Source organism: Dama dama, chromosome 5 (genome assembly GCF_033118175.1).
Source record: "Dama dama isolate Ldn47 chromosome 5, ASM3311817v1, whole genome shotgun sequence".
Taxonomy (NCBI): Eukaryota; Metazoa; Chordata; class Mammalia; order Artiodactyla; family Cervidae; genus Dama; species Dama dama.
This window is the reverse complement of record NC_083685.1, coordinates 8,689,656-8,758,810: the sequence shown is the minus strand read 5'-3', so window position 1 is coordinate 8,758,810 and position 69,155 is coordinate 8,689,656. Positions and strand designations below refer to the sequence as shown.

The 69,155-nt window shown below is 49.0% G+C and overlaps 3 protein-coding genes across 4 annotated transcripts; 1 reads left to right on the top strand and 2 right to left on the bottom strand.

Annotated features, from left to right (window-relative positions):
• Nucleotides 1-12,875: 12,875 nt before the first annotated feature.
• On the bottom strand, nt 12,876-19,312 carry ISCU (iron-sulfur cluster assembly enzyme). Its single transcript, XM_061141683.1, has 5 exons — nt 19,156-19,312; nt 17,524-17,637; nt 16,609-16,719; nt 14,851-14,929; nt 12,876-13,398 (listed from the first exon to the last, which is right to left on the bottom strand). Exons 1-5 carry the CDS (start codon nt 19,267-19,269, stop codon nt 13,316-13,318), a joined length of 501 nt encoding a protein of 166 aa, XP_060997666.1. The 5' UTR covers nt 19,270-19,312; the 3' UTR covers nt 12,876-13,315.
• A 1,332-nt stretch (nt 19,313-20,644) lies between these two features.
• SART3 (spliceosome associated factor 3, U4/U6 recycling protein) lies at nt 20,645-59,637 on the top strand. Of its 2 annotated transcripts, none has more exons than XM_061141682.1 (19): nt 20,645-20,987; nt 29,929-30,055; nt 31,362-31,466; nt 33,035-33,219; nt 34,504-34,555; nt 35,814-35,938; nt 42,695-42,850; nt 43,538-43,676; nt 44,154-44,261; nt 44,953-45,030; nt 45,375-45,433; nt 46,351-46,460; nt 52,486-52,598; nt 53,503-53,579; nt 54,184-54,352; nt 56,144-56,598; nt 57,102-57,254; nt 57,867-58,057; nt 58,688-59,637. In XM_061141682.1, exons 1-19 carry the CDS (start codon nt 20,676-20,678, stop codon nt 58,863-58,865), a joined length of 2,892 nt encoding a protein of 963 aa, XP_060997665.1. In that variant the 5' UTR covers nt 20,645-20,675; the 3' UTR covers nt 58,866-59,637. The 2 variants fall into 2 exon arrangements, with proteins under 2 accessions (XP_060997665.1, XP_060997664.1); XM_061141681.1 differs by having other exon boundaries at nt 34,450-34,555.
• A 1,316-nt stretch (nt 59,638-60,953) lies between these two features.
• Nucleotides 60,954-66,196, bottom strand: FICD (FIC domain protein adenylyltransferase). Its single transcript, XM_061141679.1, has 3 exons — nt 66,115-66,196; nt 64,379-64,737; nt 60,954-63,567 (listed from the first exon to the last, which is right to left on the bottom strand). The coding sequence occupies exons 2-3, from the start codon at nt 64,677-64,679 to the stop codon at nt 62,492-62,494; spliced, it is 1,377 nt and encodes a 458-aa protein (XP_060997662.1). The 5' UTR covers nt 64,680-64,737; nt 66,115-66,196; the 3' UTR covers nt 60,954-62,491.
• Between the last annotated feature and the right edge of the window lie 2,959 nt (nt 66,197-69,155).

Below are 69,155 nucleotides of genomic sequence, written 5' to 3'. Positions count from 1 at the left end.
TGGAGTGCTGCAGTTCACGGGGTCGCGAAGAGTTGGACATAACTGAGCGACCGAACGGAAGCACCAACTGCTCCCGGGCGCACACCCTGCCTGGGGGTGGGGTCTGGGTAGGGGGCGGAGCTTGGCGTCCCTGCACCTCCCACCACCACCTGGGGCCTGTCTCTTCAGGTGTTGCCAAGGGTATTGAAGTGGCCTTCCAGTCCACGTGGCCGGGGAATGACCAAGCTAGTCTGCTGGGCTCCAATCAAGGCTTTGTCCCTGCTCAGGATGCCGCATGCGGTCGACGCCGAGAGTCCACCAGGTCTCTGGGGCCTAGCCCACCGGCCCTGGGCTCTCCGGAGGCGTGAACTTGGAGGTGGGGGGCCCAAGGCAGGCACTGACCCTGGGTCTGAGGCCCCAGAGTGAAGGTCTGGCTCTGCCCCTTTCCTGGTTGCGCCGCCTGAGGGAAGTCACTCGCTCCTTCTGGCCCTCAGCTGCCTCTCCCACAAAGGAAAGAAGGAGGCCTCATCTAGATTTCAGGCAGCTGGTGGGCCTCAAACTGTTCCCGTGTGAGGCAGTGATTGTCAGCAGCTGAGGCAAGGGCTGCAGGAAGCCATTTTCCCTGAAGTAAAAAGAGTCCCTTGATTTTTGGATGAGAAGATCTTGGGAGAACCTGGTGTTTTTTTTACCCCCCTTGAATCCATTGTGGGGAGAGCAACCACCCCCCCACCTTAAGAGACCCATGGAAGAGGTGTCCCAGCTTCTCTGACAGCCTCTCCAGCATCTGAACAAACCCTCTCAGGAAGCCACTTTCCACCTAAGGGAAGTTGAACCGGCTCCGCCTGAGGGCTGGTTTCTCCCAGCCGAGCCCCCAGCACAAGCTCTGGCTGGGAGGACAGGGCCAGCCATGGGCAAGCCAGTTAGAAACTCTTCTGAATTTTTCCCCTGGCCTCTCACGAGATAAGAACATCTCGACTTTGTCCCGATCTGGTCTCCGCACTGTCTGGTTTTGAGTAGACTTCACCAAGAGAGAGAAGGAGGCTTTTGGAAGGTGGTGGGGGCCACATCGACCAAGCTTGTCCATGTGTTTGCCCCTGAGATTCTTTTCCAGAAGGTGCTACAGAAATACCTCTGCATGGGCCCTGAGATGGGCCTGCAAGGATGGTTGATGTTAGTGTTGATGCAAATAAATGAGAAAAGGGGAAATGATTTAAGTGCCCATCGCTGCAGAAGGGTTAAGGAGGTGGCTGTCCTGTCGAGTTCAAGAGGATATTCAGAGAGAATTTGCTTCTTGGAGAAGGGTCTGGACATAAGGACTGTCGTCAACATGTCCCAATTTGTTTTTCACGTGAATGATTTCATGTGAAAGATCACTGCGAAGTCGGTTCCATCAGCTTCATTGAGCTAATGAGGAAAGCACCCATGCTCAGAGAATTGTTGACGGATGTGGTAACCCCAGGGGCAAGGGGACTTGTCACACTGTGGGTGAGCCGGGGAGAGGGCTCAGGTCCTGGGTCTGGTCTGGCAGCTCATTGGTGTCTGTGGTCTGTCTTACGTGAGGGAAAGGGCAGCCCTGGCGTGGTGGATTCACGCCCAGGAGTCACTTGTTGGAAATGTGAGCCCAGACTTCCGCCACCCAGGCTTTGGCACCCCAACAATGGAACCAGTTCAGGGTGCCTCCAGGTCAGGTGCGGGGGCAGAGCGGGCCCTGGGTGAGCTCGCAAGGGGAGACCACAGGTGGCAGAGCTGGAGGGCCCTGTGTCACCAGGCCATCCTGCATGTGGGTGTCTTTGCAGACACCAGGTCCTACTGAAGGGGCCGTGCCAAGGCCAGGGATAGAGGCATCACGTTTTCAGTGGTGCTGCCAGATAACTTTTCCAAAACGCGTCACCAGTTTCCATCACCATCTAGGTCTAAGAGTGGTTCCGTTTCCCCACACCCTTGCCAGCACTGTGAGTTTCCAGTCAAAGAGATGAGGAGTGGTATTTCATTGTTTTCATTTTGGTTCTCTGATTATCTGTGAGAGAGAGGGGCTTTTAACCTCATGGAGTTCCTCTCCTATGAATGACCTGTTTCCAGCCTTAGTTTCCACATGTGTCGTTTGATTAGATACCCACTGGTTTTCAACATTTTTTGAGCCTATAGAATCATTTGTTTGAATAAATTCTTCCTAGGAATCCTAACATAGGTTGAATGAAAGCAAAGCTGCCTCCTGGAGGAGTGGGTGGGAGTCACCTCTTTGCCCCTCTTCCCCCTCTTCAGGGGCCCCTAGGGCTTATAGTTTGCAAACAGTTGGTATAGTCCCATCACTCCAGCTCTAAGTGGGGAAACTGAGACACAAAGTTGCCCAGAAAAGATGGAGGCAGGTCTCCAGGTAGGCTGACTGTCAGTGGTCATTCAAGAAGGATCTCTGGGGAGATGATCCATCCATCAGTGACAGGTTCGTCACTTCCAGTCTGTGCCCTGCACATCACTTGTTTTTCATGTGATAGTGGTGGTGGGGTGGGTGATGGGTGGTGGCGGAGGTGGTGACGTCAGTGTGGAGGTGGTGATGGTGGTGAACATCTTTGCTTTGTTCCTGATCCTTATGGGAGTGCTTCCAGAGTTTTCCTGTGATGTTTGCTGCAGTTTTCTGGTAAATGTCTTTTCTTCAAGTTTTGGAAATTCCTTTCTATTCTTAGATTGCCAAGATTTTTGAGTTGCAGATGGACAGTGAAGTTTATCAAATGCTTTCCAGTATCTACAAAGATGATGTTGTTGTTGAGTCGTTGTGTCCAACTCTTTCTGGAACCCCATGGACTGTAGCCCGCCAGGCTCCTCTGTCCATGGGATTTCCCAGGCAAGAATACTGGAGTGGGTTGCCGTTTCCTTCTCCAGGGGATCCTCCCGACCCAGGGATCGAACCCATATCTCCTGCATTGGCAGGGGGGTTCTTTACCACTGAGCTAGCAGGTGAGATGGTTCTTTTTTTTTCACCGTGGGGCACTGTATGAAGACCTCCCTGGGAAAGTCCAAATGAACTGATTTTGTCTCAAGCACGGAAACTTGCGCGCTCTCTCTCATCCACTTTCTCTGCCCCTTTTTTCTCTTTACCTAAACACAGACACTTTTCTAGGCCCGGGGAGCTGGACGGTAGAGGAGGGCGAGGCATCAGAATAGAAATGATCTCCCGTGCTGGGTCAGCGCTTTCCGCCTGCCTGACTTCTGCTGCCGTTTCCTGTACTAATCCCGGGGGGACCAGCTCCCCCCCATCTGGTTCCAGACATAGCCTGAGACATTCTGAGGTTGCGTTAAAATGCTGGTGGCAGACAGACAGGGGAGGATCTTGAAGCCTGGCACTCCTCCCCAGGATGCCGGAGGAGGGGGGAGGCCGGGCGGGTGTGTGGTGGGGGAGGAATTTGTCTTCAAGAGGGGGGGGGTGGGTTGGCTCGGGTTGTGGGGAGAAGGGCTGGTTGCTAGGCAGAATCGGCAGAGATGAATCATGTCCTGGCGGGAGCTGGTTATGGGCTAAAATGAGAAGTTATCCAAGGATGTGGAATCTTGTTGTTTGAGCTGGAAGGGAGTATGGACTCATCGGGTCCAGTCCCCTCATTTTGCAGACAGAGGAACTGCACATACAGAGAGGGGAAAGGTTTGCCCAGAGAGTAAAGAACGGGTCTCTTGCCTCGTAGCTTTTTCCAGGGATGGTGGCCAAAATAAGCCTTTGGCACCGCCTCCTGTATTGTATGTGGTTACTGTTCTAGGTAACTGAGATTTCATGGTGAATCCTCTGACTCGCTTTCCCCTAGCAAGAGAAATTCAGAATGTTATGCTGTGAGACAAATATATGGACAGTGTGATGCTGGGGTGGATGGGGGAGGCCTGTCTGGGGAGATGGCATTTGAAGTGAGCTGCAGATGCGGGTGGAGAAGCTCCAGGAAGAGGGCTGCAGGCAGTGGGGCCAGTCTGTGCAAAGGTCCTGTAGTGGGGATGAGTTTGGTGAGTTTGAGAGACAGCAGGGAGGCCAGGGGGCTGAGGGAGGAGTAAGGGGGACAGGCAGGGCCTTGGAGACCAGAGAGAGGTTCAGTGGGAAGCTGTTGCCTGCCCTTCATCAGGGGCATGATCCCCGTTTTGACCCCTTCTCCTGCCCCATGTTGCCTACTAAGGGCCTGTCCTGTGCACGAATGAGCACTTAGTAAGCCCCTACTGTGTGCCCAGCTGTCCTGGGCACTTCGTCCATGTGGTCTCATTTCATTGTGTGGCAGTCTCTCCCAGGATGACCATCGGAGGAGGACAGATGGGAGAGGCCCACGCTTGCTCATGGCACTCTCCGCGGGCATCCCTGGCCCAGGCTCCATCCCTCATTGAGAACCTCTGCCTGGTTAGCTCAGCCAGGAAAGGACAAGCCTGCAAGAGCAGCTTGTCCTTTGGTTCAGTTCCTGAAGAAAAAGAGTGGGAAAGGTTGAGAGGCGACTCCAATCCCGGCGGCTGCCCAAGAAGACTTGCCAGGAAGCAGGGCCATGCTGGCCTGAGGCTTTGGGGTTGGAATGGATGAGCACCCACTGGAAGGGAGGTGGTCCCCAGGGGCTCTGCTGTGGTGGGAAAGTGAGCAAGAATCTGGGGCTGGAGGGCAAACGGGACAGTGTGAGAAACTCCCAAAGGGCTCTTTGCCCCAGGATAGTAAGCCCAGCAGATGCCTGGAATTCCACCAGTGATTTACTTGGTGGTGTTATCAAGCCTTCCTTTGGGCTTCTCTTCTTGTAAGATGCAAATCTCCTTTGGAGAAAAGTGAGAAGATGATGTCTCAAACCCAATATTGTGATAAAATTTGGAGATTGTAAGTGATAGGGGCCCAGATGCTGAACAACTCTGAGGGGCCATCAGAGTTTTTTTTTGTTTTTCTCCATGGGGTCAATGGAGACTTTGTTGGGGCTACCCTGCCACCCATCTTCTCCCTCTGCTCAGACCTGCTTTCTTAACCAGCCTTCCACAGGTGTCAATCCCAGGAACACTCCTGGATAAACACCCTGCATGTTAACTCCACCTGAGAGTCAACTCTCTGGGGAATCTGACCTATAATAATGAAGGTAGTGATGATGACGGTTATAAAGTTGATGATGGCAGTGATGATGATGGCAATGTTGATGATGAAGGTGATAATGTTGATACTGATGATAATGACAGTTAAAATGATGGTATTGATGATGGTGGTAACCTTGATACTGATGAGGACACTGATGCTGATGGTGTGATGATGATGTTGATACTGGTGACGACAATGATAATGATGCTGTTGGTGGTGGTGGAAATGTTGATCCTGATGATGATGGTGTCATGTTGATGACTGTGATACTATTGATACTAATGATAGCAATGATAATGATGGTGTTCATGATAATGCTGATACTGATGATGATGACACTGATCATGATAGTACTGATGATGGTGGTAATGTTGATACTGATGATGATGGCATAATGTTGATGGTGGTGATAATGCTGATACTGATGATGATGACACTGATCATGATGGTACTGATGATGGTGGTAACATTGATATGATGATGGTATAATGTTGATGGTGGTGATAATGTTGATACTGCTGATGACAATGATAATGATAGTGTTGATGGTGGTGGTAATGTTGATACTGATGATGACAATGATAATGATAGTGTTGATGGTGGTGGTAATGTTGATACTGCTGATGACAATGATAATGATGGTGTTGATGGTGGTGGTAATGTTGATACTGCTGATGATTGTATAATGATGGTGGTGGTAATGTTGACACTGATGATGATGACAATGATAATGATGGTGTGATGCTGATGATGGTGAAAACATTGATACTGATGGTGGCAGTGATGATGGTTGATGTATCAGTGTGCTCAGGGTGCCATAACAAGATACCACATATGTCATGGCATAGACAATAGAAATTTCTTTTCTCACAGTTCTAGAGGCTGGAAGGTCCAAGATCAAGTTTCCAATAGGGCTCAGTTTCTGTGAGAACTTTCTTTCTGGATATTAGATGGCTACTTTGTCCTCACATGGCCTATCCTCTGAGCATGAGTGAGGAGACCTCTGTTTATAACGTCCCACTCTTATGACCTTTTTTAACCTTAATTACCTCCAAAAGGCTTTATCTTCAAGTATTGTCACAGTGAGGTTAGGATTTCAATATATGAATTTTGGGAGAGGGGGCACAGTATAGTCCATAGCAATGATGATGGTGACAATAATGATGGCAGTGACCATGACATTTGTTGCTACTACTGATGGTGGTGATGTTGTTGTTAATGATAGTGGTGATGGTGGTGATGATAATGACAATAACAACTGTGATAGTATTGAGGATGATCATGGTGATGATGGTGGTGATGATGACGGTGATAACAGGGATTATGATGATGGGGATGGTGATGATGAGGGTGGTGGGGTGATGGCGGGATGATGGGGGGTGATGATGATGGGGTTGATGGGGATTATGATGGTGATGACAGGGGTGATGATAATGGGGATGATGATGGTGGGAGTGATGATGAGGGTAATGGGGATGATGATGAGGGTGATAGGATGATGATGGTGATGATGGGGATGATGGTGGTGATGGTGATAATGGGATGATGATGGGGTGATGATGGGGGTGATGATGATGTGATAACAAGGATGATGGTAGTGGTGATGATTTAAATGATGATGGGGTGATGGTGATGATGGGTGGTGATGATGGGGATGATGGGGATGATGGTGGTGATGGTGATAATGGGATGATGATAGGGGTGATGATGGGGGTGATGATGTGATAACAGGGATGACTTAAATGATGGTGGGGATGATGGGGATGATGATGGTGATAATGGGGACGATGGGATGGTGATGATGGGAATGATGATGGTGATGGGGATGATGATGATGGTAGTGGTGTTGATGGGGGTGATGATGATGATGGTGATTGTGATGATGGCTAACATTTATTGAGTGCTTATTGCATGCCTGGTAATGTGCTTTTTTTTTTTTTTCCACTTGTGATCATTCTTTTAATCCTTACAACAAATCTATCACTTAGGAGCTAGTATTCTGCTGATTTTTCAGAATGGGAAATCAAAGTTCAGAGAGGTTAAGTACTTGCTTAAGGTCACTAGAGGGATCATGACATAGCTGGGATTAGAACACAAGTCCCTAGATCCCCATCCAAGGTTATCCCCTCATATCCTGTGGTCCTGCTCAAAGGGGCTGTGTGTGGTGGAGGGGTGTTTGATGGGGAGGGGGTCCAGTCGACTCCCCCCCTGGGGCTTCCTCTGCTCCAGCAGCCTGAGGCCCCAGTGGTGGGGCAGTGGGATGGAGGCCTCCCGGGACCTCTTTTGCACCAGCAGCTCCAGGGCATTAAGCGTTGTCCTCACCAGGGGAGCCTCCAGGAGTTATTCTGGGATTTGGGCTTCCCTGAGGCGAGGCCACAGGCTGGCGTGCCTAACAGGACATTTCCAAAGATAGCTGGACAGGGAGGGGGCTGGTGGCGTTTGAGGCCGGGCCTTGGGAGTAGCTGTGCCCTGTGGCTGACCAAGTGCAGTGAGTGAGCTTGCCTGCCAAGCCACGTGTGACAGAAGTCACGTCTATGTGTCCCCTGCCCAGGGGCAGGCAGACTACAACTTTGTGTAACTTTGGAGGCTGTGCTGTGAGGGCTCATCCCAAGGCAAAGACACCATAGGTTGGAAGCCTGAAGTTATAGTATTTTATTTTACTTTATTAATTTTTATTTCACATCACTCTAGTTTTTTGCCATGCTGAGTGGCTTGTGGGATCATAATACCCAGACCAGGGATCAAACCTGGGCCCCGGCAGTGAAAGTACCAAGTCCTAACCACTGAATCACAGGGAATTCCTTATAGTATTTTAAAAGTAGTAATAGCAGCATAGTGATAGCAATGGTTGTAATAGTAACTGTTGCTACGAGTCATGGTAATAAGACCGATGTTAACAGTAATAATAACGGCCGTGAGAGAGAATAGGCCAGTCACGGGCTGAGATCTTGGGCTGGAGCCCCACTGTGGCCACTTCCCGGCTCTGTGACCTTGGACACATGCCTTTACCTTTTAGTTTCTTCATCTGTAAAATGGGGGATGATCACAGAATTTTAGGATTTCTGCACAGAGTAAATGAGCTCATCTATATATAACACCCAGCAACTGTGCCGGGTATGTCTCGGGCTGAAGAGCTGTGCGACCGTAACAACGATGAACATTATGTGCCACCTGCTTCACAGGCTTCATCTCATTTAATGGTCACGTCAACCAGACCAGGGAGGTCCTACTCTCATCCCATGTTTCAGATGAATGAATGGAGACTTGGGATGGTTGAGGGCTCTTGTTCAAGGTCACACAGGGCTAGGCAGCATTTGAACCCACTGTTTCTGACTCCAATGCCCTGAGCTCACCCTGCTCTGTCCTGCTGCTGCTCCCTGGGTGGAGATGGTCTTCTCTGGGGAGGTGGCCCCTTGAGGGCTTAGCTGATGTCATCTTGAGGGATGGAGGAAGCAAGCAGAGAGGCCACAAAGCCACCAATGGAGAGGTACTCACATCCATCTCCCTGTTGGGGCCAGAGCTCATCCACAGGGTCCCCCTAACTCTGCCAAGACTCAGTGGGACCCGGAAGTCTTCTGTCCCATCACGAAGATGGACACAGAGCCTGCTTTCTTCATGTCTCAAGTTCAAGGGGCCTTGATCACCTCTCATTTGCTTGGCTTTTTAAGAAGATTCCATGATACAGATATCCAGTTTTGGCAGGACAGTGCTTAATGGGAAGTTGTAAAAGTGCATTTTGATGTGGTCCCAAGTGGCTGGAACCCAGGAATAACATCTAGGAAAGGTTAGACTACAGATGTGGTCATAGCCACAGTGTGGTGCTTTGAAGGGGGTGGGAGGTGGGCAGAGGACCGCAGCTGGAGCTCTAACCTACCACTTCCTCCCTGTGCTATCTGAGGCAAGTCATTTCACCTTTCTGAGCCTCTGTTTCTCCATCTGTCCTTCCTCCATCCACCCATCTATCTATCCACTCACACACCCTCCACCCATCCCCTCCATCTTCCCATCCATCTTCACACATCCTTCCTCCCTCCATTCATTCACTAAATAAGCATTCATGAAGCCCCTAGTAAGACAAGAGCTGGACCAGAGGCTGGGCCCCATAATTGACATTTGTTGTTTAGTTGCTAAGTTGTGTCAGACTCTTTGCAACCCCATGGCCTGTAGCCCACCAGGCTCCTCTGTCCATGGGATTTCCACTGGAGTGGGTTGCCATTTTCTTCTTCAGGGGATCTTCCTGACCCAAGGATTGAACTTGCATCTCCTGCATCTCCCACATTGGCAGGGGGATTCTTTACCACTAAGCCACCAGTTCAGTTGCTCAGTCGTGTCTGACTCTCTGCGACCCCATGAACTGCAGCACGCCAGGCCTCCCTGTTCATCACCAACTGCCAGAGTCTACCCCAACCCATGTCTATCCAGTTGGTGATGCCATCCAACCATCTCATCCTCTGTCATCCCCTTCTCCTCCTGCCCTGAATCTTTCCCAGCATCAGGGTCTTTTCCAATGAGTCAGCTCTTCACATCAGGTGGCCAAAGTATTAGTTTCAGCTTCAACATCAGTCCTTCCAATGAACACCCAGGATTGAACTCCTTTAGGATGGACTGGTTGGATCTCTTTGCAGTCCAAGGGACTCTCAAGAGTCTTCTCCAACACCACAGTTCAAAAGCATCAATTCTTCAGTACTCAGCTTTCTTTATAGTCCAACTCTCACATCTATACATGACTACTGGAAAAACCATAGTCTTGACTAGACAGACCTTTGTTGACAAAGTAATATCTCTGCTTTTTAATATGCTTTCTAGGTTGGTCATAACTTTCCTTCCAAGGAGTAAGCGTCTTTTAATTTCATGGCTGCGTTCACCACCTGCAGTGATTTTGGAGCCCCCCAAAATAAAGTCATCCACTGTTTCCCCATCTATTTCCCATGAAGTGATGGGACCAGATGCCATGATCTTAGTTTTCTGAATGTTGAGCTTTAAGCCAACCTTTTCACTCTCCTCTTTCATTTTTAGGGAAGCCATAATTGATATTACTGTCATCAATAGAAGGCTAAATTTTGAACCATCCTACATAGAATCCTGGGTAGCTGTTAAAGGGGCCAGTCTACAGGAATTGAAATGGAGATATATGGTTAAGAGGAAAATAGAAAGATACAGAAGTATGTGTAGTATGCTACCATTTATGTGGATATGCTTTGGAAATTTCTGGAAGGACAGCTAAGAAACAAATACCAGAGATTGCCTATGAGGAGAGAGACTGGGGAGTTAGTAGGGGTGGTAAGGAAGCTTATATATCGTTGTAGTCCTTTTCAGGCTGTTTGAATTTAGTTAATCATGTTTATTTTTTACACTTTTGTTTATGCTTGGCTGCACTGGGTCTCCTTTGCTGCATGGGCTTTCTCTAGCTGCAGCGAGCTGGGGCTACTCTCCTGTCATGGTGCAGGGGCTTCTCGTTGCAGTGGCTTCTCCTGGAGCGGGGCACAGGCTCTAGAGCGCTCAGGCTCAGTAGTTGTGGCTCGTGGGCTCTAGAGCTCGGGCTTAGTTGCCCCACGGCAGGTAGGATCTTCCCAGACGAGGGATTGAACAGATGTCCCCTGCTTTAGCAGGCGGAATCTTAACCACTGGATTCCCAGGGAAGTCCTGAATTAAAAAAAAAAAAAAAGTATATCACCTATTTAAATATGAAAAAAATTATTTAAAAAAGACTCAAGTTTCTGAGTAATGATACAGAAAGATAAGGTGAGAGCAGAGAACAGAAGCCACCCGTAATACGTACGGGATCAGGGAAGGGCAGGTGCTCTGGGAGCAGAGATGGCACCTAGGTCAGCTTGAGGGGTCAGGAGTGGGGGTCACCTCCTGCTGATGCTCAAGGCACAGGGGAGCCTCCGATGATGTCGAGTTCTGCCAGAAGGAAACAGGGGAGGAGAATCACGGCCTCTGAGGCCATCCAGCCTACGCCCAACCTCGTGGCTTGGGAGTAGCTGACCTCCCGAGCCAGTTTGCTTGTTGAAAACAATGCCCACCGCAGAGGGCTGTCCTGAGGATGGAGGGGATTACAAATGTGAGGGCCTGGCCCGAAGTGGGAGAGCAGGGAGCTTCTGTCACTTATACGCTGGGATCTCCCATGGAGGAGTTTACGTGGAGATGCCAAGATTCATGGGATGTCAAGATCTCTAGACTTGAGTTCACCCACAGGGCCATGGTGCCCCCCTGTGGTTCAGACTAGCTGTGTCTGGGCCAAGGACAGTCTCTCGTGGAAGTTCAAACAAAATGTTCTTCTCTTTCAGCTACATGACCATGTATTTTGGGGCTTGGGCTATTGCCGTGGCTGTTTACGAACAGCTTCTGATGTGTAGAATTTAGGCTCGGCTCTCAAAGGGTGTAACTGGGACAAAAATGTTTCATTTTAAAAAAGTCACAAAGAACAGTGGTGGGGAATTGCAGGGCGGCCACATATAATGAAGAGACAAGCGCAGCCTAGAGGGACCGTGAATTAAACAGTAGAACACGCCACACGGGGCAACATGACATGGTTCCACCCGCCTTCTCTAATTTGAGGCTCTGATGAAGGCCTTGCTCTGTGGCCTTCCCCACAGGGTGCGGGGGAAGGGACTTTGAAGTTCCATGCCCTTCCCCAGAACCCAGAGGAGTTTCGTTTCATTTTTTTTTTTTTTTAAACAAAGGAGGTATATTTAAGAGAAGACACAGCCAGCCTACGCCTGAACGTCAGGACATCTTACTTTTGAAGTTGGAGATCTGAGTCTTAGCTGGCATTTTGAGGTCATGCTTTCACTGGACCACTGGACCTCCCTCAGTGGGGCTTTGAGCTGCTGTGTGACGAGGGCAGCTCAGCATGACCCCCCAACCCCCGCCTGTCTACCCTGGGGGCAGATGGGGTAGGCAGGACAGAGATGAGAGGCCTGTTACTTGTCCGAGTCAGAGGTGGATGTTTTAAAACTTGAGATCACTGTGTACACACAGACAGTTCAGAATGAACTACTTAAGTATCAGAACTGTGCAGGGTGTGGACCAAAGAGGCTTCTTCCTGGTGGCTTGGTTCAGCGCCTCCACACAACGCCACCCAAGAGGTTCTCACGAGTCGGGTATTGGAACAAACTTATGGCTGCTGGTGGTGGGGGGGATGGGGAAGAGGACAGTTAGGGAGCTTGGGATGGACATGCACACATTGCTATATTTAAATGGATAACCAACGAGGGCCTACTGTACGGCACAGGGAACTCTGCTTGATGTTGTGCGGCGGCCTGGACGGGAGAGGGGTGTGAGGGAGTGGACACGTGTATTTGTATGGCTGAGGCCCTCTGCAGTCTACCTGAAGCTATCCCAACACTGTTCATTGGCTATACTCCATTAAAAAGTTAAAAAAAAAAGTTAGATACTGGAACTGCCTGGCCAGACCTAGAGCAGAACCCTGGGCCTAGAAACTGACATTTAAATCTCATCCCTCAGGCCTCTATCTGTATTTGGTCCACAGCTTTAGGGTAGAGTTCAAGCCAGCATTTCTCAGATTTCAGAAACCAGTGAAGTTACAAAAAGAATCTCTTGGAGTCATTTTGAGTTGTCCACCTGTTATTTTTGTAAAGAACAATGAAGAGTGATGGCCATGTCCTTTCCCCCTCCCCCTTGTTTCAGAAGACATTACTGACGTCGGCTTTGTAAAGACCTCCACGCGTGGCCTTTACTACCCAGGTCGCTTGGAGAGGAGCCTCGGTCATCACCCTATTCAGCATCTGCGAACGAACCCTGTGGGGCTGAAGGCAATCCCGTGAAGTGAGGGAGGGACCCAGCGACAAGGCTTACCAGAGACAGACACTGTCTTACAACATCCTTTATTTATTATATAGATGCAAAATCTGCTTTATGTACAATACTTGTACGTTATTTGGTCCTACCAAATAATCTTACCGAGGCATTCTACTGGTAATCTTCCCCCAAAAGATTCAGGTAAAATTAGATATTGTGCACTTCACGACTACCCAAACCTGAGACTTGGCTATTGATTTCAGCTTTGAGGTCACACACAAATCAAGCTAGACACACGCAAGGTTAAGGCGATGAACGTGAGCTGCAAGAAACCACAGGGCTCAGAACTAGGCTGTGTATTTTGCTTGAGTTAGACTCGCAACGTGAGCAGCGAAGGCTGTGCGGATCTCAGAGCGCTTTTATTGTCGTGCGAGGGCTTCTGCACATCTATGTGACTGCGTGGCTGGGGCGCTGGCAGCCTGTGGGGCCTGAGGCCCCATCACCCGGGGCTCACTTCTCGGCCTCTCCTGTTTTGGGTTCTTGCTTCAGTTTGTAATCAGCCAGGGCGGCCTTGATGGCGTCTTCAGCTAGCACTGCAGGTAACGGAACAAAACACAGCCATGAGTTTCTACCTCTCTAGGAGCTGAGGCAGTGGTGCTGGGACGGGCGGGACAGTCACCTCGCCAGGGTGCAGGGCCAGGAGCAAGCTGGCTGCTTCCTCAGCCACTCCCTTGGGGCACCTCTGGGGACAGGCTGGGGGGCACACACCTGGGATTCTGCATTAGCTCCTTAGCCTCTCGCTGGGATAGCGTGAGGGCAGTACACCTAAAGTGTCTGGAGCGCTGGGGGTGGGGTGGGTGGGGAACGACACAACAGATGTTAGTTCTCAGCTGCTCACGTGGAAACTGAGGTAACGCAGTGGATGTTGGTGATGCTGGCTAGCATAACTTGCGTTGCATCAGTGTGGGGGTGGGATGGCATTTGCCGGCTCACTCTAGTGATCCCCAGTTTGGCAGCTTTTGTTTTAGAGTCGGTATTAAAAGAGAGGGTTTGGGGGAAACAAACATTGAGACAGCTGGAGTGAGGGCTGAGAGCACTGGCTAAAGTTCCAGCGCCCATGAAGGCCTGATGGAAAGGCAGGGGTTTCTCTGAAACGACGTGAAAATGTTTACAAGCTACGGCCTTTATTCTCGGGTATTTGAGATTCCAGCTCAAGTGGAAAGAACTCGGGTCTCAGCAGACCTCTGTCCTGGCCCCGGCACTCACGTCTTGCCCTGTGAGTCCTGCCCTGGCACGAGGCCTGGCTCTCTGCTGATTTTTAACTAATTTGGTCAGTAAACCTCCATCACTTAGTTAGGGCTACCATGTCGCATTCCCTCCTTCCCCTAGAAGGGTGAGACTTTAAAAGCTTTAGACTGAACGGGAAAGCCAAGTAAAAGCCTTCGCCATCTGGGCTTTCTCTCAGGACAGTGGAGAGGGGGTACTGCACAGCTGGGCTGAGTCATCCCATACACACAGATGCAGACCCCGAGAGTAGCGGCCTCTGGAAAGGAAGTGACAAACCACACGGCAGATGGGATTATGGTGGAAGCCGCATTTTCTCCTGCACCGGTGCCAACTTCACCACGGTGGGGTGAGAACAGCACCGATTCGGAATCAAAGTCTGGGCTTTAGACTCTGGCCCTTCCACGGAGGAGCTGGGAGGCTGGGTGGATTTAACCGGAGTCTGCATTTCCTCCTCTGTGAGGGGGAGGCAATGACATGACTGGAGGACATTCCCAAGTGTCAGAAGTGAGGCCACGACCAGTTCGGCATGACGCCCAACCCACACCACCTGCCGTGAGACCCTGGGGCCCCGACCTTCTGGAGGCTGTGAAGATAGACTCCCTGAGCTCTAACCCCCAGAGGCTATAAAGGTGGATTCCACGGCCCCAAAGGACTTGCCATTCCCCTGTCCAGATGCATGTGGATGCCATTACAGAGAAGCCCCGTTACCACCGCCACCCCCAGCCCAAGCCTGTTGGCACGCTGGAGGCGACACGTACTGGAGCAGTGCAGCTTCACGGGCGGCAGGCACAGCTCCTTGGCGATGTCTGTGTTTTTGATGGTTAAGGCTTCCTCCACCTGAAAGGCAGACAGGACAGACGGGCAGTTTTAGTGGTGCTCTGAATGGCGGGTCGAAGCGCAAACACTGTTGGCTGGGGTGAGCCTGGCCTGCAGAGACACGGTCACAGCCAGGAGAGCCCAGGGAGTCGCGGAGGGATCTGCCCAAGGCCAGCAACTCGGGCCTTTTTTCTCCCCTTGGACAAAAGGCATGAGGGAGCTTAGTTCCCCAACCAGGGATTGAACCTGCATTCCCTGCAGTGGAAGCACCATCTTAACCACTTGACCACCAGGAAGTTCCCTCGAGCCTGTTTGTCAAAAGGCAGTGATTTCCTGCTCCGGTACTCTGGCCTGGAAAATCCCATGGACTGAGGAGCCTGGTAGGCTGCAGTCCATGGGGTCGCTAGGAGTCGACACGACTGAGCGACTTCACTTTCACTTTTATGCATTGGAGAAGGAAATGACAACCCACTCCAGTGTTCTTGCCTGGAGAATCCCAGGGACGGGGGAGCCTGGTGGGCTGCCGTCTATGGGGTCGCACAGAGTCGGACACGACTGAAGTGACTTAGCAGCAGCAGCAGCAGTGATTTCCTGCGTTGGTTGTGTGACTATGAGCTTCTCTGATGTCCATCGATTCTACGAGCTGGATGGTGTCAGGGAGGTGGGTGAGGCCAGGGCCAGCAGCATAGACAGCTCCTGCGAGGAGACCTTGGGGCTCATCCCCTGAGGACTTTTCGCCTCCAGGAGGACTAAAAGGATGCCTGGAGTTTGTCTCAAGCTGAGGGCAGAGCAGGAGGCAGGCCTTTGTGGAACAGGGCCTGCTGCCTTAAGGAAAGCGTTTTCCCAGCCTGTCTCCCAGTCTCCCAAGTCCGCTAACTCTACTGAATTAAGCTTCAAGTTCTGTTCCTGCAAACTCAGACGGGAGGCTCTCAAGGTCAGAGAAAGGCCCTCTCCCCACTTTCTGAGGTGCCCTGTTTCCTCACGCCCTCTTCCCCTGAGGATCGTTCTGGACAGATCGGCCGGCACAAGCTAGGTCTTTGCTTCCTGGCCCGGAGGCCCTGAGTCACAGGGGGCTGAAGGCATGTGGTCTGGCAGGCGGCTTGGCTGCAGAGCTGTCCGGCACAGGCCTCCCTGACTCAGCTCGCAGAACTCTGGCTGTTGGGGCTGCAAGGATGAACACCTACAGTCTGGCTTTTCTGAGAGGCTTTAATGAGGACGGGACTTTCGAAAGGCTAGTTTGTTATCTCATGAATCCTTGTAAGCCACCTGCAATCCTTCCTGAAACCGGATGGCAAGAAATAAAACAAACCATGGTACACCCTCCCCCGAGCAGACATAGACTTCTAAGAAGTGATAACATCTGTGACCTTGGAGAAAGCCAAAGATTTCTCTCCACTTCTGTTGTGTTCTAGGGTTAGGTGGGGACCTTTTTTTGATTTAGTTAAAACACCACCAAAACCCCCAAGCAAATAAAAATGGTCAACAACAACAGAAAACCCCAAACTAAAAAAACACTTATGATCATCCATAATTCCCAATGTGGAGAAGAATTTGATAAAAATCTGGGTAAGCAAAATTAAAAAGAAAATTCTTGGAATATTTAGAAAAAAAATTATAGTGTGTGTTTGTTTAAACCCTTCCCTTAACCGAGAGCCAGGTGTGTGGGGATGTGATTTAATTCTAGTTTTCAAGAGCCTTACCGTCTTCCCCTTTACCCATTCGGTGGCTAACGAGCTGGAGGCAATGGCAGAACCACAGCCAAATGTTTTAAACCTGGCGTCCACGATCTTCCCCTTTTCATCCACTTGAATCTAGAAAAGGGGCAGGAGTTAGCAGGGTTCTGGTGCTGCCTGCAGAACCTGGCACTAAGGAGGCCCACAGGGCACTTCCTAAGAGTTTTGGTCCTGCTTTCCATACTTAAAAGTTTGGGCATTGATTACTGAGGCCCCTCTGTTTCAAAGAGTTCAGCAATGAAAAGCTGCAAGCAGGAACAACTATACAGAATTATACGGGCCTAGCTGTCAAAGATCAACCAAAAAAGTATGCCTCCTCCCCAATCTCCTCCCACTCCCAAGCCTGATTTTTGGCTTCCCAGCTGCTGGGTCAGTGTGCATCTTTAAACACTGCGAGAGTTGGCAATAAAGGTCACTGGTTAGTGCTTTTTCCTTTGATATCAAACTGCATGTAGTGCGCTCCCTCCTGCCTTCTTTCTGTTTTCCAAGATAGGCATGAAGCCATCTGGCCAGCTTCCCACCATGGTGACAAAGGAGATGTGGAGAAAGCTATGGTTTACCAGAGTGCCAGGCGCTTCCAACGTGGGGGCAGAGAGAATTTGATCTATTGCATTTTCTGTCCCTCTGGGGATTGCTAACTTATAGCAGTGAGTATGAACCTGAGATCCGTTTATTCTGTCAGAAGGGGTCAGCACAGTTTACCAGTAGGACTAGGATTCAGCCCTGACTGGAATCATTTATAACACTGACTTATCCCACCTCACAGGAATCAAGATGGGGACCAGAGGCAATGCTGGACATGTAAATGCTCTGTCAACTACGGAGCACTGTACAATCAAAGGGGTCACCGTTACCACCAGTAAAGATGGAAACCAGGGATACCTGTAATTTCATGACATCACCACACGCTGGAGCCCCCACCAATCCAGTCCCAACATTTTTAGATGTCTTGTCAAGGGACCCCACGTTCCGGGGATTTTCATAATGATCAACAACCTGAAATGAGACAGTGAAGAGAAATCACAGTCACTCTTTTTTGCTGTTGGTCTCCCCGACTTTGATGGCAAGCTCCTTCAAGTCAGCAAGCTGGACCTGGCAGGCCATCACTAAATACCAAATTTCACTTGGGTAGGATTTAAGAGATATGGGGATCCTGGAGAAAAATCAGCAAAATCATGTTTTAATTCTGTGGGGTTTTGAACCACAAATAATTACTTGACCTCTAACCACCCAAGTCACAGAATTGGGCTCAATCAGCACTTTTGTAATTTCGGAAGAAAATCCATTCTCAAAAGAATGATGGCTATTCAAAAACCCCATACGTATGTATGGTCCAGAAAGGGAAGGACTTCCCAGAAGCCTTCAGGAGATTGTTACAGGAGGAACAAGGCCATTTGTGTGCGGTGATCAATACCAACCATGACTGTATTTTGGGGCCCTGAAATCTGCGGTGCCGCAGCGCACCCTGGTGGCGGAAAGGCTGCGAGCGGCAGGTGTACTGTCAACAATAAACAGCCCTGGGTCCGCGGGGAGTGAGGTCTGTGCGCAAAGGCGTGCAAGCCAGACCAGAGTAGACTTCTATTCAAACTGGCACACGCGAGGCTTTAAAAACCTTGCGGTTTGTTTCCCAGTTAGTCGTTAAGTATTCCGAGCTTCCAGTCCCCTTCCCCCGACCTATCCGACCATGGATTTTGACTTCCAAGTCCAAGGATCTGTAAGATAATATCCAATCTGGACTTTCTGCACCGGGGTTGATTTACCGCATTCTTTTTTTAGTTAGCCGGTTCCCGAGTGAGACACGTCTCATGTTTACGGAAGGCCCCGGAAGGTATGGGCTGCCAACTACCTAACCTGTCTCTTAACTCACAGCGTCCCCCCACCCCCAAACCAAACCAAAACAAACACAAAAACGTGACGACTGTTGGTTACATGCCCGTGTCCACTCGGAGGCTCTGAGCTTCTGCAACAGTAACATCACCCCCCAGCGGCCTCCCTGTGCCAAGCGCCCTGCCCAGGACTCCGCAGGCAATGGTCTCGCATACGGGGGCGCTGCCCAGACCCCATCTGACGAGCGCGGGGCAGTGACTTGCCCAAGGTCACTCGGCCAGAGCAGTGGTTTTGGCTGAAGCCGGGGCCCTCGCCGCTGTGTGTCCGGCTGGCCCGGACGGAGCAGGACTCTGCTTCCTGGGCAGTCGAGAGGTTTAAAGAGTGGATGGATGCTTTAGATTTGGGGCAGCGGCCGCTAGGCTAGCGGGAGCTGTCGTTCTTGTTTCAGGCGCGGTTAGTTGCCCCAGCGCAGCGACGGAAAGTCATTCGAGGCGGCATCTTGAGAGGAAGGCCCCTCCATCCGGGGTTGGGGGCGGCCAGGGCCCTGGGCTACAGTCGGGGTTCCAGGGCCGCGCAGAGCCGGGAGGGCCATTAGGCTGGGCCTCCGCTAGGACCCCTAAGTCCTCTCGGTGGTCCTTGCACTCCCTCCCCGCCCCCGCCCGGTGCGGACCCCCTGGCCGCTCTTACCTTCTTGTGATAGAGCCGAGCGGGAGCTGACAGCTCCCGGGCGGGCAGGCGCGGGGCCCGGAGCAACAGGTCCGATGCCGCCCGCCTCAGACGGCCCACTCCAGCTGCCGCCATCTTGCGGGCTTGCGCTTGCGCAGGTGGAGCGCGCGACCGAAGGAAGGGGCGCGTGCGCGTGTCGGCTCCCAGCTGGGAGCGCGCACCCTCTAACGTCCCGGCGACCTTGCGCCTGCGCCCTTCCGCTGCGTTCACGTGTTAGCGTTTTGTTCCCGGGGCGCGGAGCCCAAAGGTGTGAAATCGCTTGAGGGCTGGTCCACCGATCTGGGTTCTGAATCTTGAGAATCCTTGAGCTGGAAATCGGGACCCAGCTTTGCGTTCATAAAGCAGCCCCCCGCCCCCTACCGCGGGAATTCGGCGCAGGGGATCAACCAGCCCACCGTTCTTGGCTCTATTTTGCAGCTTAGGAATTTGAGGATCAGAACGGTTTAGTAACTTGCCCTAGGTTGCCCAGAGGGGCCCAGTTGGGATTCTGACTTGAACAGTCCTTAGTTAGAATCTCGTTTCTGCTCCTTACTGGCTGTGTGCTCCTAGGTGAAAGCGTCTTTGTAAACCTCGATCTTTTTTGTACTAATTCAAGGACAGTTCTTCATCTATTGAGCAAATCTGTGTTGAGTATCTACTTTTTGTCAGGGTGCTTTGGGAAAACAACCAAAAACGACACAATTAAGCTTGCTAATGAGGGAGCAAGGCAATAAATAGACTCACCAAGGCTTTTCTACCTCTGAAGAGAAGCTTAACTAAAGGAAAGAATGCTTTGCTCTGATTTTAAAAAGTGTATATGTTTATGTTTCTATTAAAAAGCAAACTGGCACAGATTAAATCACAAGATATAGCAATGAAGAGATTCTAAGTAAATGTTTATTAATGTAATTTATTGATACTGGTTTGCAGAATATGATCCTATAAAATCAAAACTCCCGTGTATTTAAGTGCTAGGCGCCAGGCATTAGATAAAGGGAAGGAATCTCTGGGAAATGAGTTATTCTCATGAATGGTGCAATCGATCCCTCCCCGAGGACCTAAGACTTTTCTGCGCGTTTGAGGCTCAGTTGCTGGGGAGACAGAATCACGCGCCAGGTCAGACTAGGTGGTAAGGTAGTTATTCCAAGAATCATTTTTGACCTTCTCAAGATGGCGCCAAAACCTTAACTATAACCATCACGCTCACTCCGCGGCTGCCTCTATGGCTTCCACTTCCTGCCTAAGGACCCAACTGCTGTCCGACGTTGTGCCGGAATGCATGCCCTGTTGGTGAGCACTTTTTTTCTGAACAATAACTACTGAAAGTATATAAAATAACATGGATCTCGTGTATTTCGAGATTTCCATGTCATCCGAGGCGCAGAGTTTCTCTTCAGGTGGCAGAAGAGCGGGATTTTGACCAGGCGCGCGCCGCGGGCAGCTCCTACTACTGCGGGTCTTTGGCGGCCAAGTGAGGACCCGGGAGTCTCTGGAAATCCAAGATGGCGACGGCGGCCGCAGCCTCGGCTTCTGAAGCGGAGCCTGAGCCCAAGGCCGGGCCCGAGGCCGAGGGAGAGGAGGATGAGGCCAAGGCGGCTCGGGCGAGGAGGAAGGTGTTATCGCGGGCCGTGGCCGCCGCGACGTACAAGACCACGGGGCCAGAGTGGGACCAGCAGGAGGAAGGCGTGAGTGAGAGCGATGGAGATGAGGAGTACGCCATGGCTTCCTCGGCGGAGAGCTCCCCCGGGGAGTACGAGTGGGGGTACGACGAAGAGGAGAAGAACCAGCTGGAGATAGAGCGGCTAGAGGAGCAGGTGGGCGCGGGGGTGGGCTGCGGCGGCGGGCTCTCTCCCTCGGGTTCCCAGGCCCCGGCCCACCTCCCTGGTCCACGGAGGTAGTAAAAAGCTCCAAGGCCTCCAAACCGCGGATGTCCAGCGCGTCCCAGGTCGTTGGAGCGCTTACTGCTCGGCAGAGGATAACGCTCTCCTATTGAACCCTCGCCAGACCCCGTTTTGTGGGAGGACCCTGAGGCTCCTGGTGGAGGGAGTTCTCTTGCTCACCATTACACTTCCTGCAAGTGGCGAGTCAGGCTTTGAACTTTGAATCAACTCCTCAACTCCCGCGCTTAGCCATACCGCTCAACTGTGTCCAGGCCTAGAAATAAGATTCGTTTCCTCCAAGAAGAGTTATTTGCCTGTAGGAATGACGAAGATAAGGAGCTCTGGCGTGGTAGGGAAAATAGTGACCGTGACGGTGATAATAGAAACGGAATGGCGTCTGGAGGCTAAGGCCCCAGTTCTAGCTCTTCCATACCTGTGTGCGCTCAGGCCAGTATTTTAACGTCTCTCATCCTCGACTCTATAAACTGGAACAAATGGTTCCCGCCCAGAGAATTGTAACGGTAATCAGAGCTCGGGGCCTGGCAATAGTAGCTATGTGATTTCTAACCTGTAACCTTAGGAGGTACAGGTGGTGGTGTCTCCTATGTCATCCAGGATCCCAGCAGGAAATAGGCAGCACATTCAAGTTAGGAGAGTTTGGAGTAAAGGCCCATAAAGAGACTGGGCCTCCCAGCTGGCTCAGTGGTGAAGAATCTGCCTGCCAATGTAGGAGACATGGATTCGATCTTTGGGTTGGGAGGATCCCCTGGAGAAGGAAATGGCAACCCACTCCAGTGTTCTTGCCTGTGAAATCCCATGGACAGAGGAGCCTGCTGGGCTGCTGTCCGTGGGATTGTAAAGAGTCGGACAAGACTGGGCACAGCACAGCAGTGGCGAGGCTACTGAGTCTAGGGCAGGGAAGTCAGGAGCAAAAGTTTGGTTCCCCAGGGCTAGTAGTAGCAGGACCTTTACGTGTCCACCTGTAGTCCTGTAGAGGTGATGGGAGTGACTGATTTTCTAGATACTTTGTGGAGAGGATCCCTGAGAGGAGTTGAGATGTTTGTTCCAGGGAGGTAGCCCCTGTTTCCCATCATGGAGTGGGGTGGGCAAGAAGTACCTTGACCTACCTCTGTGCCTTGCTTCCACATGGCCTCCTGGGCAAACCCTGCTGGAAGCCAGAGACCCGGAGACCCCATGGATGTGGTCCACACGGTGGGTCCCAGGACAGGGAGGGGAGAGAGTGGAGTAGACTTGGAGGGGAAAAGATAGAGCTCCGTCTCGTTTTACAGACGAGGACACTGAGGCTCAAAAGGACTGATGAAATGATTTGGTCAGAGTCAGGCCTAAGGGCATTTGAACCTTTCAAGGTTGTCTGTAGACCGAATGCCATAGTGGCTATGAAAGCACTTAGTGATGTGAGGTTGGTAGCCTGGGTTTCTCGGTTAACTTGGCTGGGTGTGAGATTCCTTATAATGTCCTCTCTGGCGGTGATGTTCCCGTTAAGTTGTGAAATAGTTATATCTTCTCTTGGTATATCTGTCTCACTTGTCATCCCATCTGAACCAGCCAGGGGTAGGCAGGTGGTTACTGTTTCTGCCTTTTATAAACGAGCACGCTGAAGTCCATTCATTCTCTGCCTCATTCAGCAGTTGCAGTGTGATGTGAGGTGGCAGGCTGCCTGTGACTGTCCTGGTGGCAGTCTGTTGCTCTGGCCTCGGGCCTTTCACCGAGCCCTTAGCTTGCTCAGTCGGGCAAATAGGATTACCTGCTGAGGGGGAAAGGTAGGCTCGGGAGCAGAGGGATTAAGTCCTCAGTGAGGGTGCGCTGCTCACTGGAGTGGAGGCCGGGTCAGGGCAGAGGTCTCCCGGCCACTGGTGGTGTGCACTTGCCAGCCCTGCCTCAGGCCACCACACAGGACAGCATCCGGCAGGCGACGGTGACCTGAAGAGCCACTGCTTTATCCTCTTCCTGGGCTCCAGAAGTGGGCTTTTACAGTTTTTCCAAAACTCCCTCCCACGCCTGCCTAATCCCAGCCTCTAGTTCTTGCTGTAACAACTCTCCTGGTGGAGCGTGATGGTCAGTAACTTCCAGAGAGGCCCGCGAAGTGCTCGGCCTTGTCGTATTTGAATTCCGCTTCTCACCCCAAGTGTTTTTATGAAACCTCGTAGTCAGCTGTGAAATCTGTCCCAATAACAGAAGCAGAGACATCCCACTGTGTGTGTGGTCGTGGCTGAAACTAGGAGTGGCGCCTCGTGGTCCCTTCCTGTGATTGGGCCGAGCGCGGTCTCCGCCAGGCGCCTCTGTCACCTCCGTCCCCCGGCCCCCGTCCAGGTCCAGGTCGTGCTGGCAGGGACTGACGAAGCCTGTTGCGGAGCGCTTGCACGATGGCTAGGCCTCCTCTTTCTTTGAAGGGTCCTTTGTCCTTGGCGATGTGCTCTGGTTGAACTCTCTGAAAGTTCTCTTAAACGCATGTCTTTGTGTATTAAAGTACGTACTCCCAGAGTGCCTCTCCATATACAGTATCCTCATTATTTGGGCCTAAAAATCAGAAATTTAGACCGAAAAGCATCCTAGAGACATGTCTTCAGTGGGTTTTGTACATTTCACTGCTGACCTCCCTGTGGTGGTCACAGGAGGGCTTGTGTAGATGTTACTCCCAGGATTCCCCACCCCTTCGTGCCCAGAGAACACATTCAGACCCAGGTGAGTTGGCGTGATGGGGTGACCTGGAGAGCCATGCCCGCGCCTTCATGAGGACAGTGCACCGCTCACCATCTTCTCTTCTTTCACTGTTGTTACTTGTGTGACACGCTTGAATGTTGATTTTGAGACATCGCTGTGTCACAGGAGCCCACTTGAGATCCAGAGGTGCACTCTAGTGCCTTCCAGTACAGATGGGGAAACAGAACTGGTGAATGTTAGAACACTTGTGTCCTGACCGCATTCTGACCTTTTTCAGCCCCTCATGTAATCATGGGGTGGGTTCAGCCTGTCAAGTTTTATCAGTCATGAGCAGGAAAACGTTGCTTAAAGATTCTTCTAAAAAATTATGGGTCGTGGGCTTATGTGTTATTGATTCTTTATTATCTGTTTGCATGTAATTAAAAAAAACATGTTTTTATTTATTTGATTGTGCTGGGTCGTAGTTGCAGCGTGCGGGGTCCATGGGATCTTCTTGTTTTAGCTGCCGCCTATGAGGTCCCGTTCCCTGACCAGGGATTGAACCTGGGCCCCCTGCACTGGGAGTGAGGAGTCTTAGCCACTGGGCCACCAAGTCCCCGTGACTTGACCTATACGGGGCAGTTCACGTCTGTAAATTGTAAAGGGTGGTAAAGAGGTGCTCACCCTTGCTCTGCCCCTCACTCTCAGGGTGGGGACTTCATCAGTGATGCTGCCGGTCCGGACGGCCTCTCCCGCTTCCCACTGCCCAGCCTTGATCCTCACCGCTGCCCCACACCCCCAAACCCAGGTGACTGCTTTCTTGAACCTGATGGACTTGTGCTCCCTTCTCTTTTAAAATGTATAATTTTATCCACTAAGTATGCTGCCCGGAGCAGATACTGTCTGCTTTTGTTTGTTTTTGAGCTTTTAAGGAAGCATATCATGCAGTAGGTAACCTGGGAGTGCTTTCCACTCAGAGGTGTGTTTCTAAGATTCCGCCATGTTCCTTCTAGTTATCCATCTTGACTGCTGTGTACTCAGTACACCAGGGTGTGAGCAGCACACAGCTTATCGGGTGTTCTGGCATTTGAATTGCCTGCAGTTTTTCCCCTAATACAGACTAGCTACAAGGAACATTGTTACTGGTAAACTGCCGCTCTTGAAGCTGTGTAAGAGTCAGTATTGTTCAAACTGGGGTCATGGTCATGGCTCGTGAGTTCACTTCAGTGGATACTCCAGTGTCCCTCTGATACACTTTCTGTGTGGGGGGTCTGTTTCTAGGCACTCTCTAGTGTTCTGTTGGTCACTTTGTCCTGTGTCTGTTCCGTGGTCCAACTCATTATCTGCTGAGACAGATCCTCTTACCTGCAGTTTAATGCAATAGCTAGTGTCTAGATTACTAAGAGTGTATTGTCAGATGGCAGTGTTAGTTGAATGAATTATCATTCATCTGTCGTCTCTGGAGAGGGAAATATTTATTGCTGAAATGTTGTGGCAGATGTTGGAAGAGTAGACACTAATCTAGTCTCAGTGTGTAGACTTTAGAAAAAATCTACTGATTTGGCCATGCTGGGTCTTCGTTGCCGCGAGCGGGTTTTCTCTGGTTGCGGGGGCTCCTTGCTGGTCGCGGTGGTCTTGGCGCGGTGGCTTTCCTTCTTGCAGATAGTGGCTTGGTAGTTGTGGTGCTTGGGTTTAGTTGCCTCTCGGTATGTGGGACCTTCCTGGACCAGGGATCAAACCCATGTCCCCTGCATTGGCAGGCAGGTTCTTAACCACTGAACCGCCAGGGAAGTCCCTAGACCTTTTTTAAAAAATTATTTGTCTGGCTGCACTGGGTCTTAGTTGAGGCATGTGGGGTCTAGTTCCCTGACCAGGGATCAAACCCGAGCCCCCTGCTTTGGGAGCAGAGTCTTCACTGCTGGATCACCAAGGAGGTCCCTTGGTGTATAGACCTAATGTGACCTCATACCCTCACTCATTTGAAAGCTTTTTTAAAAAATTAAACTTCGTTTTGAGGTAATTGTAGGTTTCCTTGCAGTTCCAAGAAATAATATAGACAGATCCTATGTACCCTTTATCCAGTTTCCCCCAGTGGTGAACTAGAGTACAGTTTCACAGCCCTCGTATTGACGTAGCCAGAGTCAATACACGGATGGGCTCTGTCACCTCAGGTCCCTCCTCCAGCCCAGATAGAGCCACAGCCTGACCCCTGACACCCACTAACCTGATCCCTACTCCTGTAGTTTTATTATTTCAGGAATATTATGTAAGTGGAGTACTATAGTAGGCAACCTTTGGGGAGGAGCTACTTTCACTCAGCACAGTTCCCTCAAGATTTATCCAAGTTGGGTGTGTATATTAGTTGGTTCCTTTTTATGGCTGAGTAGTTTTCCATAGTGTGGGTGTTCCATGGTTCATTTACCCACTCACCCATTGAAGGATCTCTGGGTTCTTTCCAGATGTGGTTGTTGGGAGTACAGCCATTATGCACAGTCCTACACGGGTGTTTGTGTGAACCTAGGTTTTATTGCTCTGGAAAAATGCCCAAGGGTGCGCTTGTTGGGTGGTCTAGTAGTTGTCGAATTTTAAAGGGAACTGTTTTTTTTTTTTTTTTAACATCTTCTCTAGCATTTGGTGGTGCCCCTGTTTTCCCTTCTGGCCATTCTTGGTTTTGTGTCTGTTTCTTTTTTCTTTCTTTAAAAACATTTAGTTTTGGCTGTGCTGGGTACTCCTTGCTTTCTCTAGTTGTGACAGGTGGGGGCCCCTCTCTAGTCATGGTGTGTGGGTTTCTTGTGGTGGCGTCACTTGAGGAGCTTGGGCTCTAGGCTTGCAGGCTTTAGTGGGTCTGACAGCCAGGTTCAGTTGCCCCACGACATGTGGGATCTTCCTGGACGAGAGGTCCAACCTGTGTCCCCTGCTTTGGCGGGCGGATTTTTTAATCACTGGACCACCAGGGAAGTCCCCTTTTGGCCGTTCTGATGGGTGTGTGACGACAGCTCGTTGCAGTTCGGCTTGTGTGTCCCTTACAGCTAACGATGCTGACCACTACTCACGTGCACTCACTGGCCACCTGTGTCCTCTTTGGATATACATTTTTGGTTCATGTCTTTTGCTTACTTTTTATTTGGATTGTTTGTATTTTAACTCTAGTTTGGAGTTACATCTTTTAGATGCTAACTTTGTCAGATACTTGAGTTATACATTTTTTTTTTCCCCTGGCCTATAGCTTGTCTTTGCATCCTCTTGACAGTCTTTTACGGGGCTTCCCAGGTGGTACAGTAGTAATGAATCTGTCTGCCAGAGCAGGAGACACAATTCTTGCCTAGCAAACCCGATGGACAGAGGAGCCTGGCAGGCTCTACAGTCCATGGGGTTGAAAGAATTGGACACGACTTAGCGACTGAGCACACGTGAGCACAACAGTCTTTTACAGAGCAAAAAGTTTTAATTTTGATAGCATCCTGACTTGCTGAGAGTTTTTATTGTGAATGGTTGTTTTCTGTATTAATTGATGTCATGAATTTTGTTTTTTACTTTGTTACACAGTGGAATACAGTGAGTTAATTTTTAAAGACTGAACTCGCCTTGTATAATTGGAGTAGCTCTCACTTAGTCATGGCGTGTAACTCTTTTTGTACGTTGACTTCAGTTCTGTAGGTTTTCCTCTCCACAGAGTGTTAGCTGCAGTCTGCTTATTTTGATTTACTGTACTTTCATTTTCATTCAGTTCTATGTATTTTAAATTTTCTTTGAGATTTCCTCCTTGATCTATAGATTATTTAGAAGTGTATTGCTTGGGACTTCCTGGTGGTCCAGTGGTCAAGATTCTGCCTTCCAGTGCTGGGTTTGCGAGTTCAATCCCTGGTTGGGAACTAGGATCCCATATGCTGCAGGGTGTGGCCAAAAAATTAAAAAAAAATTTTTTTTATTGCTTAATTTCCAAGTGTTTAGACAGATTGATTTCTACAGTAATTGACTTCTAGTTTGCTTTTCTTCTTACCAGAAAACATACCCTATATGGTTCAGTTTTTTAAAAATTTGTTGAGGTTTGTTTTATGGCCCAGGATATGGTCCCAGTGAATGTTCCTTGGGCACTTGAGAATACTGTGTTACTCTGTTATTGTTGGGTAGGGTGTTCTTTATATAGCAATTAGATCATGTTGGTTAATGGTGTTGTTGAGTTCTTTTATATCCTTGCTGATAATCTGATAGTTCTTTTAGTTTCTGATTGGGGGCTGTTGAAATTCCCAGTGTAATTGTGGATATGTCTGTTTCTTCTTTTAGCTGTATCAGTTTTTGCTTCATCTCTTTTGAGATTCTGTTGTTTGGTGTCTGCACGTTTAGGATTGTTTTGTTTTCCTGGTGGGTTGATCCTTTTATCATTACGTAATGTCCTGTTTTATCTCTGATAATTTTCTTTGCTCTCAAGTTTATTTTATGTGATACTAGTATAGCCACCTCTGCTTCTTTTTGTCTGCTGCATGCTGGATCTTTCCCCGTCCTTCTGCTTTGTATACTTTTATTTGCTTGTTTATTTTTGGCTGTGCTGGGTCTTTGTTGCTCTGCAGGCTTTTCTCTGGTTGTGTGAGTGGCGGCTGCTCTGCAGCTGTGGTGTGTGGGTTCTCAGTGTGGTGGCTTCCTTGTTGTGGACACAGGCCCGGGGCGCGTGGGTTTCAGTAATTGCGGCAGGAGTGCTCCGTAGTTGTGGTTCCTCGGGCCCTGGAGCACAGGCTCAGCAACGGGCTTAGCTGTTGTGCAGCGTGTGGGATCTTCCTGGATCAGGGCTCGATCTCATGTCTCCTGCATTGGCAGGTGGATTTTTTTTTTTTTAAACCAGTGAGCCACCAGGGAAGGCCCCTATCCTTTTCCTTGAATTTGAAGTGAGTTTCTTGTAATTAGCATTCAGGTAGGTTGTGTTTTATTCACTCTGCTATTCTCTGCCTTTTGATTAGTATGTTTAGACCAGGTGCTAAAGGTAATTATTGATATTGACATTTTATTCTTTCCTGTTTGTTTCTTGTCTGCTGTCTCTCTTTTTTCGCCTTTGTATGGGTTACATGAACATCCTTTGGATTCCAGCTTGGTTGCTCACCAATTTTTAGAGTCTTGCTCTACATAGTTCCTTAGTAGTTGCTTTGAGTATTTCAGTGTATTTGATTTACATGGTATCTGTGTTTGATCCCTGAGTAGTGTTGAAATATTCCTCCCATTTAGGTCTCTTTACCATTCTTCCTTTTTAATGTCCTTGTTTTGGGTGTCAGATAGTCTTAAAATTGTTTCCATCACCGCATACAATTTAGAAGGGTCAAGAAGAGAAGGCTCATCTGTTGTGCTTACTTGTATTTCTGCTCTTTCTTCCTTCCTGATACACCAAGATTTCTCTTATCATTTCCCTTCTCTTTGAAGAAGTTCCTTTAACTGTTTCAAGAGTAAAAGCCTGCTAGTGACAAATTCTTTTAGTTTTCCTTTGTTTCAGATGTCAAGTATCTTTGGAAGCAGTGATCTTAATTTATTTACTTTTAGTTTGAAAAGTTTGAAATAAATCTTTTTGTACCTATAAAAATAAAATGTGCCTGTCACTCCGTATCACAGACTGGTACCAGTCTGTCACCATTCTTGTTTCTCCTGGTAGGGATTTTCATTTGTTTGTTCAGTAAAAGAAAAGAGCTCTTACTTACATGTCCCTGGCATGGTCTACAGTGTGACACTGAATTACCTTTCAGAATTCTCATAATCTGGTGGTGTATCCCATTTTACAGATGAGAAAATGGAAGCTTAGAAAAGTGAGTGACTTGCCTCAGGTCACACTTTGTGTTTGTTTCTTTAGACTGTTTCCTGTATTTCTGGGAGAACCAAGTGTGTTCTCACAGGACCTGTAACAGATTTGAAGGAATGTTAGGTTTATTGTGAAAAGTCTCTCAGAAATTTCCTGGTGGTCCAGTGGTTAGGACTCTGCCAGGGGCCCAGGTTCAATCCCTGGTCAGGGAAGTAAGATCACACACGCTGAGTGGTGTGGTCAGAAAGAAAAAAAAAATCTCTTGTATATTTTTCTCCATCTTCCTGAGGGAAATGTTGCCTTGCTGTTTTTGTGTCTCTTCTAGAAAACACATATTTTGTGCTTGTAGCAGGTGTGTGCTTTCACCAGTGGTGACAGAAGCTGAGTAATTTTGATGATCACATTCTAAATCTCCGCCTGTGTTCCTTTTCCTTCCAGCTGTCTATCAATGTCTATGACTACAACTGCCATGTGGACCTGATCCGGTTGCTCCGGCTGGAAGGGGAGCTGACCAAAGTGAGGATGGCGCGCCAGAAGATGAGCGAGATCTTCCCTTTGACCGAAGGTAGCGCTTCCGCAGTCGAGCTGCTTTCATAAACACAGAGAATTGAAGAGTCTTTTTTTCCGTGCTGAAAGTGGGACATGTTCCTTATAAAAAACTCAGAACAGATAAGTGTAGTGGAAAGAAGAAAATCCATCCAAAGTCAGTGACTTTTAGTTTATCACCTTCTGTGAAGTTGCTCAGTCGTGTCTGACTCTTTACGGCCCCATGGACTCTAGCCTACCAGGCTCCTCGCTCCATGGAATTTTCCAGGCAAGAGTACTGGAGTGGGTTGCCATTTCCTTCTCCAGGGGATCTTCCCAACCTAGGGATCGAACCTAGGTCTCTGCCACTACAGGCAGACACTTTACTGTCTGAGCCACCAGGGAAGCTCTGTCATCTTCTAGGTTTTTGCTAAACATAATTGTGGTCATGCAACACTGAGTCACATTTCAAATCTTGATTTCTTTGTCGTAATGTTACAATAAAATATTTGTATGTAATTAAAATTTCCCTGTTCCCTTTCTGTTTCCCATTCTGGTATTTATGTATTTAATCTGTTTTCTCAGAAACAGATAATTGTAACTGTAGTGTAACTAGACTTTCATGAGCAATTTTTAATTTAAATGTTACATACCTTATTTGTTCCACAGTAGTTGGGCATTTAAGTTATTTCTACTTATGTGCTTATTTGAAACATGATTACGCCAAGCATCTTTGTAGTTAAATCTCCATGAATATATTGATCTTTTAGGGACAAGTGAGTTAACACAGGTCCTAGATCCAGATCTGTCCCCCTCTCCCTCCCACAAAGCATGACTGCGGAGTGTACAAGCTGAAATCTGATTGCCTTTCAGATGTTTTTCTAGCTGTGTGCCATTAAGCACATTGTATAATCATTCTAAGACTCAGTTTTCTCAGCAGTACGATGGAGATTACAGTAGTTTCTGCCTACGAGGCATTCTGTGTGCAACGCTTAACACGTGCTCTGCGTGTCATAAATGCTTTGATAGATGCCATTGTTGCCAGTGTTACTGTTGCCTGTCTCACAGGAATGTGATAGATACTGAAGGAGAAATTGTGTAGGTACTTTGTAGAATATAAAGTGCCCCGCGGCTGTAGGGATATGACCTCAGTGATTTGATCTTACTTGGGAACTAAACCTTGTGTGTGCTTAGCGCAGGTGGTAAGAATTGAGATTCTGTGAGCTGGGCCAGGTTGTATGAGGCAGATGAAACCTTTGTGTGCTCGGGGTGCGGCCCCTGCTCTCAGCCCGCCTTGGGGGCGGGGGGTGGGGGCGGGCAGTGACGCAGCCCGCGGTGTCTTGCAGAGCTCTGGCTGGAGTGGCTGCACGATGAGATCAGCATGGCCATGGACGGCCTGGACCGGGAGCACGTGTACGACCTCTTCGAGAGAGCGGTGAAGGATTATATCTGTGAGTTCCCTTCGGGCTGGCCCAGGCGTGTCTGGCAGGCTCCCCTCATGTCCCTCTTGGCTGCTAGGATCACACTGTGAGGTGCTGCCCCCAGAAGAGTCCTTTGACCAGCAGTGGGAAAGATGGGAGTGCAGTTATTATTATCCTGTGACTGTAGCCCACCAGGCTCCTCTGTCCATGGGATTCTCCAGTCAAGAATACTAGAGTGGGTTGTTATGCCCTCCTCCAGGGGATCTTCCCAACCTGGGTATTGAACCTGCGTCTCCTGCACTGTAGGCAGATTCTTTTCCACTGAGCCACCAGGGAAGCCCCATGACTGTAGTACAAACAACAGGAAATGGACCTTAGTACATACAACGTGTGCGAATAGTTTTGTGATATTTTATTTCACCACTGCCTTGAGCTACAGAATCTTCCATCATCATGGAGATCTGCCTTGTCTGCTGGTCTTAACAGTGAAAGGGAAGTGTGAATGCTTTCTCTCTCTTTAAATCCAGTTTGATGGTATAAGTCTCTAAAATATTTTCTCTGCAGAACTGAGGACTGTATCAGACAGTGCTGTGGACAAAATGTTTTTTTAAAAAATATTTAAAAAACTCCCCATTGTTAATTAAATATCCCTTTTCCCTGTCTAATTGTCCTCACTCCCCCTGTGGGCATTTCCCCTTGTAAGAAGTGTAGACCCCTCGGTAAACCTGACTAACCCTCACTAAGGGAGGTTTCTGCTTCAAAGAGCTAGTTCATTTCATTTTGTATTTTGCAGCCCATGTGGCAGCTCTCTACTGGTGCGTGAAAACAGAGCAGCTAACAAACTTTAGCTAAGTTCTTTGAAATAGATTTATTTCATTGAAAAAGCAAGCCTCAGGAAAACATGCAGGAATTCTCACGTTAGCTTGATCTTTTTAGAATTTTTATTTTCCAAGATTAGTGTATAAGCATCAAATTATTTTCAGATCTCTGAAAAGTGATTTAATAGGCAAAAGGTGTTTGGTAAAAAAACAATGTATTTATCAAGAGTTTAATTCATTAGTTTTAAAGCTGTAGGAGTGAGAATATAGGAGCAAAAGAAACAAGACAGCCAGGTCTCTTTGTTGTGTTTTAGAGATTTAAAATCTTTGGTAACAGAATTGGTACTTTTAATTTTGTTTTGTTTTCATTTCAATCAGAAGGCTTAAAAATGAATCAAGATTTAAAAGTTGGAACAGTCTAGACTTTGCAGTCTTTCTGAAAATTCACTCAGATTTCTAACTATTTTCATTGAAATCTGTTAAGGGTTCCTTCAATTTTAATAAATCAGCTTTATAACCCGTCATAAGATTACAAATGACCACCTGGCAAGTACTGTTTACATAGTCAGGTCTCACTGATGATACTTTGTAGGAATGTCAGGTAGACTTTCTTCTCAGGCTGCAGTGTTGATAAAGGAAACCTGGGATGCCTGTCAGTGATGCTATTCTCTTTCTCCATGAATGAGCACGTTCTCAGTGGGCTCATTTCTTCTGTTTGTGTCAGAACAAAGGTTTTGACATTTGGGCATTTCCTATCCTGAATATACTTCTCATTTTTAGGTCCTAACATTTGGCTAGAGTACGGGCAGTACTCAGTCGGCGGGATTGGTCAGAAAGGCGGCCTCGAGAAAGTCCGCTCTGTGTTTGAGAGGGCCCTCTCGTCCGTCGGCTTACATATGACCAAGGGACTTGCCATCTGGGAGGCATACCGGGAGTTTGAAAGCGCCATCGTGGAAGCCGCCCGGGTGAGTGCCCAGTACCTGCCTTCCACAGCCGCTTGCCAGTCTTCGCTAGTGGCCTTGGAAGAACACAGTTAACAAAGTGGTCTTTGCCCATCCCTTAGTGGGTGGGCAGTAAAGTAAATAAAATCATGTATCTTTGTGGAATAGTAGCAATGTCTTCCTTGACTAAAAAGCAGATGACCCTAACAAGCTTTTTGTAGTGTTTAAAAATACTGCTGTTTTAGTTATGACTCCAGGTGAATGTACAAGGATAACCAAGTCACCCCCCAAATTATGTATCAATATGATATACAAATTATATTAGTATAATATATAAATATAGATTATGTTAATAGATACATGTTATCTACTAATGTAATATAAAAATGTAACTTATGTTAATAAAATATAAATATGTTAATATAAATATAAATTATATATATATAATTTTGAAGGGGTGACTTGGTTATCCTTGTACGCTGTATATATAGAGCGTGTCCCATAGTAATATGAGAGATTTGACCTCATCATAATTGCATTTTTTTAGACTAGACTCTGATTTATAGAATTTTAGAGTCCACTTCCCAGTGTCTCTCCCACTACATGTGTGACCACACTGTTGGTACACCGTGGAGCCCTGTGTTACTTAGATCATCATGATTACAAGAGCCCAGGCCCTTCTGGACTGAGTCCCTCTTGAAGAATGTGTGGTGGTGCCTGTCCCCCACCTTCACTGAGGCCCGGGGCAGAGCCTCTGGCTGACACGTGTCAGCCGTGACCCCATGTGGACTCTGGTCCCACGCTGTCCTCAGTCCTCCTGCAGTTTTGGCCTCTGTGCTTTGATTCATGCTCTGCATTCATCTGGGAGTCTGTTTCTGTCTCATTAGTTCCAGAGAGCCTGCAGACATGTCCCCAGTACCAGCTCCTCCAAGAGTCTTTCCTGACTTCCTTGATAGCTGCAGACAGCCCTAAAAACCAGCCTGAACAAGCCACGATCCTTTGATACTTGAGATGCCTCTGTCCTATCTCATGATAGTCATTGGGGTCCATTTCTTAGATTCCTTCTTGCTTTCCCCATCATCGTCACTTGGTAGAGATAACATTGACATTTGAACCTCTTAGAACGTTTGGCGTAACACTTCATGTATAAGGGGGCCTATGAATTTTTTTTAGTGTGAGCTAAAAATGTGCTGAAATATTTTTTGCAGTAGGCAGAACCAAAGTTTGTCATTTACTACGGGTTTGCTTCTTTAGCCCATGGCTGGCTTCCTTTCCCCTTCTGACTGGGAACAAACCTTTGATTCACAGCTGGAGAAAGTCCACAGTCTCTTCCGGCGGCAGCTGGCGATCCCACTCTACGGTAAGAGAAGCTGCCCCGTCAGCAGTCAGCGCTTTGGGGCATGTCACGTGGTTAGGCCTTTCCCAGCATCTCGTGAGGCAAACGTGGCTGGCGTTTGTTTTCTCATTGGACAGTGTCACTGTTGACAAGGCCCTGGGTAAAAATGTTTCTTGGATTGTTAATGCTCAGGAGAGTTGTGAGGGTCAGAGGCGGGACTCCCAGTTTTCCTATGTTAAGACGTAGTGCAGGGGTGGGCAGAGACAGGGTCTCTGAAAGGACTAGGGAAACTGACCCCCTGTGTTTTCTGGGGAAACTTCATTGAATAAGAGTTCTGTCATAAGCTATTTTTCTTCAGAAGAAATCTCTATTACAGGGTGGATATTTTATGTGGACTTCTGTGGAGGTGATTTGGCTCATGAGCACAGTTGGTGGGAGTAGCTCTGTCTGAATTTTTGGGGGGTTGGGAAAGATTCTTTTTTGTGTGAACATACTTTGGCAAGCCAGACCTCCTTTTTTGAATGCAAGAAGCACTAGGAGGACTTTCCCAAGCGTGGGAGGAGTTCAAGGCCACCGTCTTGTGTGTTCCCTGGATGCGGTTATGCACCACACACCCTCGGAACCTCCGAGCGACTTTACTTGAACCCTTTACTTTACTTGAACGACTTTACTTCTCTTTTTACTTCCTGGTTTATTTGGGTTTGATTGGACAAATTATAAAGTGGCTCTCCAGGTGAACCCTTGGGTGACAAGCAGAAAAGGCCAGAGCGGAGCTGGCTTGTACATTTCACCTCACATAGCAGTGTGAGATAGTGCAGCGTGGTGAGTGAGCATGAACTTGAGCCAGAAGACTGCCTGGGTTCAGAGCCTCGCTCTGCCCTTGACTGTGGCCAGGTGATGTTACCTTCTGCTTGTGTTTCCTCAACTGCAACATGGGAATCACGGTAGACCCTCCCTTGCAGAATTGTGAGGATTGAATGAGGTAATGGATGTGAAGTATTAGAACATAGGAAGCAGAAGGTAAGTGTGGTTATAGCCTTGCTGTTAGTTAGTTTCATTTACTCTGATGGATGGATTATCTGGTAGGGCTGCCCAGGATGGCTCTTCAGGACAGAGTCTGGGGCCAATTCAGGGCTCAGCAGAAGAGCCCAGGGTTCAGTCAGTAAGAGCCCATGCCACAGATGCGGGAGGGGCCTGGGGCACCTGTCTCAGAGTTTACTCTGTATTTGAGTTGATGAAACCCAACGGCCAGGCCCACAGGGCTGACTCCATCTCTCAATAGACATGGAAGCAACGTTTGCAGAGTATGAGGAATGGTCCGAAGACCCAATTCCAGAGTCGGTAATTCAGAGCTACAACAAAGCACTGCAGCAGCTGGAGAAATACAAACCCCATGAGGAAGCCCTGGTGAGTGTTGGCCCCTTTTACGTTAAGTGTCTCTCTCCCAACTTTTCCCCAGATCGACAGTTGCAAGTAAAACAGGATCTTTGTTTATCATGACATGTGTAGAGTGGATAAATGTGCACATTCAGTTTACATCCTGATAATAAAGTGAACATCCATGTACCCACCACCCAGGTTAAGAAATAGCGCATTGCCAGTCCCTTAGAAGTCTCCTCTGTGCCCCTGTCCGATTGCTTCCTCCTCCCTCTCCCGAGAGGTAATCACTTTCCTGACTTTTGTGATCATCATCCCCTTGCTTTTCTTTATAGTTTTACACCCTATGAACGTATCCTTAATGTATTGTTTAGTTTTGCTTGTTTTTGAGCTTTTATACAGTGGAATCAGGCTGTATATTTTCTTTTGTTCAAAATGTCTTTGAGTTTTGCTCATGTTGATTAGTTACAGTCCATTCGTGTTCACTACTGTAAAGTTGTCTGTGTGTAAACTGTCCCGTTCATAGATAGTTGGGGGGTATCCAGTGTTTTGCTAGGAGGAGGAGAATTGTTCTGATGATTCTCAGACGTACCCCTTGGTACACGTGAAAAAGAGTTTCTTTAGGCACATATGTAGGAATTGCTGAGGTACATGTATATCACAATGGAAGGAAGTGCTGGGTCCTGAGGCGGAGCTGAACTGTTTCCAGGCTGTCAGTCGCTGCTTCTGCCGGCAGTATCTTACATTCTCATTGCCCTGCCAGCGGGGATATTGACATACTTACATTTTAGCCAGTCTCATGGATTTGAAAGTACAGTTTTAATTTGCATTTCCCTTTCATTACTAATGAAGTTGGCTGTCTTTTCACACCTCAGATTTTTCTTTTTTTAAAAAAAATCTTTGCACTAGCTGTTAGGATCTTTGACTCGTTTTTCTTTTGGTTTGTCAGGTTTTTTCTCACTGGTGTCTGGGTGTCCTGGGTCTCAATTCATGCTTCTGGTTGCATGTGTTGCAGTTTCTCCCTCCCAAGCCGGTGGCTTGTCGTTGCCATTTTTTCCCCAGTGGCTGTTTTGAGGACTAGTTCTTTTTTTTCCCCAGTAATTTTCCTTATTTTTGGCTGTGCTGGGTCTTTGTTGCTGCGTGGGCTTTTCTCTGCTTGCGGGGAGTGGGGCTGCCCTTCCGTTGTGGTGCGGTGGCTTCTCGTCGCGGAGCGCGGGCTCTCGGCACGTGGGCTCAGTGGTTGTGGCTCTGGGCTCCAGAGCGCAGGCTCCATAGTGTCGCACAGGCTTAGTTGCTCTTGGGCCTGTGGGATCTTCCTGGACCAGGGATCCAGCCCACATCTCCTGCACTGGCAGGAGGATTCTTGACCACTGAGCCACCAGGGAAGCCCAATGAACGGTTCTTAATTTTAATGTAATTGGATTTATCATTCTTTCCCTAGGATTTGTGCTTAAGAATTCTCTCTGGGGTCAGTAATCAATCGACTTAGCTCTGTTTTTCTTCTGAAAATTTATAATTTTGTTGTTTGTTTTTCAGCTTTCATCTGGAATGGATCTTTGGGCTGGTCTGAGGCGGGGGCTAACTTTGTTTTTCATGTAGAGAAACAGTTGCTCAGTGCTGACTTTGATAATTCTCCCTGCCCCTCACTCATGTTGCCCCATGCCTGTCAGGGATTAGGTGTCCATTCCACCCCACTGGTTTATGTTACACTGTTGTAATGATGTGATGGTTTTATAATTAAGTTTTAATCTTCGGTAGCATGAGTCCCATTCATGCCGTTCCTCTTTAAGAGGGCCTTGACTTTCTTTAGCTGTTAATGCTTCTGTTAAGAATGAGGATCAGTTTTTCAAGTTCTACTTAATATTATTGTTACTTTTTTTTTTAATTTGTCCACACTATGCGGCATGTAGGATCTTAGTTCCCTGACCAGGGATGGAACTCGGACCCTTGGCAGTGAGAGCGTAGAGTCCTAACCATTGGAATGCCAGGGGATTCCTTTGAATTTTTGATCGGAATTGCATTGAATCTGTCGATCAATTTGGGGCAGAATTTGCATCTTTTAAATATTGAATCTTCCAATCTGTGAACATGGTATGTTGTTGTTTAGTCACTCAGTCGTGTCTGACTCTTTGTGACCCCATGGACTGCAGCATGCTAGGCTTCCCTGTCCTTCACTATCCCCTGGGGTTTGCATAGACTTATGTCCATTGAGTTGATGGTGCCATCCAACCATCTCATCCTCTGTTGCCTGCTTCTCCTCCTGCCTTCAGTCTTTCCCAGCATCAGGATTGTTTCCAATGAGTCGGTTCTTCGCATCAGGTGGCCAAAGTATTGGAGCTTCAGCATCAGTCCTTCCATTGAATATTCAAGGTTGATTTCTTTTAGGATAGACTGGTTTGATCTCCTTGCTGTCCAAGGGTTCTCCAGCACCACAGTTTGAAAGCGTCAATCCTTTGGTGCTCAGCCTTCTTTCTGGTAAAACTCTCACATCTGTATATAGCTACTGGAAAAACCATAGCTTTGACTATAAGGACCTTTGTCAGCAAAGTGATATCTCTGCTTTTTAATATGCTGTCTAGGTTTGTCGTAGCTTTTCTTTTAAGGAGCAAATGTCTTTTAATTTCATGGCTGTAGTCACCATTTGCAGTGATTTTGGCGCCCAAGAAAATAAAGTCTGTCACTGTTTCCATTGTTTCTCCATCTATTTGCCATGAAGTGATGGGACTGGATGCCATGATCTTAGTTTTTTGAATGTTGAGTTTTAAGCCAGCTTTTTCACTCTCCTTTTCACCTTCGTTAAGGCTCTTTAGTTCCTCTTAGCTTTCTGCCATTAGGGTGGTGTTATCTGCATATCTGAGGTAACTGATAGTTCTTCCGGCAGTCTTGACTCCAGCTTGCGATTTCTCCAGTCCAGCATTCTGCATGATGTACTCTGCATATACGTTAAATAAACAAGGTGACAATATACAACCTTGACGTACTCCTTTCCCAATTTTGAACCAGTTTGTTGTTCTATGTCTGATTCTGACTGTTGCTTCTTGACCTGCATCCAGGTTTCTCAGGAGGCAGGTAAGGTGGTCTGATATTCCCATTTCTTGAAGAATTTTCCACAGTTTGTTGTGGTTCACACAGTCAAAGGCTTTAGCATAGTCAATGAAACAGAAGTAGATGTTTTTCTGGAATTCTCTTGTTTTTTCTATGATACAGCAGATGTTGGCAATTTGATCTCTGGCTCCTCTGCCTTTTCTAAATCCAGCTTGAACATCTGGGAGTTCACGGTTCACGTTCTACTGAAGCCTCGCTTGAAGGATTTTTAGCATTACCTTGCTAGCATGTGAAATGAGTGCAGTTGTGTGGTAGTTTGAACATTCTTTGGCATTGCTCTTCTTTGGGATTGAGATGAAAACTGACCTTTTCCAGTCCCGTGGCCACTGCTGAGCTTTCCAGATTTGTTGGGCGTATTGAGTGCAGCACTTAAACAGCATCATCTTTTAGGAGTTTAAGTAGCTCAGCTGGAATTCCATCACTTCCACTAGGTTTGTTTGTAGTAATACGTCCTAAGGCCTGCTTGACTTCACATGCTAGGATATCTGGCTCTAGGCGAGTGATCATACCATTGTGGTTATCTGGGTCATTAAGACCTTTTTGTACAGTTCTTGCCACCTCTTCTTAATATCATCTGCTTCTGTCCGGTCTATACAGTTTTTTATTGTGCTCATCTTTGCATGAAGTGTTTGGTATCTGATTTTCTTGACGAGATCTCTAGTCTTTTCCTTCTTTTGTTTTCCTCTCTTTCTTTGCATTGTTCACTTGAGAAGGCTTTCTTCTCTCCTTGCTGTTCTTTGGAACTCTGCATTCAGATGGATTTATCTTTCCTTTTCTCCTTTGCCTTTTGCTTCTCTTCTTTTTTCTGCTATTTGTAAGACCTCTTCAGAGAACCATTTTGCCTTTCTTTTTCTTGGGGATGGTTTTGATCACTGCCTCCTGTACAATTTTACGAACCTCTGTCCATAGTTCTTCAGGCAATCTGTCTATCAGATCTGATCCCTTGAACCTATTTGTCACTTCTTGTGAATAGAGGTTTGATTTAGGTTATACCTGAATGGCCTAGTGGTTTTTCCTACTTTCTTCAATTTAAGTCTGAATTTGGCAATAAGGAGCTCATGGTCTGAGCCAAAGTCACCTCCAGGTCTTGTTTTTGCTGACTGTATGGAGCTTCTCCATCTTCAGCTGCAAAGAATATAATCAATCTGATTTCGGTATTGACCACCTGGTGAATTTCGTGTGTAGAATCATCTCTTGTGTTGGAAGGTGTTTGCTATGACTGGTGCATTCTCTTGGCAAAACTCTGTTAACCTTTGCCTTACTTCATTTTGTACTTCAAGGCCAAACTTCCCTGTTACTCCAGGTGTCTCATGACTTCTTTTGCATCCCAGTCCCCTGTGATGAAAAGGCCATCTTTTTTTGGTGTTAGTTCATGAACAATGTATAGGCCTCTGCTGTTTAGGTCTTATCTTTCTGTGAGGTCTTATAAATTTATCCAGTGCCTTGGACACATTTTTAGATGTATTTCTAAATGTTTTTGATACTGTTGTAAGCAATATCTTTTTAAAGATTTTCTGTTCTAGCTGTCTGTTCCTGGTATATAAAATGAAATTTTTTAGTGATATTTTAATCAAACTTGTTCAGTCCTTATTAATACTGGTAATGTATAGATTTGGGGGAATTTTCTGTGTTGACAATAATACACACACAGTATTATTTATAAATGGCCTTTATTCCCTTTTCTTGGTCTTAGAATATTTTTGATTTCATTTACCACTCCTCAGACTTATGCTTTTGTTTTCTCTTGTCTTATCTTTTAGTTGACCCACAAGTCACTGTTAATGCTGCGTTTTGCAGCACCTGTGTGGTTACATTTACTGCATACATTTCCCACTTTCTTTGCTTCCTCTTACCACATCCTAGATCTTTTACTTGGAGTCACTTTTCCTTTGCTTCAAGTCCACCCTTTAGTGTCATGTGCTTGGATATTTGCTTGTAACACATTTTCTGTTTTTATTTAAGAGGTCTTTGTTCTCCTTGAGAGTTAATTTCTCAGGATATAGAATTCTAGGCTGACAGTTCTGTTCTCTGAGCAGTTAAATACATCTTTCTGGCTTCTGTTGTGCTGCTGAGAAGTCAACTGTCTTAACTCTTGCTTCTTAAAAGGAAATTCTTGTTTGTTCTCTGGCCAGTTTTAAGATGTCATTGTCTTTTGTTTGTTTTTGTTTTATTTCTTTCTTTTTTGGCTGCACATGTAGGATTCTGGTTTCCTGACCAGGGATCAAACCCTCTTTCCCCGCATTTGAAGAGCAGTGTCCTAACCGCTGAACCACCAGTGAAGTCCCAGGATGTCATTGGTTTGGTCTGATGTCTGGCAGTTTGGTTACAGTAGGGCCAGGTGTGTGGATTTCTTTGTATTTATCCTGCTTACGGTTTGTTGGATTTCTTGGCTCTGTTTTTGGTATCTTTAATGGGCTGGTGAGTGAGAACACAGCTTTTAGCTCTGGGCTAGGACTTTACTCCTGTGACTTGGTTTCCTCAAGTGTCAGATGGGATTGAAATGATAACTGCCTCCTCGGATTGTTGTAAAGATCAAATTCTTAATATTATCTCTTCAACTGGTAGCCTTCTCTTAACTTAGCCACCTTCATTTAGATTTCGTTTGTGGTCTTGTTTCTTTCCCAGTTGATTGATTTGCAAGGTTTTTTTTTTCAGTATTTAATCTAGTATTTTCTGCCGTCTTCATTGGCACAGTGTGTCTGGGACTGATTTTGTCGTTATCTAGTAGGAACTGAGCCTCTCCATCATCTTTTTAAGAGCAGAGCATGTGTGCTCTCTTGCTGGCCTGAATGAGCACTCTCTTTTTCACATGTGAATGATTGGTATTTAGTTGTGTTTCACAGGGGGCTTCTCAGTTGTGTTTCTCAGTTGTGTTTCACAGGGGGCTCAGATAGTAAAGAATCTTCCTGCAATGCAGGAGACCTGGGTTCGATCCCTGGGTCAGGAAGATCCCCAGGAGAAGGGAATGGCAACCCATTTTAGTATTCTTGCCTGGAGAATTCCATGGACAGAGGAGCCTGGTCGGCTACAGTCCATGGAGTTTGCAAAGAGTTGGACCTAAGTGAGTGACTAACACACCACCACTATATTTCACAAAGCCTAATTCATGAAATCCTTGGCCAGTTGTTTTGTTCTGACCATCAGCAGAGAGTGGCTGAGGAGAGAATAAAGTGAATAAGAGGATTTTGTCTAAAAATGTCTTTGGATCATATATAGCCTCTTCTGTCTCCTGCGTGTACCTGTACTCTGGCAGGAGCTGATACTTGGAATGACAAATGTGAAATGACACAGGGCCCCAAGTCACTCTGGTGTGGTTGCATTCACCCCACTCAGTAGGCCAAGAAAGTGATCTGTTTCGGAAGATGGCTAGCAGTGGTCATTGGCCAGGTGTCTCTCTTTCATGCAGTTCCTGGTTGATGGGTGGTTTCAATTCTCTGTGATCTAGGAATGGATTTAGAAAAGGAATTATGGAGCCTCTGTAACTCTTGCCATGAGGTGGCACTTTTGACTCATTCTGTCCGTCAGACTTGTAGATCCAATGTGCAGACGCTCTGAGAGTGGGGACCGGTGATCCTTATCTTGCTGTGGCCATTTTCGCCATGGTTTACTAGGGACACTGTGTGCTCTCTGATGGTGTCGTGTAGCCCATTGCAACTTCACTGCCGTTCTCCTTTGCCCCAGCTGCAAGCTGAAGCGCCCAGGCTGGCCGAGTATCAAGCATACATCGATTTTGAGATGAAAATTGGCGACCCCGCCCGCATTCAGTTGATCTTTGAGCGCGCCCTGGTTGAGAACTGCCTTGTTCCAGACTTATGGATCCGTTACAGTCAGTACCTAGTAAGATAACCTACCTGTTCTAATCTCACTTTATTTTTACCAATTTAGGTTCTATTTAAAATCAGAAAGAGTGCCAGGAGTTGGCAGTGTGCTGCTCCTCTCTGCTTGATTCACTAAGGAAGTCTTCTCATGTTTTATTTTAAACTGATCACTAACTGTGAAAAAAATTTGGCATAGTCTTACTATCGAGGACTTTATGACAGATTGATTTTTCTTTTAACATGTTATTATGGAAAAATTAAATACATAAATGTAGAGAGATTAGTAAAATGAAATGACAAGTACCCATCACCCAGCTTCAACACTTAACTAATGGCACTAGTCTAGTTTGATCTATAATCTTAACTAGTTTTATCTGTTTCCTTACCTATTCCCCGCTTCCCTGTTATTCTGAAGCAAATCCAGAGATCCCATTTTGACGGTAACCGTTTCAGTACACGTGCATACGAGGTTTGAATCAGGATCTCGGCTAAGTCCATACGTTAGGATTGGCTGATGTCTCTTAAACGATATGTAGGTTTTCCTCTACCTCTCTCTTCTCCCCTCAAACCCCTGGCGATTTCTTTGTTGAAGACATCAGTCATCTTAAGGAAATTTTTTTTGTTGGTTGGCTTTGCTGAGAATGTCTCTTGAATGGTGACGTCTTAATGAAAATTTCTCTCCTGACCCTGGCATTCTTTATCGTAGGATCGGCAGCTGAAAGTAAAGGATTTGGTTTTGTCTGTACACAGTCGCGCTGTTAGAAACTGCCCGTGGACGGTTGCCCTGTGGAGTCGATACCTCCTGGCCATGGAAAGACATGGAGTTGAACACCGAGTGATTTCGGGTGCGGATTGTTTTTGTGGGAAGATGTCTAAGCTTTTTGTCCCAAGTCAGGAACATTGGGCTGTGACAGAGTCATTAAATCAGCCTTCCCTAGGGGTCATTTTGGAATATTTGGTGTTAGTGACAAAAAGGGCTCTAAGTGAGAGAGAAACTAGTTGTAGTTTTGACCTCCTAAAACCTCTCAGTGCTTTACTGGTCATGGTGTCTCTGGAGTCGTGGTCTTTCCCTCCCCTCGGTTGACCTGGAGCACTTTAGTGCAGGCGCCTGTGGGGCTTGCCCTTTCCAGAAAGAACAAGTTTGTGCACTGCTGTGGTAGCCCTTCTTTTGAATATTTCTCTAGCTCATTTCACTTGGTTGCATCCCATTATTACTGTTAGCCATATAGTGTTTTATAAGAGGTTTTTATAATGCTCTTGATAATTTTATATTAGCTTCTTTTTGAATTGATAACAAATCCTGGCTTTTTCTTCAACTCTAGTGACCTTTGAGAAAGCTCTCAGCGCTGGCTTCATTCAGGCCACCGACTATGTGGAGATTTGGCAGGCATACCTTGATTACCTGAGGAGAAGGGTTGACTTCAAACAAGGTACTGAAGTTCCCATGTTTCCTGTCAGAACTGAACTGCTCCTTAGCGTGTCCTTTGCTGGGATGAGGCAGCGGCCCAAATACCTCACGATGGGGCAAGCGATGTAGACCGGCCGCTGGTAGGAATTGTAGCTGTTTCAGTCTGTAGTGAGCCCCGCCATGGGCCCTGGAGGGAGAGAGTAACGGTGCTTACCTTTCACGCTGGCTCCCGCCAACCTCTTCAGTCTCATTTCTCCCTTCTCTGCCTTCTGTGTGTCCTGAATAGTTCTTTATGTGGGACTGCTGTGTTCCCTCTAAGTTGTTGAACCTCCACCTCCATGGGATCCCCTGCCTTCCTCCCTCCCCAAAAAATAAATAAATAAAGAGCAACCAGAGCACCGCCATGCTCCTACCCCCGCCCCACTGGTGCTTGCTTACGCCTGCAGGTGGATTTTGGCTGTTCTGCCGGCTTGGGGAGCACCCCTCCGCTGTGGCCCCACCTGGCCCCCTGACCCCTTTGTCCTTGGCCTGTCCGTGATGGGCTCCGTCCTGGGTCTGCCTCCCCTCCTGTGTGTGATCAGGGCAGGAACGGGCGGTATTATATTCAGCGTCCCCAGTGAGAGCCCCGGGGTTGTCACTGTGGGATTGCACAGAACTTAGAAGACGTGGTATGTGGTGTCCAAGAGTCGAACCTGCTCTGCGCTTTCTCACAGACTCGAGTAAAGAGCTGGAGGAGCTGCGGTCCGCGTTTGCCCGCGCCCTGGAGTACCTGAAGCAGGAGGTGGAGGAGCGTAAGTGTGCCCTCCTGCCCCGCCTGCTTGTGCTTCCTCTTCTGGTCCTGGGGCCTTTTCAGTCAAAGGCGGTTTGCCTCTCTGCTGTCTCTTTGCTTTTAATATTCATTCATTTGCCTGTGTCAGATCTTAGTTGCAACACGATGTGTTGCTTGACGTGTGGAGTCCACAACAGACTCTTGTTGTGGACCTCGGGCTTAGAAGCCCTGAAGCATGTGGGATCTTAGTTCTCCGACCAGGGATTGAACCCATGTGCCCTGCATTGCAAGGTGGAGTCATAACCACTGGACCAGCAGGGAAGTCCCTCAGTTACTTTCTAATTTTGTCTACTACTCTTCTTCAAGGTTTCAATGAAAGTGGAGATCCAAGCTGCCTGATCATGCAGAACTGGGCTCGGATTGAGGTAAATGTTTTTTAACAGACCTGTCAGTTTCACCCACCTTTGCGGGACCTTTGTCTGATAGCGTGGCTGAAGCTGAGTCGGGGTCGCAGATGACCACCTAGGCTCTGCGGGGATCCGCGTTGTTTACCTCACTCGCCACATTTGTTGGTATCTGGGGGCATCCGAGCTCCCAGCCACGTTGCGCAGCAGTTGTCTGCATGCTGGGTGCTCACTCACGTGTTCCTTCTCTGCCGCCCCGGGCCCCAGTGATGAGCGTGTTCTAGGCGTGAGCAGTTTGCCAGGCCTTCCACTGTGGGCTGTGGATGAGATAACTCTGTCCCTGTGCTAGAAGCCTTGAAACTAATGTGGAAGACAGACGATCACAGATGGTTAGTGGATATGATGAGTTGGGTATTATTGCTGGATCGTGGACTCCACACTGAGTCAGACGTGGACCCTGCCCCTGTGTTCTCTTCTCTGAGGGGAGTCCAGTGTCAGGGTGTGGGTGGATGGGATGGTTGTGCTGCAACCTTGTTAAGGATGCAGCAGCCGAGGTGCAGAGGCTGAGGGCAGCGTTGGCTCCTGGTGGTCTGTCCCTGCCTTGGCCTTCGGATGACACACTTCGAGTTAAGGCTTGATAAAAATAAAAGCAGATGCCCGGCCAGCACTGTCCTCAGTGCCTCTGTGCTCGCCCGTGTGGCTCTCGAGGTGAACGTGGGCAGGCAGCCTGAGGCTTGACGCTGCAGAAAGGCCGAGGTGCTTGGGCCGGGCTGTTCGCATGGGCCGGGGGGAGCGCCTGGCAGGGTCTGAGGAGCTGAGTAGCACGGATAGTTCTGGGGTGGGAGGTTTTCAGCACGATGTCTGAAGTATGTTTTGTCACGGGTGTTGACACTGTCAGGCCTGAGTCCTCTCCTAACTTGGTCTGGTCATGCCTTCAGGCTCGACTCTGCAACAACATGCAGAAAGCGCGGGAGCTCTGGGACAGCATCATGACCAGAGGGAACGCCAAGTTCGCCAACATGTGGCTTGAGTATTACAACCTGGAGAGGTAACGGGCCCGGGGTGAGGGGAGGCGCTCGTCAGGTGTGACCGGCCTCAGCCCCGCCTGTACAGCTCAGACTGCTGCTCACGGGGCGCTGCTCACTTTATGGTCCTGTCTCTAGTGCCTGGGCTTATTGGCCGGGGCCCTAGAGAACCACACATGATACTCTGTGCCTGGCTGTTCTTACGGCCATGTGTTACTTGCCACTTATTTTGGTTTGTTTTGCTTTTGGGACATGAATATTTTATTTGACTTCTTGGGGAGCTATGTTCTTTTTTTATGTTCGCTTTGTCTATAATAGTTAAGAATACTGAAAAACAAAGAGGAAAAAACCCCCAAATTTTCTGCAGTGACAGACCCACGTAAAACCGTGGTTAGCTAATGGTTTGGGTGTGTTCTTTGAGACTTTTCTGTGCTTAGATTTTTAAGAAATGGTGATGTAATTACAGTATACATATTCTAAGTCTCTAAAATTATTTTAAACAATATTTATAACATGAGGGAAGATATAAAGAATATGATCAGCTTTTTAATTCAGTATATCTTGGATGGTGGTTGTGTTCAGTTGCCAAGTGTTCAGTTTTCCCACTCTTTGAGACCCCATGGACTGTAGCATGCTAGGCTTCCCTGTCCATCACGATCTCCTGCAGTTTGTCCAAGTTCATGTCTATTGACTCGGTGATGCCATCTAACCATCTCATTCTCTGTTGCCCCCTTCTCCTTCTGCTTTCAGTCTTTACCGGCATCAGGGGCTTTTCCAGTGAATCAGCTGTTTGCATCAGGTACTCAAAGTATTGGAGCTTCAGCTTCAGCATCAGTCCTTCCAAAAAGGATTCAGTGTTGACATCTTTTAAGTTTGACTGGTTTGATCTCCTTGCTTTCCAAGGGACTCTCAAGAGTCTTCTCCAGCACCACAGTTCAAAAGCATCAATTTTTCGGTGCTCTGTCTTCTTTATTGTCCAGCTCTCACATCCATACATGATTATGAAAAGACCATAGTCTTGACTATTGTTAATTTTGTCAGCAAAATGATGTGTTTGCTTTGTAACACAGTCTAGGTTTGTCATACCTTTCTTGCCAAGAAGCAGTTGCTTCTAATTTGATGGCTGTAGTCACCATCTGCAGTGATTTTTTAGAGCCCAAGAAGAGGAAATCTGTCACTGCTTCCCTTCCGCGCCCCCCCCCCCCCACCCCCACTTGCCATGAAGTGTTGGGACCAGATGCCAAGACCTTAGTTTTTTTAATAGTTGAGTTTCAAGCTGGCCTTTTCACTCTCCTTCTTCACCCTTATCAAGAGGATCTTTAGTTCTTCCTCTTCGCTTTCAGCCATTAGAATGGTGTCATCTGCATCTGAGGTTGTTGATATTTCTCCCAGCAATCTTGATTCCAGCTTGTAACTCAGTCCGGCCTGGCATCTCTCATGATGTGCTCTGTGTATAAATTAGATAAACACGGTGACAGTAAACCTTCTTGTACTCCCTTCTCAATCCTGAACCAGTCAGTTGTTCCATGAAAGTGAAAGGAAAGTGAAGTTGCTCAGTCGTGTCCGACTCTTTGCGACCCCGTGGGCTGTAGCCTACCAGGTTCCTCCGTCCATGGGATTCTCCAGGCAAGAATACTGGAGTGGGTTGCCATTTCCTTCTCCAGGGAATCTTCCCGACCCAGGGATCGAACCCAGGTCTCCTGCATTGCAGACAGATGCTTTACCCTCTGAGCCACCAGGGTTCTCAATTCTAACTGTTTCTTCTTGACCTATATACAGGTTTCTCAGGAGATAGGTGAGATGGTTTGGTATTCCCATCTCTTTAAGAGCTTTCCATAGTTTGTTATGATCCACAAGTCAAAGGCTTTAGCATAATCAATGAAACAGAGGTAAATGTTTTTCTGTAATTCCCTTGTTTTCTCTGTGATCTAGTCAGTGTTGACAATTTGATCTCTGGTTCCTCTGCTTTTTCTAAACCCAGCTTAAACATCTGAAAGTTCTCAGTTCACATAATGCTGAAGCCTAGCTTGGAGGATTTTGAGCGTAACCTTACTGGCATGGGAAGTGAGTACAATTGTCCATATGGTTTGAACATTCTTTAGTACTTGCCCTGTTGGGAATTGGGGTGAGGGTTGACCTTTTCCAGTCCTGAGGCCACTGCTGGGTATTCCAAATTTGCTAACATATTGAGTGCAGCTAATGGAGTCATCTCTTATGATTCTAAATAGCTCTTCTGGAATTCCATCACCTCCTCTAGCTTTCTTGATAGCAGTGCTTCCCAAGGCCCGCTTTACTTCACACTCCGGAATGTCTGGCTCTGAGTGAGACTGTACCATTGTGGTTATCTGGGTCATTAAGATCTTTTTTGTACAGTTCTTCTGTGTATTCTTTCCATCTCTTCTTCATCACTTTTGCTATTAGGTCTTTATAATTTCTGTCCTTTATTTTGCCCATCTTGGGATGAAATGGTCTTTTGATAGTTGCAATTTTATTGAAGAGATCTCTAGTCTTACCCTTTCTACTTTCCTCTTTTTCTTTGCATTGTTCTTTCAAGAAGACCTTCTTGTCTCTCCTTGCTATTCCCTGAAGTTCTGCATTTAGTTGGGTGTACATTTCCCTTTCTCCCTTGCTTTTCACTTCTCTTCTTTCCTCGGCTACTTGTAAAGCCTCCTCAGACAACCACTTTGCCTTCTTGCATTTCTTTTTCTTTGGGATGGTTTTATTCTCTGCCTCTGTACAGTATTATGGAACTTTGTCCATAGTTCTTCAGGCAGTCTCTTTACTAGATCTAATTCCTTGAATCTATTCATCACCTCCACTGTATTTTCATTTGTGTTTTATTGTTTAGTTGCTCAGTCGTGTCCAACTCTTTGTGACCCCCATGGACTGTAGCCCACCAGGCTCCTCTGTCCATGGGGATTCTCCAGGCAAGAATACTGGAGTGGGTTACCATGCCCTTCTCCAGGGGATCTTTCCAACCCAGGAATTGAACCCAGGTATCCGGCATTGCAGGTGGATTCTTTACCAGCTGAGCTATCAGGGGAGCTCAAGGGATTCATAGGGGATTTGATTTAAGTCATACCTTACTGGCCTAGTGGTTTCCCCTGCTTTCTTTAGTTTAAGTCTGAATTTTTCTATGAGGAGCCTGATGATTTGAGTCCCAGTCAGCTCTAAGACTTGTCTTTGCTGACTATGTACAGCTTTTACATCTTTGGCTACAAAGAATGTAATCAGTCTCATTTCAGTATTGACTATTTGGTGATGTCCATGTGTAAAGTCATGTCTTGTGTTGCTGAAAAAGGGTGTTTGCTATGACCAATGTGTTTTCTTGGTGGATTTCTGTTAACCTTTGCCCTACTTCATTTTGTACTCCAAGGCCAAACTTGCCTATTACTCCAGGTATCTCTTGACTTCTTACTTTTTGCATTCCAATCCCTTATGATGAGTAGGTCATCTTTTTTTGGTGTTAGTTCTAGGATGTCTTCCAGGTCTTCATAGAACTGATCATCTTCAGCTTCCTCGGCGTTGGTGGTTTAGACACAGACTTGGATTGCTGAGATGTTGAACGGTTTGCCTTAGAAACAAACCGAGATCTGTCGTTTTTAAGGTTGTGTCCAAGTATGGCATTTCAGACACTTTTTGATTGTGAGAGCTACTCCATTTCTTCTATGTGTTCTTGCCCACAGTAGTAGATACAACGGTCATCCGAGTTAAATTCACTTGCTTCCGTCCATCTCAGTTCAAGATGTCGATGTTTACTCTTGCCATCTCCTGCTTGACCATGTCTAGTTTACCTTGGGCATGGACCTGACTTTCCAGGTCCCCACGCAGTACTGCTCTTTACAGCGTCAGATTTTGCCTTCATCACTGGACACGCCCGCAGCTGAGTGTTGTTTCCACTTTGGCCCAGCCGCTTCATTCTTTCTGGAGCTGTTAGTAGTTGACCTCCACTCTTCCACAGTAGCATGTTGCACACCTTCGGACTTGGGGGACTCATCTTTCCATGTCATATCTTTTTTCCTTTTATACAGTTCATGGGGTTCTCATGGCAGGTATACTGGGGTGGTTTGCCATTCCCTCCTCCAGTGCATCACGTTTTGTCAGAACTCTCCACTATGATCCGTCCGTCTTGGGTGGTCCTACATATTATGGCTCGTAGCTTCATTGAGTTACACAAGCCCTTTGCCATGAGAAGGCAGGTAATCCATGAAGGGGTATCTTGGGCATTACGTGTCAATAAACATATTTTTTTTTCTGTTTTGAATATTTTGCCTCCCCCACCTTATTTAAAAAACTAATACGTGCTCTAGTTAAAATAGAACATTTATAGAATGTGAGAAAGTTCCTTAAAATCCTTCCCCAGAGGTGACCACAGTTAAAGCTTATTGAGTATTCCTCTAGATCAGTGGTTCTCAAATGTTTTGGTCTCAGGACCACCTCAAGAGCTTTTGTTTATGTGAGGTATTTTTATTAACATTTACCGTATTAGAAAATGAAACTGAAAAATTAAAAAAAAAAACAACGACACTTTTATTCATTTAAAATTCGCTGTGAAGACATTGAACAGAAATAACATATTTTTATAAGAAATGACTGCTTTCCAGACTCCAAAGTAACATAGTGAGAAAGTGGCCTGGTTTTACACTTTTTACAAATTTCTCTAATCTGGCTCAGTAGCAGACAGCTGGATTCTCCTGTCTGGTTCTGCACCCTCTCTGTCGTGACATTTTCATTGGAGAATATGAGACTGTTATGTTTAACATCCAGTGGTCTGTCTTGCGCTGAGCAGACCTTTTTACCGACACAGGATTCCATGACATGCGTTGTGTGTGAGGAAAATGCTGACCCATCAAGTACTGTAGCTCTTCTAAATACTGACGCATCTCATTATCCCATATATTCATATCTGCACTGATCTTCACAGAAAGGTATTTAAAGTAGGAGGCTGTCAGACTCATAATGGCAGATACAGGTTTTTCAAGTTCTGATTTTCACTTGAAAGCCCCAGTTTTATCAGTCAACAAAAACTCTTAAGTGGTTTTCCTGAAAGTGACAGCCTCACTTAATTAATTTTTGAAAATGTCTGCCAAATACACACGTCTGAGTCACTGTAGTTTTTGTCACTCAGCTGTTCTTTCAAGTGAAAATGATGTTTCATGAAAAAAGGGAAGTAGCCCAGCTTGCAGCTAAGACAGTAATCTGTTATTCCTTTGCTCCAACCACTGTACTTGGGTATGAAGAGGTGCTTAATGTGTGCATTCCATTTGTCACCCAGAATATTACCAAGATGTGCACTGTCTTGATTTGTGCCAAGGGCCACTGTAGCTTTGGCATCCTCAGTCCAAATGTCAGCACAGTGAAAAAGTCCAATAAGTATGTCGGTATATAAATGAAAGTAGTTTTGACTTTGCAGACCTCCTGAAAGGGTCTTGGAGACCTTTAGGTGTCCATGGATCATGCTTTGAGAATCGTTGCCCTAAATTTTTTCTTAGTGTCCTAATGTGTATTTGCAGTGTTTATAAAAACTTGTTAAACAGAAAGGAGAACACAGTGTGTTACAACGGCTGGGATGAACAGAATGCTGTTTTGTAACTGTTGTGTTGAGCAGTATCTCATTTCATGTCAGTGTGGGAAGATTTTTGTGACCCTGGGCACAAAGCCTGGCAGTCGCTGTGTTGGCTTTCCCCTCGGGGATGGCATCCTAGAATCTCTGGGGACTTTACCCTGTCACCCCAGCTCTTGGGTCCTTCCACACACCTTGCACACGCAAAGGCAGAAGGCCTGGCTGTGGACTGCTGTCCCCAGGTGCCTCTTCCACCAGCATTGCTGGGGGGAAGAGTGGTTTAGAAGAAAGCCTTCAGTTTTGTTTGACTAGGGAGCTTTCTGGGACAAGGAGGAAGCATAAAAACTATTGGCATAGAGTGTGGTGTCTCCTCGGAGCTGAAGCTGACACTGGGCTTTGCTGCCGTGGCGTTGGCTGTGTGGGGGTGCTCCCGCCGTGTCTTCCGCTGGGCCCCTGTGGCCCCAACTGTGTGTTTTCCGCCCCAGGGCCCACGGCGACACGCAGCACTGCAGGAAGGCTCTGCACCGGGCCGTCCAGTGCACCAGCGACTACCCGGAGCACGTCTGCGAGGTGCTGCTCACCATGGAGCGGACGGAAGGTGCGGACTTGGCGGTGCCTCGGGCTTGGGGCTTGTCCCTAGACCAGTGTGGCCGCAGGGCTGTAGGCGTAAGGACACGTGTGTTTCCGGCTCCACCCCTCTAGGGGCCTCTGCGATGAGACCATCACGCAGTGCTCGGCAGTGAGAGGGGAATCCCGCTGCCCTTTTAACGCTCCAGGTGCAAAGGGACCCATGACAAGGCTTTAGCACAGGCCTCCCGGGGGACGGGGAGATGCTGTCACGTGCAGCTTCCCTGGACCCTCTCTTCCTGCTGGGTACCAGGAATGCTCTTCCCACCGCCGGTCCTGACCAGCAGAACCGTCTCCGGACGTTGCCAAGGGCTCCCTTGGATCAGCAGAGCCTGTGTTCCAGCACAGCACAATGAGACCCATGGCGAGACTGCTCTCTGATCACCTGTGCCTCTGGTGAATTTCAGAGCCTCCATACACAGTTTCCATGGGCATTAGTCTGGATTTTGGGTACTATGAGTCACTTAGAACTGGAAATAGACACCTAAACAGCAGCATCAGTAAGGAAAACACCTCAACATTTATCATCTGAGGAGCTCTTAAAATCTTTTGATCTTAGTACAAATGTTTTGTACCTTTGCATTAGAATGTTTTCAATAATCTTTGCCACAGAGAGCTCGTAATAGAACCTAGTCTGGTTTTCAAGTCTTTTTTCTAAAAGAGAAGGGGTGATCTAAATAGACCTGTAAGAACTATTTGAGTTCTGAAACTTGAAACCTACACAAATGAATCTTAAAATGGAAAACCGATTCTCCAGTTGTTACTGTTTGATGGAAGAGATCTCTTCTGGAGGTGTGGGGAAATTAAGACAATTTTATATTTTTATATCCTTCAAAATCCAGAGAAGTGAAAGTCCGCTTCTCCTTCCTCTCAAGGTACTCTAGAAGACTGGGACATAGCTGTTCAGAAAACCGAAACTCGACTAGCTCGAGTTAATGAGCAGAGAATTAAGGTAATGATACTCTTGTTTCAAGTCTTTGAACCTCTGAAAGCTTTTTGTTTTAAATTTCTTATTGGAGTATAGTGGATTTAACAATTCTGATAGTGATTTTGACTGTGTTTGATATGACTGTTCCTTGTTAAAACCTTTGGGGTCATCCTAAGAAGTGTATTTTACTCAATGTGTTAACTATGAGATGTTTGAATCAGTGTTTAAGACTATCTTTTTTTTTTAGATTGGCTTAAAATGTTAGCCCCAACAGTAAATACTTTAAGTAGTGGAGTACTTAAAGGTTATTGAAATAGACGAAGAAGATGAAAAAGGAGCCTGACTGATGTAGCCTAGTGGTTGGAGCATGAGCACCCCCAGATGAATCAGGGCCCGTTTTATAGATGTTTTTCTTTTTACTGGTGGGTCATTCCTGGGGATCGTGTGAGACATACCATAGACTTGAGCTGTAGCTCCTTAAGGGCCTGCAAAGGTGGGACTCAGCCCCCCGCCCTTCCTGGTCTCCTGGGGGTGGCCGTCCTGTGGGTGCGCTCACCTCTCCCTTCACAAGTCAGTGGACTTTGTGTAACGGCCGCATCCAGTGACGCGTCGTATCCTGACCTTCCAGGCTGCGGAGAAGGAAGCAGCCCTGGCCCAGCAAGAGGAAGAAAAGGTTGAGCAACGGAAGAGGGCCCGGGCCGAGAAGAAAGCGTTGAAGAAGAAGAAAAAGACCAGAGGGGCGGACAAGCACAGAGCCGACGAGGACGATGAAAAGGAATGGGGCGATGATGAGGAAGGTAATGCCTGGCAAGAGTTTCATACTGGAACATCCTAGACCTCCAGACAGGGTGCTGAACACAGAGAACTTTATTCTGGAACTGTGTGAGAATAAGGTCCTGGCAAGGCTTCCTTGGTGGCTCAGACCATAAAGAAGTCCCCTGTCAGTGTGGAAGGCGCGGGTTTGGTCCCTGGGTCGGGAAGATCCCTGGAGAAGGAAAATGCAACCTCCTCCAGTATCTTGCCTGGAGAAACCCCATGGACAGAGGAGCCTGGCAGACTACAGTCCATGGGGTTGCAGGGAGTGGGACACAGCAGAGCGAGCGACACAGACGAAGTGCCAGCGCCTTCCCGGTCGCTGCCTCCCCACGTGGTGCTGCCCGCCTCCCCTGCTTGGCTCCCAGGCCTGCGCCAGGTGCCACCCCTGCCGGCACCCACCTGGGCTCCGTCCCCTGACATGCCTGACCCCACCGTCCCCTTCCTGAGTGGTGCCTGCCTTCTTCCCTGCCCTCTGCACCAAGGGTGGGCTTTTCTGTACCCTTAGGCCCTGGCGCCCAGCTGACCCCTGCCCTGCACCTGTACCCCTCCTTCCCCTTACTTAACTCCCACCAGGCAGTTTGACTTGTAGAATTTTCCACCCTGTGTTTCTGTCACCCCTGCCATTTCATGTGTGGGCAGGTGTGGGTCAGATTTATTTCAGCAAAGTTGGTCAAGGTAAAGAGTGGTCTCTAGACGCTAAAGGAGGCTCACCGTTTTCCTAGTGCAGAACTTTCAGCTGGAGTAAAAAGTGATGGAGTAGCCATTCGTTTCTTGGGGCCTTCAGATGTGATTGTGGGTAGCTCCCTGCCCTTTCGGGCTCTGGTGTTGCAGGGGAAGGCACAGGGGACCTGTGACCGCAGTGGCGTGTCACGGGGACTCGGGCAGCTGTGGGTGAGAGCCGTGGTGGCGGCCGGGAACGTACCAGGGGTCAGCGAAAGGGTTGCAGGAAGGGGTGAGGTGACTTCCTGTGGGGCGGTGCGCTGCACCTCGGCATCGGGGGAGGGTGAGTGAGTGTCCAGTGAGGGAGGGCAGAGGCCGGCAGAGCGCAGGCTGGCCTGTTCTCTGCAGCCTCGGGCCCTGATCCTGCTAGGGGGCTGGGTGCTGGGGTCCGTGAGACAGGCCAGCCTGCCCATCAGTGCTCTGGAATGCAGAGTGCCGCAGGCAGACCCTATCTGTAGGGCAGTGGGTAACTGACAAAGCTCTGGAAGCAGGCGGCCCACACTGGTTGGTTCAGTCCTGTCCCCCTGGCAGCAGTGGGGAGTGCGGGTTGGAGTAGCGTGTTGTTGTTAAGCTCTGTGGAAGGACGTGGGACAGTCATGAATGTGGGGAGAAGCTCGTGCTCTGTACCACTTCCAGGGTGGCCCGGGGAGTATGCACTTCCGGGTCACTGAGGTGCTTGTTTACATGTGGCCCCTGGGCTCCATCCCCCTTTTCTGTCCCGGGCTTTCCAGGAGGGGTCCTAGGGATTTGCTGGGACAATGTAGAGACCCCCGACCTCGACATCTTGTGTGGTTGAGCGTGGACGATGAGCATTTAGGATGTCACTTGCACCTGAGTTGTCTCCTCCCCCGGATGTCACTGGGGCCTGGCAAGGAGTGGGGTGTGCTGGGAGAGTCGGGAGAGACCTGGCAGAGGGTGGGAGGCATGCACCGCGGCATCCACAGGGGTCCCGGCTTCTGGTGGGGAGAGCTGTCTCCCTGCTGGGCACGTCCCGGCTCAGCCCAGCGCCAGGAGACCGTTACCTAATCATCCTTTCCCCTGACAACCTGCAGAGCAGCCCTCCAAGCGCAGGAGGGTGGAGAATAGCGTTCTTCCTGCTGGGGAAGCGGAGCCCGGCTCAGAAGCTGATCTTTCTGGGAGCATCGCCCCCGCGGCTGCAGAGCCCCCTTCGGAGCCAAAGGAGGTGCGGGTGGGCGCCCGGCGGAGGGATGTGCCCAAGGTGCCGCATGACAGCAGCAAGGACGGCGTCACCGTCTTCGTCAGCAACCTGCCCTACGGGCTGGGGGAGCCAGCCGCCACGCTCCGGCCGCTCTTCGAGGCCTGCGGGGACGTGGTCGAGGTGCGCCCCATCTTCAGTAACCGTGGCGACTTCCGCGGCTACTGCTACGTGGAGTTCAGAGAGGAGGCGGCGGCCCTGCAGGCGCTGCAGCTGGACCGCCAGAGCGTCGAGGGCCGGCCCATGTTCGTCTCCCCCTGTGTGGACAAGAGCAAAAACCCCGACTTCAAGGTTGGTTTGGGGGGTAAGCCCACCTTTCTGTAGGGTTGCGGTGGGACAGACTAAAAGCTCTTTCCTGCCGCGTCTCCTATGTAGAATCTGAGTGGAATTTGTTAAGAGTGAAATGCCTGAGTGAACTGGGTGCATTCTGAGCTGGTTCGCTGAGGTCTCTGCGCCGGGCTGGGTCACTGAACTGCTGGTGTTGACAGCTGATGGTAACAGTAGGCACGTGTAACAGCTCCTCACCGTGGGATGGTCAGGAGTGACGGGGCTGCACCCAGCGTCTGGTGTGTGACCTTCCGACCCTCACCCAGACTTGGAGAATGGCGGCCTTCATTCTGGCCGTTTTCCAGAGGAGGGAGTGAAGGCTTCGAGAAGTGAGGGACTTGCCCAGGGCGAGTGAGCAGTTCTTTGCACCCAGAGCCGGCTCTGGCCCGGCCTGTGGATGAGGCCTGCCCCTGCGGTGTGGGGAGCTGGGCTGGGCCCAGGGTGTGAGTCCTCTCCCTCCCCCACAGGTGTTCAGGTACAGCACTGCCCTGGAGAAACACAAGCTGTTCGTGTCGGGCCTACCCTTCTCCTGCACCAAAGAGGAACTCGAGGAGATCTGTAAGGCCCACGGCACCGTGAAGGACATCCGGCTGGTCACCAACCGGGCCGGCAAACCCAAGGTCGGTGTCTGAGCCTGGAGCCCGGGCGAGCCTCTGTTCAGATTGCTTGGTTCTAGAGTGGTTTCTGGTTTGTCTAAGAAACAGACAAGAAGTTAACAAGGATAGGTGCACGAGGCTCTTTCCGTTTGGAGTCAGGTTCACTTGTGTGTGGATCACTGTACTGAAAAGAAAAAGGTGTTGCAGGAGAAACTACTACGAATCAGCAGGGGCTCCAGTGCGGGCCCAGGCTGAGGGGCCTTGGGACCTTTGGGTGAGGTGCCCGCCTTTGCAGCCTCCTCCCTCCTGCCTGGACCCCTCTTCATGAGGCCTCCGGCATCTCCCTGAATCCCTGCTCTGGTGTCCCCCTTAGCATGTCTCCCCCTGGTTCCTCAGCCTCCTGTGAAATCCTTGACCACGTTTTGAGTGGTTGTTTAAGAAGAGTTTGGTTTGAGAGGCCCCTTCACGTTTGTCCAGGTTAATTGAGAGCTGACGAATACATGGGCAGCCCAGAGGCACGGGACATCGGGGCAGGGAAACGCGAGGGAGGGGCTCTCTGAACCGGCCCGGGGGCCTGCGTGGGGAGCTGCGTCCTGGCTTGCAGCGCTGACCTGGCCAGGCCTTACCCACCCTCAGGGCCTGGCCTACGTGGAGTACGAGAATGAATCCCAGGCGTCGCAGGCCGTCCTGAAGATGGACGGCATGACCATCAGAGAGAACGTCATCAAGGTGGCCATCAGCAACCCGCCACAGAGGAAGGTTCCGGAGAAGCCGGAGGCGAGGAAGGCCCCTGGGAGTGCCCTACTGCCGCGGCAGGTCTACGGGGCGTAAGTGTCATGTGCGCTGGTGCCGCCTGGTCGTGGGGGCCCCATGGTGACCCTGTTTCCCTCCAGGGCAGTGAGTTAGGCGGAGGGTTGGGCCTGCCTGCTCCGTCCCAGGGCAGGGGTTCCCCAGCAAGTCCATGCCAAGGGCCAGCCCAGAAGTGGGCCCTCCCTTGTGTTCACTGGTTTACACTGGTGGTTTATTTAAGTATTAAAAAGTTTTTTTTAAGACGGTGGTCACTCTGAAGTCCCCTTTGACAGGTGGATCCCCGTGTGTGGGTCCCGAACCTGACAACCAGGTGTTCGCCAGCTATAATCCTGGCAGAGCTGTGTTCTCAGCCCATGGGCACGAGGTGGCGAGGTTGCAAGCTTGTCTGGTGAGGTCTGTACGGTCACAGCCGTTCTGTCCACACTACGTGTGACGGTGTTGCACAGGTGTGGCCCTGGCCAAAAAGTTGTGGAAAAGGCGGAGTTTGTTAAAGTCACTTTCACCTGATAGCGAGGCAGGGAGCTCAGGGCTGTCTCAGCCTTCTTGCTTGTTGCTTTCCACCTTTTGTGTTGGGGTGGTCCAGGATCGGCCTGGCTCACCTCACCAGTTGTCGCTTTGGGAGGTCCATGCACTGTTCGCTTTTCCAGGCGGGGGAAGGGGAGGACCCAGCTCTCTCTGCTGCCTCGCGCCCTGCAGCGCCCCAGCGCCACCACCGCCCAGGCTGAGAACGGCCCCGCCACCCTGCCAGCAGGCACCACCCCGGCCACCAGCGAGGCTCCCAAGATGTCCAATGCCGACTTCGCCAAGTTGCTTCTGAGAAAGTGAGTGGGACAGTGCGAGAAGGGAAATGCCTTACTTCACGCTGGCCGGGAAGATGCCCGGTGCCCAGCGGGGCCCTGACCGTGCAGGGGCGCAGCCACACGCTTCCTCTGGTTTAGGCAGGACTGGGAAAGGGTGTCTAAGGAAAGTTGTGAGTGCTCCCTCATATTGAGGGCAAGAGGATGAAAACCATCACTCCACAGGCTGGGTGCAGGGTGTAGTTTCCTGAGATACTTGTGTGTCTTGAAAGAGTTGAGAAACAAGTGAAACTCGCACACACTGTTCTGAGGCCCACCTGTCCAGTATTTTTGGCCAACTCTGGTCCCTTTTTATAGGACACTTCCTACACCCTGCACAGCACATGTGCCCGTCACTCTTTTAATTTTTAAAAGACAAAATGGCAGATGCTAGTAATTCACCAGAATGGCCTATTTTAGTAAAGGGGTGGGGAGGGGACGTCACTTAAAAATCTGATAGAGTTTTGTTCACGGGGCTGTGCGTTTTTATATTATGTATTTGTAAATGACTTGTCAACCCATTGTTTTGTTTCCTCAAAGCAAAATATTTGTGACATTTGTTTTGTGTAGGAACTTTGTGCGCCATCTGCTATGGACCATTTTCTTTGCCTAGTGACTAGTGAACTGTGTTCTTTGTCTAAACACTGAGTTTCAGCCCTTTGGTTTTGTTTAAACACCATGTCAAGTGCAAACTTAAATTCTCTCCATTTAGCTTTGTTTATTAAACTGAAGTTCTCTTAAAAACTTCTTGCAGAAAGGTACTCAGATGTGTGTTCAAATATGTATTTTGAAATGGGTGTACCTTGCTTTACCTGATAGATGTGTAAATAGACCTTTTGTAAGTCAGATCCGGTTGTTTTGCTTTAAACCATTTCAGCTGTAACACCTCCAGTTTACAGCAGTTCGGCGCTTACAGCTTTTCTACCCCTCATCTTTTATCCAGCATTTATTCCTTTGAAAGTGACGTTGCCAGTTCAGTAGGGAAAACTGATTTTATAAAGGCACTCTGGGGGAAAATACTGGAATTCTTTCCTTTGTGGTGAAAAATTGGCTCATTTATCTGTTTTTAAAGGTTTTAGGCATCAGTCAGGCTTTACTGTACTTTCTAGTGTAACATTTTTAATGGACCATTTGAAACAGGTAAGTAGACAGAATAGTACTCTAAACCCCACACGCCTGCCATCGAGCTTCAGCCTTGCTCAGCTGGTCTTTGTCTCCACCTCTCTCCTGTACCCCCTGGGTCCCGCAGGGAGACCCCAGACATCACAGTGCCCCCACTATTGGAGCACCTATCTCTACAGACTTAAAGACCATGGTTTTATCGTTACTTCTGGAAACATGAGTAACATTAATGTCAGCCATCCAGACAAACTGCCAATTTCCTATTGTTTCTTAATAACCCTTTTAATCTGTAGGTTCTCTGTACCTCATCTTTTGCACAGAATGCTTGTTAGGTGTTTTTGAATTCAGGCAGCAGCTTTGAAGCTGTCGGAGGAGCCTGTGTTCTCCAGGGGTGGCTGGCCATCCGCTCCCCTGCAGAGGCCTGTTCTGTGGCTGAGAGGCTGCGGGTCAGGTGGGGACCAAGGGGCCATGAATCTCTGCTTCTCAATCCAGGTTGCGGGGTGCTAGTTAACGGTGGCGTTCTCTTGCTGTTCCAGTCCTCTGCCCTCACTGCATCCTCAGGTGTGCACAGAGCTCCTTACAGAGGTGGGCCTTTCAGACTTGAGCAGGATCCCATTTAGGTGTTGACTGTTCCAGAAATAGATTTTCAGGAACACAGGAGTGGGTTTGTGTTGTCCCTGGCTTGGGGGGAGCGGGGTTGGGGGTGGAGGGGGAAGTGATGGTAAATAGATACATGAAAAACCATTCCAGTTATTTCAGTCTTAGTGCAGGGTCAGTGGTTCATCCCCATTAGCATAACCAACCAGTTCTGTCTTACTTTCTTGTGACATTACCGTCTTGGGTCTGTCTGCTTTTTTTCTCACAACAATACAGGGCTAAAGTTCTGAAAGAGTCCCTACTTCATCCCTAGGACAGATGGGAACATCTCTTGAGGAAAGTAGCAAAGTCTCAGGCATTTATGTAACAAAATACTTTATTAGTAGTTTGTTAAAGTAATACCCTTCACATATAGCTAAAGTGCAAATTTCTCCCTCCAGTACAAAGCCAGCCCTTCAGTCAGGCTTCCTTGGTGTGCTTACAAAAAGCAAAACGGTAGAAGAGGCAAGGTTTAAGAAATATCTTATGGCATACAAATACAAAGATACTTTGTATCAAGGCTTGAATAACTCACTTGGGGCCATTGCATACATCGTTTCACTTCTCTTTTAGAAAACTACTCTGCTTGTTACACAGTTAAGTAACTGTAGAAACACTTACTACATCAGAAGAGGGTCCTCCTTACCGTCAGGATCTGAACTGTCTCCCCACACAACACTCGGTGGGCATTCACCCTCGTTCAGACACCGACAGTCCAGTGCTGGACGTCACCGGCTCGGTCCCCGTAAAGGGGCTCGATGGTGTCCAGCCTCTGAACAGCGGCAGTGGTGTTGGCACCTGTGCCAGGTAATGATTGAGAAGACTCTGCCTCTGTAACAACAGTTTGGGTGTGTTACATGTAACGTTTCACATCTATGCTGCTGCCCCCAAGGGGACAGGGGCCATGGGGCAGGTAAGTGGATGAGAGGGATGCATCCTGGCTGTGGTAGAGGGTGTTTCTTGGTTCCTACAGAGCGGCATCCTAACTCATCACAAACGCTTGTCTGATACTGACTTGGCATCTGTCTTCTCCGATGTGTCCTAACACTTGACTTGGAGCAGGATTTAACTGTCGGGTGACAAACCCAGAGAAACTTTAGACTAAAACATCTGGTCTGAATTGCTGCAAATATGAGAAACATCAATAGAAACCAGGCTAGCCACACCCCTGTTCTTAATTAGAAAAAGTCTCGATGTGGAAAAACAGCCATATCTGGTACCAGAGGTTTGGAAACTGGCTCAAAGCATGTTCCTTGGACTAAGCAAGGTGTCTAACTAGATACATGGTGAATGCTCACTTCCTGTCTCAGAAATCTGTTCTAGTAGTAAGATTAGTCACAACACTAATTGCTTCGTAGGGGCGCCAACACCTGTAAGAAAGCAAGCTTTCAATCCTTTCTCAGACCTGCAGCCAGGTCCTCCTCAGCCGTGCTGACGTCCCAGGGAGGCACAGACCCTCTCAGCTGGTTCCAGAAAGTGCTGGAAGGAGTTACTCCTCCAGGGCTCAGCCCACACTCCTCACCTTAGTACAAATTTTGCTCCAGAACTTGTGTTCTAGTTATACGAGCATGGATGCCCCTGAAGCCACTGGGACCACCCCAGGGGCCAGGGCCACCAGCAGACACCACACGTGTGCCAGCTCAAAGGAGAATAAATAACTTGGCTCAGTTATAAGTTATCTTGGGGACAAGGCTTAATAATTTAGTTTTCTTCTTTAAAGAGACATTTGGAGGTAAAGAATGTTTTCAGTTCCTTCCCCATCTCCTTCTGCTCTGGGAGACGACTAGGTTTCTAGAAATGTGGAGTTTTTTTCCCTCTGCTGGGACATCCCTTGCCACCAAGGAGGGATTTATAGCGTTAGGGCTTCACCGGCAGCGTCTCCTTGAACCCAGAGTGGTTGGGTCTGGCCTCTGGCAGCGCTACCGGGTACTCCGTGGTGGCGAAGAGCAGAGTGTCCAGGGTGGTCTCCGTGCACTTGGCGATGAAGCGGATGAAGGGCCTCACGTCGCCCTCGTTGGCGACCTCCAGCACGTGGTAGTACTCGGACCGCTGCTCCTTGCGGATGGTGATGGGCGGGTAGCCTGCCTGCATGAGGATGAGGTTCATGAGCAGGCGCGAGGTCCTGCCGTTGCCGTCAATGAAGGGGTGGATGTAGACGAGCTTGTAGTGGGCCAGGGCCGCAAACTCCACGGGGTGCAGGTTCATGGCGTCCTCCGAGTTGAACCACTGGACGAACTCCTGCATCTGCTTCTCTACCTCTTGTGGTGGGGGCGGGATGTGGTGGCCCACCAGGACCTGCGTGGTGCGGAAGCGGCCAGCCTCCACGGGGTCCACGTAGCCCAGCACCCGCCGGTGGATCTCCAGGACGTCGCCGATGCTGACGGAGCCCACGCGGGAGAGCAGCGTCGTGTTGACGTACGTCATGGCTGCGTGCATGCCGATGACCTCGTTCTGCTCCTCCAGGCTCTTCCCCGGCACTGCGTAGCGCGTCTCCAGGATGTGCCTGATCTCCGAGAGGGTGAGGGTGTTGCCCTCGATGGCCACCGTGTGGTAGATGTGGTGGTAGTACGTCTCCTCCATCACCCGGCGCAGCGCGGAGTTGCCCTTGGGGATGGACATGACCTTCTTCACTTTGCTGTCAATGATACTGAAGAAGCGCTGGTCGATCTCCTCCACCAGCGGCAGCGTGCGGTCGCGGTTGACCAGCGCCTTCTCATGGTGGGGTGCGATGGTCAGAGCGCGGGTGTACAGGTAGTCCGCCTGGATGATGTCCTTGTCCTCCTCTGAGAAGATGCCGAACTCGTTGAGCGCGTCCACGAAGCCCGGGTCCATCTTGAGGGCGTGCAGGAAGAGCTTGTGGGCCTTCTGCCGCTTGCCCTGCCGTTTCATTTCCAGGGCCTGGTTCAGAGCTGCTTTGGCCTCCCACTTGCCGGCTAGAAAAGAGCCAGAGGCACAGAGCAGGCAGAGATGGTCAGGGGTCCCGTCACCTGGGCTGTCTCCCCCACAGCCTCAGGGCCCCTCCAGCCAGGCTGTACCTGCCCTTCCGTGTGCCTGTCTGTGCAGACAGGTTTGTTCCCCTGCAGCCCCGTGGGGCCCTGGGCTGGTTATTGTCCACTCAGGCCCCGAGCCACTCTCTACCGTGCGGGCATCAGCTGGGTGCCCTGGCCCCTTCTGAGCGGTCGTGTTCCTGGATGGCCACAGCTCCCATCAGGCAGCCCTCCCCTACAGCTGCTCCAGCTCTCAGCCACTCTAGTGACTTCTGGAGGTGCGGGTCCCTTCTCCCTGCATCCACCCTGCCCCTTTAGACCCTGAGTGTGAAGGGCTCCCCACTGCTGCTAGGCCATGGGGACCTCCTCATCCCTAGACCTTTTGACATAATGGTTTTCAACCAGACCCTCCATTACACCTGGCCCTTTTCTGCCGCCCTCCCACCTTCAGTGCCAGCCACACCTCCTGGGTGGCTTTTAGTTCAAGGGTGCGGCGCCCTCCTACCCTTCCCACCTGAATCACTCTCCCCTCATACCCTCTCCCTCAGGTCTCTCCGCAGGCGTCCCCTCCTTCAGGGAGCCTTCCTGGCATACTCCCTTGGCTCCCTCTGCTCCATAGCACCACCCCTATCTTGGCCACCTATTACCTTGTGTAGCTGGGAGCTCAGGGCAACCACGTGCCCTGCGTACAGGACATAGCAGGCCCTCTGAACACCTGTGGGATCAACGATCGTTGAGCAGAGATGGCCAGTCTTACCTGGAGAGGCCTTGGTCTTGACCCCCAGCAGCGCCGCACCCCTGGAGGTAAGACTGAGCTCCGTGGACGGCCTGGTGCACTTGGTGATGGCGGGCTGTGCCCGCTCCAGCTTGCTCCTAAGCAGGTAGAAGCCCTTGAGCAAAGTCAGACAGTGTTCTTCCACCGTCCCCAGCGGCAGCAGCAGGGCCAGCAGGGAGCCCAGCACCATGCTCAGCAGCATCGCCCACAGGAAGCGGCCCCAGACTGAGACCCACTTTGGTTCAGTCACCGCCATCACCGAAGCCATCGGCGTGAGTGTCATCTGGGCCCAGAGGCAGGCCCCTTGCACACATCCACAGAGGCCTGGGAGACAACAGGACCTGCAGGAGGTGAAGGAGGGGAACGACACCTTCAGGACACAGGCCTGGCTTCAGCGGAGTCTCAGAGACCTCCCCCCTCACCCCCACGGCCTCTTAACTGATGACCGGGGGTGGGGGCAAGGCAAAGATGGGTGCCATGTCCAGGGTGGTCCGACTGCAAAGGAACACTGCTGCAGCTCGACACTTACTAAACACTTGCTGTGTGCCAGGCCCCGTGCTGAACCCTGGTGGCAGCCTCATACAATCTCTCCCGCGGTCTTCAAGCAGAAGCCCGGCTCTGCAGCTGAGACAGGTTCAGGGAAGTGAAGGCCCTTGCCCAGAGGCACTCGGACAGCAAGTGATGGCCTTGAGACCTGAGTGCGGAACCCATGGCTCTAGTCTCCCCACTTAGGCACAAATCTCTGTGGCCTCAGACCCGAAACTGGGTGTTCTGGATACACAAGACACATGTCCAACAGCTAAGGCAGTTCTGAGGCTCGTTTGAGAAGTACATCTATTTGGGGGCCTGATTTATTGCCACCTGGGCAACCACCTCCCCCTGCCCTGGCCCTGATATTACCCACAATACTGTTTCCTGCTCTGGCCTTCCTTTTCTGGCCTGTCCAGCAGGCATCTGGCCTACAGTTTGGGCAGTCTGAGAATCTTAAGAGGAACTCAGGTTGTGGGTCTGAGGCGTGATTGCCCTCTATGACAGTGAGCAGGTGCTTGGGGCTGGCAGTGGGAGTCGAGGAGTCCAGTCTGCAAGCACCACCATGCTAACAATAAGCATTTATTAGGCAACTATGGTGTGCTGGGTACTGAGCTGAGGACCAGCTGTGCCTTATCTCCCCCCCTCATCATCCCACGGAGGTAAACTGCCCCAGGCGTTAACTTTTCAGCTGAGGAAAACTAACACACTGAAGAAGTCAACACCCAGACGACCCACAAGAAGTAAACAGGCATCAGGAACGAATCCCCAGTGCATCTGCGTCTAGAGTACCTAGGTCTTCCCCACCACCTTAACCTCACAACCAGGGCCCAAGCACCAACTCCTGGGACTAGACCAAGACCCAGAACTGATGACGTTTCAGGGGGAGCCTGGCTGGTCGATACAGAACATCTAAAAGGCTTGGTACGAACTCTAATGGGGAGGTACAGAAGAAGGCGCGGGTCACTGCTCCGTCCAGGTGGTCGGGGCTCTGCGGCCCGGCTGCAGCTTGCCGGGGAGGAAGTGTGTTCCCGGGAGGCACGAATCTCAATGCTCACTAGCTAGGAAGAGGGAAACTGAGGACCCGAGAGGACACTGAACTAAGGTCATCCTGGGGGGCCCTCCCCTTTCCGAACCCCACCCAGGTTTCACTGCCCCGCTGCACCCTTCCCCGCCCACCCCCTCCTCACCTCGCGCCGCTGCCGGGCCCTGTTGCCACTTTCTCAGCGCTCGCAGTCTCGGCTGGCGGCCGGCTCCCCGGACCTCCGCCGCCGGCCCACGGCCCCGCCCTCGGCGACTCGCCATTGGTCGGTCCGCCAGCCTCTTCGCAGCGGATTGGCTTCCTCAACTTGTCGGCGTCTCGCACTTCCGGGTTCCCGCGTCGGCCTCCGCTTTCCCGGGAAAGACGCGCCGTGGGCCACTCCCATTGGCTGACTCCTGTATCGGTCTCGTGCTCGAAAGGGCCAATAAGCAATAGGGAGGGCGGGGCCAGGGCGACCAGCGGGAGCCCTGGGCACGGGGGAAATCCCCCACCTAGGCGGCTTTGGGGCCTTCTGGGTAGCGGCAGGGAAACGAGGTTCCGATTGCCTTTCCCTTATGCCCAGGGGAGGGTGAGAAGGGGCCCTGGGAAGAAGGGTACCTCAGTTTCCTTAGGTGTAAAATGAGGAGGCTGATGGTTTAAACCTGTGTCTGACTTCCGAGCCCGTATTCACAGCCTGGTCTCTGCTACCAGGTCTGCTGGCTTCTCTCTCTCACCTTCTTTTCCTAAGTTTTCAATTTACATACTCTTGCGAAGAGCCAGCCTGGTTCTCCTACCTCCCGATGTGGACAAAGAATGTTGCCTGCCATTTTAGTAAACAAAGAATGTTGCTGCCATTCCGGTAAACAACAGACTATGGCCATCCCACAAGCCATCAACCAGCTGCCCAGAGGGTGTGTCCTGAGGGGAATTCAGGATGGAGAAAAATAGAATAGGGGGCCTAGACAGTTCAGATGCAATCAAAAGAATAATTTCAATGAGCCTAGATTCTTCCATCTTCTCATATGTAGGAGAGCACTAAAATCATTAACGTGAGATGTCTGTTTTTGTGATTAATGGTCATGTTTGGATGTTCAAGGGCGTCTCTCCCCCACCCCACCCTCCACATGGCCCCAGCCAAAACTCATCCTAGCTCCTCCCTTACCTGTTTGGAACAGATCTTCAGAGCTGAGAGACTGTGTATTGGGCCATATAGTCCTCAGTAATGTGCCCGAATAAAACAACTTTGAGCTTGTATGGTTTCTGTTTTTTTTTTTTTCTTCAGTTGACAGAAGTTTTCCTTGAAGCAGAGAGCCGAAACCTCCATCTTAATTCGCAAATATTGACATTAAACATGCAGTACGCATCCAGAAATGCTAAGCTCTAAGTACACGAGGTTAAAAAAAAAAATGTTACCACTACAGATTCTGAAGTCAGAGAGACCTGGGCTTCAATTCAGATTTTGTCACCTCCACTCTGTGTCCTTGGGCAAGTCTCAGTCCCCCCATTTTACAAATGGGGGCTAACAGCCTGCCTCACTTTTGCCCTGAAGTCTGGGATTTGCAAAAGCCCTGACACCAAATCAAGTTCCTCTTATCCCATGCACGGCATACCAAAATGCTGAGAAGCTGAGGTTTACGACAAAGAGGATTTATTCAAAAGGTAGCTAAGTGAGGAGACAGGAGAACAAATCTAAGATCCTTCTCTCTGAAAGCCAGGGGCTCAGGGTATTTACTAGAGTTTCTCTTGCGTTTCCCTTGTGGCTCAGCTGGTAAAGAAACTGCCCGCAATGTGGGAGACCTGGGTTCAGTCCCTGGGTTGGGAAGATCCCCTGGAAAAGGGAAAGGCTACCCACTCTAGTATTCTGGCCTAGAGAATTCCATGGACTGTATAGTTGATGGGGTTGCAAACACTGAGTGACTTTTTTAACAGGAGGGAAAGGGGTAAGGCATAACTTTTGAAAGAATGATGTAGCCCAAGGACACAAGATAAACCAATTAGAATCAAGTGGGACCAAGATGGCAGACAAGACTAGACCTTGATCCCCAATTAGCAAGTGAAAGGACAGACCCAGAGGTGCCATGACAGTTCCAAGGCACTGACAAAAGACCAAGAAGTGGGTGGTGGCCCAAATCCTGGAAATCTCTGTACCTTCCCAAAATAGTTGGAATAATCCTCCCATCATTAGCATATGAAATTACCCAGCCTATAAAAACTAACCATGCAACATTTTGCACCATACTTGCCCTCTGCGATGGCCCATGCTCTATCTGTGGAGTGTGCTTACCTCTGCTGCTGCTGCTAATTTGCTTCAGTTGTGTCCGACTCTGTGCGACCCCATAGACGGCAGCCCACCAGGCTCCCCCGTACCTGGGATTCTCCAGGCAAGAACACTGGAGTGGGTTGCCATTTCCTTCTCCAATGCATGAAAGTGAAAAGTGAAAATGAAGTCGCTCAGGTGTGTCCGACTCTTCTCGACCCCATGGACTGCAGCCTACCAGGCTCCTCCATCCATGGGATTGTCCAGGCAAGAGTACTGGAGTGGGTTGCCATTGCCTTCTCAATATATCTACTACTTACCTATCATTTTGTCTCTCACTGAATTCTTTCTGTGATGAGAAATCAAGAACCTGAGCTTCATTAGGTCCTGAAACCAGGTACCATGGATTTTGGCTGGGTTTAAGTCCCAGCCATGTGGGTTCAAGTTCCAAGCAGGGTTTTGGCTGGATTTGAGTCCCAAATATTGTTTCCTTGGGCTCCAAAATCACTGCAGATGGTGACTGCAGCCATGAAATTAAAAGATGCTTGCTCCTTGGAAGAACAGTTATGACCTAGACAGCATATTAAAAAACAGAGACATTACTTTGTCAACAAAGGTCCATCTAGTCAAAGCTATGGTTTTTCCAATAGTCACGTATGGATGTGAGAGTTGGACTATAAAGAAAGCTGAATACCCAAGAGTTGTTGCTTTTGAACTGTGTGTTGGAGAAGACTCTTGAGAGTCCCTTGGACTGCAAGGACATCCAACCAGTCCATCCTAAAGGAAATCAGTCCTGAATATTCATTGGAAGGACTGATGCTGAAGCTGAAACTCCAATACTTTGGGCACCTGATGCAAAGAGCTGACTCATATGAAAAGACCCTGATGCTGGGAAAGATTGAGGGCAGGAAGAGAAGGGGACAACAGAGGATGAGATGGTTGGATGGCATCAC

What these genes read in the sequence shown, in the direction of transcription:
- ISCU (XM_061141683.1), bottom strand. Translation starts at nt 19,269, where the DNA reads ATGGCGGCAGCTGGAGTGGGCCGTCTGAGGCGGGCGGCATCGGACCTG. An exon ending in GTGATGTCATGAAATTACAG is followed by an intron (nt 16,720 to 17,523) that starts GTATCCCTGGTT and finishes CCCCTTTTCTAG; the next exon opens with ATTCAAGTGGATGAAAAGGG. An exon ending in AATGGGTAAAGGGGAAGACG is followed by an intron (nt 14,930 to 16,608) that starts GTAAGGCTCTTG and finishes TCTGCCTTTCAG; the next exon opens with GTGGAGGAAGCCTTAACCAT.
- SART3 (XM_061141681.1), top strand. Translation starts at nt 20,676, where the DNA reads ATGGCGACGGCGGCCGCAGCCTCGGCTTCTGAAGCGGAGCCTGAGCCC. An exon ending in TAGAGCGGCTAGAGGAGCAG is followed by an intron (nt 20,988 to 29,928) that starts GTGGGCGCGGGG and finishes TTTTCCTTCCAG; the next exon opens with CTGTCTATCAATGTCTATGA. An exon ending in TTAATGAGCAGAGAATTAAG is followed by an intron (nt 53,580 to 54,183) that starts GTAATGATACTC and finishes CTGACCTTCCAG; the next exon opens with GCTGCGGAGAAGGAAGCAGC.
- FICD (XM_061141679.1), bottom strand. Translation starts at nt 64,679, where the DNA reads ATGACACTCACGCCGATGGCTTCGGTGATGGCGGTGACTGAACCAAAG. An exon ending in CAAGACCAAGGCCTCTCCAG is followed by an intron (nt 63,568 to 64,378) that starts GTAAGACTGGCC and finishes GCTCTTTTCTAG; the next exon opens with CCGGCAAGTGGGAGGCCAAA.